Source organism: Blastomyces gilchristii, assembly GCF_000003855.2.
Source record: "Blastomyces gilchristii SLH14081 genomic scaffold supercont1.5, whole genome shotgun sequence".
In the NCBI taxonomy this organism is placed as follows: domain Eukaryota; kingdom Fungi; phylum Ascomycota; class Eurotiomycetes; order Onygenales; family Ajellomycetaceae; genus Blastomyces; species Blastomyces gilchristii.
This window is the reverse complement of record NW_003101678.1, coordinates 433,493-502,060: the sequence shown is the minus strand read 5'-3', so window position 1 is coordinate 502,060 and position 68,568 is coordinate 433,493. Positions and strand designations below refer to the sequence as shown.

Below are 68,568 nucleotides of genomic sequence, written 5' to 3'. Positions count from 1 at the left end.
CATTACAGAAGTTTTTGAGGATGGTACAGCATATGCGGCGGTGACATGTCCCCAGGAGCGAGAGGTCCTTCGTCTGAAAGTGATGCAGATCCCACATATCATTCCGTCCCTCTACACATTTCATCAGGATGTCAAATATCTGGAGCCTGTTTTAAAACTCATGAGACGGCTGATGCCGAGGTCGTGGAAAGGTACCATCGAGAAGGGCCTACGGCGGTGCTACTCTTCTCCACGCGATAATGATGTCCGCATCCAGACCTCGGAGAACAGTTACCGTCTGGCGGCCGGCATGCCTGTGGAGTATGGCTTCTGGTCGGCTTACAGGCAGGTATTTCTTGCCGGGATGCGTGACTTCTTTGGCCTTGTCCCAAACTTCCAGCCCATTGGGATGCACAAAGTTCCACCGAGAACAAGACAGCCTGATTCGCAAGTGCTCTGGGGCCGTTTTTCTGAGCTGGCCAGGTCGGTTGGGTTCCTGGTCCCGAGACTGCAGGGCGGCGTCCCGGCCCCGGTGGCCCTGGATGCCCGTCCGATCGCCCGGCCCCTATTGACCACAGATGAGGATTTGGGAGAATGGTCCGTCCGCTCCTGCTGTGGAATGACCGATGGAAACTCATTCTTTTCAGACCAGAAGTATCTATATCTTGACAACATCTACTCCCCTCCTCCGTACGAGCCGGCTGAGTGGCTCACTTCCTTTGCGGTCAAGCGAGATATTTTCCTTGCCTTTTTTCCGCCTTTCACTGAAGCAGGGTGTCTGAGTGCATCAAGCCCGCAACCAGCAGAGTGGAATGTGGAAACAAGAGATCAAATGAATCCTCTACAGCCGCCAAACCCACCAATACCGCCAGCTCATACTGTGACCCAGTCACAGACAGAACCAATACTTGATTTCTCTGACCAATTGCTTGTTGAAAATCCAGCACACATCAACACAAACATGGACCAGCCTTCTATATCAGTACCCCCTGTTGAGATAAATATGGACCGCCCTCGCTCATTAGAACTTGCTGCAGACACAAATCCGCCACCTGTTGACACAAATATAGACCAGCCTTCCATATCAGCACCCCCTGTCAAGATAAACATGAACCGCCCTCACTCATTAGAACTTGCTGCAGACGCAAATCCTCCACCTGTTGACACAGACATGGACCAGCTTTTCACATCAGCACTCCATGACAACGCAAATGTATCCGGAACCGTGAGCCAGGGTGTTGTGGCCCGCCAGCCACTTGAGATTGTGAAGCAGGATCATTTATGCTGTTGGGTCCGGGTTAATGTTGAGCCGCAGCAGTATGTGAACACCTTCTTTTGTCAAGAAAGGTCAGGACCTCAATATAAGTGCATCTTTGTCATATCAGATTCTGATGCCTTATGTGTGCTCTCTCAAAATGCAGAGCGCTATCTTGACTATGTCAGCCTGGAGAAATACAAGTGAGTTGCAGAAGTGACCCGGGGGGGCATGTCTGTCATTCCACCCAATCAGATTGGTTCACTTTTGCAAGATGAGACCTTGTTTGCATTTGGATGTGAAGAGCAATTCAACACAGACATGCTCACACTTGGTTCACAATCATCTGACCTAGATAGAACTGTAGTGTATGATGAGATGGGGAAGACATGGAAGCTAGAGAAACAACTCTGATCAAGCATATATCTAGCAATGATAACTGTGCGCAATCCTCCTATAAGGGGGGCGGTTGAAAAGATCTTCTTTATATTCTTAGCTGCTATACTCAGCCGGAAAATGTGCTTGCTTCTACTTTACACCTTGGCTCTTGTGGGATTATCTACGGCCTTCTGGAGCTCTGTGATCCGTCCATCCTTCTCCCTGAGAGCCGCTTGATATTCGTTGTGCATCTTGGCTTGAATGCCCCGAATAACATCACTGATCCGCCGAGATCAGTCCCTGACCCCCAGACAACTATCTTCCTGAAGCTGCATCACATCGACCAAAGCGTCCACTCAGTGACACCACTGGACTGCACTCTCTAGCTCGGCCATCATGGCGCGGTGGTGTTCCTGCTCCATCCCCAACACCTGCTGTGCTACGGCATAGGCCTCCTGCATTTTGGAAAAGTCCTCGCGCAGCTTGGCATTGGCCTCGGCGCAATCACCTTGAAATCGTTTCTCCAGCTCCAGCTCGTGGCGTGTGGCAGCATGGGATTTGTTTTCCAGCCATAGCTGGTGCCGGAGCACTCGATCGCTGTTTGTGTATGCATGGAGTGTAGCCTCAAGGCTGCTACACTTCCTCACAAGCTCCTCTGTCTGAGATCTTTCTCAGAACGAACATATAGCTGATATATACTGATGTTGTTGAAGCTGCACCATCTGAACTTGGTGATCTGGAGGCAGCAGATGGTGTTGCGCGGTGAGACTTTGAGTGCTTAATGGCACCTAAACCTGTCAACTCATGCAATGCTGGAACCTTGGTCAGTGTCTCACCTTGGCCTGCTGTGTAATTTCTTTCTGGTGCTGGTTTCCTGCCATCTTGAGCATCTTCCGGGCACAACTGATGGATCAAGTCTTCACCAGTCAATCTGCAGGCTATCATGGTTTTTAACCACAGAGCAAGAAATAATGTGGTGAGCAAGCAGTGTTGTGATGCAAGCACTGGTAGAAGTTCTGATCCTAATTTTGGGTACAGGCTTGCATCGCATCACGATTCCGTGTATTTTCCCAACAGCTTCAAGTGGGGCACATTAGAGCCAAAGTGAAAAGACACCATCATTTGTCCAAACTAGTGTTGCCCCCAGTTGCCACCAATAGCCAGGCCGGAGGTCAGATTCGATTTCTCAAGATGCATTAGCCCTACAGCAGTGCCACTTATTGATCTCAGCTCGCGGCAATGCAACCTTTCTCCAGACTGGAGAAACAGATGATATAGCTAGACAAAAGAAGAAGTCAAGAATTACCAAGATGATAGTTGATCAACAATCTATACATCTACATCACAAGATGCTGCAGCGACAAAAAGTAGTTCACAAAAGTAGTTCACAAAAGTAGTTCACAAAAGTAGTTCACACTCTTCCCGTCCTCCACTTGTGTCCGTGGCCACATTGCCGCCGTGAGTCATGTGATGGCCGGTGGATGCGGGAAAGCGGGGCCGCAGGGGGGGCGCGCTGATTATCTCAACCTGCATCAATCAAAAGCCTTAGTAACCGCACTGAGTTGAGTCAAAAGAGGGCAGGAGTAGACTGGCCGCCGGGACCATGAATTTCACATTTGGTTCCATTTGGTCTGGTCCCATACATTTCTTGATGTGAATCCCGCTGGGACTGGCTATCAAAAAAACATGTAAAGTGACTATATATCAGATCTTAAAATGAAATCATAACTTGAAAAAAATGAGAAAATGATCTCATTTAATTTCATTTAGTCTCATTCTTGGCATAAAGTTACTATTTTTAGACATTTTAAGGTTTTTTTTAGACTATTTTTAATTTTTTAAAAAGTAATGCTTTTTGATAATATTTAAATAAGATTTAAAGTCATTTAAAGTAATAAAAATAATTTAAATTGAGAAATGAAAATCATGATCTCATTTGAAAAATGTGACAAGAGTAGATAGTAAGTCTCACTGAGACAGTATGAGACTACTATCTAATGTTAAAACTGTGTAATGGAATCAGTTGAATTGATAATAAGACTATCAAAAAATCTGATCCTGGTCTCAGACACGGTCACATGGTCAGTCTAGACAGGAGTGACTTACGGCCGTGCTGAGAAGTGTCACAGCACAGGTTCACAATAACAGCTGACAGTGATCATATTCAGAACCCTTTGAATTCTGTTCACATGAACCTGTGTATATTATCAGATTCAAGCTCAATCATTTGCCTAGAAATCAAATCTTCAAGATGATCTTCACATCATCAGATGTCAAATGTATCAGCTCACATACTGCATGATATTTAACAAGCTTGTTCAGATAATTATCTACCTCATTCAGATCTCAGTACTGCATGTGAGTGCTCACTCAATAGACAGCTAATCTGTTGTTGATTTCTGATGTATACAGAAAACTTGTGTAAGAGGCCTACGCCGAATAGATCAGTATAATATTATAGATCTTATATAACAAAGAGAAAAACATTAGAGAAGAAAAGAAAGAGAAAGTACAAGAATCAGTGATTAAAGTAAATATTTATACATGTATGTGATGATATATGCAGTGAAGCTTCAGAATAGAAGAATATACATATATTTATAGCAGCTGAGAATCAGTGATCAGAATATACATGTTCATGACAGCTGAGAATCAGTGATTGAGAATGAGGTGATAGAAATCTATGAAGTGTATGAAATAGTCTATATAATTGATCAGGCGCAGTCTGTTACATTAGCTTTCTTCTTTCAGAAGCAGTTCTTATCAGTCAAGAACTACTGTTTCAGATAACATGAAGCTCAGAGTTCAGATCAGTTGATTATAGCTGATCTATTTTATAAGATATTATTAACTGCAGCTATGTGATCTCTTATCAAGAATATCTTTAATCTCTCACTCAAGCTTATTATCTTCTTCTGTGACAGGCTGCGCCTGATTAATTATATAGACTATTCTGTTACACTTCATAGATTCTTCTGCTTTACTTCATAGATTCTTTCACTTCACTCTTGAACACATACACTTCAATTCTCAGTCATTCTCAATCATCAATTCTCAGCTGTTATGAACATGTATAGATTCTTCTGTCTCAAAGCTTCATCATGTATGCTATCACATATGTGTATAAATATTCACTTCAATTGCTGATTTCTACACTTTCTCTTTCTTTTCTTCTCTAATGTTTTTCTCTTTGTTATATAAGACCTATCAATATTATACTGATCTATTCAGTGTAGACCTCTTACACTAGAAAAATGTTCATCATCTTCTTATTAGAAACAATTATTCACATATCATCTTCTTATTAGAGACAATTATTCATTAAGATATTTAAACACATAATAATGTGTAAGAAATAGAGAAACAGTTAAATAGTTAAGTGAACACTGAGTTCTCAGATAGAAGCTTGCTTATCAGTCACTCTGACCCTGTAACAAGATCTTATGAAGAGAGTAAAATCTTATAAGAGAATATCAGTAAAAGACCTGAGAGTTCTGACACTCAGATGTATGAGATATTCATATAATTACACTTCTTCAGATTTCACAGATATCACACATCTGATAAACAATATAATCATGTCTAATAATAATATGAAAGAACCTCTGAATATGAGCATAGATATAGTATCACAGTGACTCTGAGTAATATTGAAACTATAATAACAATAAATAGCTGATATACATGCAACTTAATAACATCAATATGAAGAGATTCAATAATTATCATAATAAGAAACTCATGCAATTTCAACATCTACAGAATTAAATACAAAAACACTGAAAGAATGCTTAAATACTTTTACATATTTCAATACTTCTGATCTCACTCTCTACTCATCATGAAGAATGGAAATGCTCATGAAACTGAGTGTAGATGAAGATACTATCAGTTTATTAATTAATTAAGATTGATATATCAATGAATAATTGAAGAATTGTATAAAATAGAAATTTCACTCATGAATGAAAGCATGTGAATCAGTGTTACAAATGTCTGATAATATTATGAGATATCTTGATATTCTGTTCCAAGACACTGCTATACAATAGAAAGTATTAAATTGATTACAGAGCATCTGACAGAGAACTACTTCTCTTACAACATTTATTTCTGACTTCAACATCAAGATTCTAGAAGCAGGTGATCAATCTTGAGAGAATCAAATAAAGATTAGCATGCTTAAGAAGACATTGACTTTCAAACTCTTACAGACTCTTATAAATATAGACAAAGACCAGACTTATGAAGGCTTCTATACACAGCTCTGAATATTGAATGACTATCTTATCAAGCTTAAGAGTATACAGAACAGTGATAGAAGATATTACATCTCAGTGACTTATATATCTGCACTGAAGAACAGCAATGATACAGATATTATGAACTGAATAGATTCAAATGTCTATATATAAGCAAGAGTTTTCACTGTTCAAACAGACTTTCAAGTCCCTGAGATCACTTCTGAAGAAGTCACTGATCAATATCAATATAAAGTGTGTATTAACTGTAACTGATCAGAACATATTACTTTCAACTGCTAATCAGCCTATGTATCTTCTCACTTGAAGAATGAATCAGCATCTGTTCACATCAATCACATTGCAGTGAAGAAAGATTCAGAAGATAACTATAAGAATACTCTGATGAAATAGAGAAAAGATTAGCTTCTGTTCAAATTTGTAAACAGAAGCTTGAAGAGATCAGATAACAATGATTTAAAGAGAAAATAACAATGAATGTAATTCTTATATCTACTGTGATTAATAACATGTATAATATGAAAGTCATGATAGACAGCAGTCTATATTACTATGCAATGATAAAATCTTCAGTTGTAAGATATTATAATCTTCAGTGTATTTCTTTATCAAAACTCTGACTTCTTGCAGAATTTGATGATCTGAAAGTTATTTATACTCATTACATAATGAAACTAAATATAGATGTGAGAGAATATCAGTATAAAGATGTCTATATATATAAAGTTAATAATTTTAATTATAATCTTATATTAGAACTTGTCTGACTATCTGAATAAGGCATCTTGTTAAATGCTTAAAACAGGAGCTTGATATTCTCTAATGATGATAGAATTCATGAAGATAATATTCACAAGACTATGAATCTTACACAGATCTCTATCAACACTTATAAAATACTTTAAAAAAGAAGTCATCATCAAAATTACTGACAGAGTCACTGATAAGTTCACTGATAGTAGAATCATATATCAATCTATTCTATCAGTCTGACTAATATCAAAAAGACTCTAGAAAAGTTATTCTATATTATAATAACAGATTCTCATACAAAACTTTCTCAACAATATCGTGAATATCTAAATGTCTTTCAACAAGACAATTTTATAAACATATCTCTCTTACAAGATTCTGAAGTGAATCACAGTATTAAGTTAGAGAAAAAGAATGATAAGAACTTTAAACTGTTATAAGACTCTCTTTATAATATGTTCTGAGATGAACTTCTTCTTCTTCAAAAGACACTCAATGATCTGTTAAATAAAGAATTCATATATATTAGTAACTCTTTCATCACACTCTCTATTCTCTTTGCAAAGAAATCAGATTAAGAACTCTGATTCTGTGTGAATTATCAAGAATTGAACAGATTAATAAAGAAAGACTGTGATTCTTTATCTCTTATTAATAAAACTCTAACTTGCATTAGACAAGCTCAATGATTTATAAAGTTAAATATTATTACTGCATTTCATAAGATCTGCATCACTGAAGAAGATAAGTAGCTTACAGTATTTTGAATATAATATGATCTCTTTGAATGAGTAGTTACACTCTTTGAACTGATCAATGCTCTCAGTACATTTCAGAAGTATATGAACTGAGTACTCTGAAACTTTCTTGATAAATTTGCATCTACTTATCTAGATAATATTCTCATCTTTATCAATGAATTCAGAAAGAAATATCAAGAGTATATGCAAAGAGTATTATAATAACTATAAGAAGCAGAACTATCAATTGATATTAATAAGTATGATTTTAAAGTCAAGAGTATTAAATACTTAGATTTTATCATAGAAGCTGATAAGAGAATCTGAATAAATTCTGAGAAGATCTCTGCTATTCTTGAATGAGAAGTCTCATATACTGTGAAAAATGTACAAAGCTTCATCAAATTTACTAACTTCTATCAGTGATTTATATGAAACTTCTCAGATATTATAAGATTACTTACAGAACTCACTAAGAAAGACTCAGTATTTTAATAATTAGCAGACATCAAAGCTGCATTTATACAGATGAAGAAGATATTCATTAATATCTCTCTACTAATAACATTCAATTCTGATTATAAGACAGTTATTGAAGCTGATTTCTCTGACTATATAATAGAAGAAGTGATATTATAATATAATGATGAAGATATTCTACAATTATATGTCTTTATATCTAAGAAACTGAGTTCTATCAAATGTAATTATGAGATCTATGATAAGAAACTTCTCACAATTATACACTGTTTAGAAGAATAAGACTCTGAACTTCAAAGTATCTCTGAATTTGAGATAGTCACAGATTATAAGAATCTTAAATACTTTATAACTATCTATAAACTCACTGAATAATAGATGCAATAATCTGAGTTCTTAAGTCACTTTCATTTTACAATATACTATTATTCTGGCAGTCAGATCTCAATGACAGATGCTCTCTTATAACAAGAGTAAGATATGTTATTCAATGTAACAGATACTTACTGAATGAATTAAGAGTATCAGCTCTTGAATCTGAAGATACTAGTTAATCAAGATGAAATAACTTATGATACTATACATGCTTCTCTGATTAGAACTATATACTTCTTCAGTTAAAACTGTTACTGATATCTTAACTTCTTCTGAATCTACATTAGATGAGCTATAGTATACAGCAGCTCAAACTGATGAACTTCTTTAAGCACTCACTGAAGCAGTATAATAAGAAGTACTCTGATTTTTCTCAGAACTACATGTAAGAATCAACATCTCAGAATATTCAATTAATGATAATAATACTCTATAATTTTATAAATAACACTGAGTCTCTTACTCTGAATTCTTATATATCTGAATAATGCAAGAGATGCATGATTTGTATATAACTAACTATTCAGACTATGAACAACTATATAGAATGATCTTCTGAGAGTTCTATTAATCTAAGATATTAAACAGTATTAGACACTATATTCAAAACTGTAACTACTGTTCTTTTATTATCTTATAAAAGAACTGTAGAAAAGATCTACTGAAATCACTTAATATCTCTGATAAAATCTGATAAGATGTAGTAATTAACTTCACTGTTAATCTATTTAAAAGTAAAGATTGTAGAAATATTCTGATTATTATTAACTAACTAAGTAAGAGTGTAATATTAAAATCTTGTAATAAGATGAATACTGAACAAGTCACTGAAGTCTTCTTACAGAGTTCATTCTATCAGATATATAAATTACTGAGATTAATAGTATTGAATCAAGACTGTTAATTTATAAGCACTCTCTGAACAAGAATCTGTTAAGTTCTTAAGATTATATACTATCTATCAACTATCTATTACTCTGAGACTGATAATACATCAGAATAGATAATTCAGACTATAAAGAATTATCTTTATAAGTTCTGTAATTACTTATAAGATGATTGATATAATCTTCTTCTACATACAGAGATCACTATCAATAGTTAAGATGTTATTTTAACAGATATATGCTCATTCTTTCTTACATATGAATATTATATAGAAGTGTTAAATCTTCTAGAGATTACACAATTTATATCAAATCTTCACAGTCTGATTTAAATTACTGATAATATAGTAATAAAGCTCTGAGATATCTGTAACTGAGCAGAGATCTTTATAATAATTATAAAATAAGATTAAGAAGATTAAATTAACATCTAATAAGATTCTACAGAGCAGTATAAGATAGAAGATCTTGTATAATTAAATCTCAAGAATATACAAATCACATATTCATCTTATATACTAGATTACTATCATATTAGATATATTATTATTATTATTATTATTCTTCAATTATAGATGTATGCAGTCAGAGACTATGACATCTACCTGAGAACTTTTAGTTCTCAGGGTTTTTCCTATATCTGTAAAGTTAACTATTATACATTCATCAATTTCAGATATGCAAAATCAGAAAATTCCAGCCCAGAATACAAAAACTGTTTACAAATTGCAGTGTTTTAACATCATCTCATACTTTGAAATCATTTGACAATATCATGACAAAGGAAAAGAGAACACAGTCTTAAAGATAGACACATTAAATAGATAGACAGAAAGAAATTAAAAGAAAAAGATAAAATAAAGAAAGACTGTAACAAAACAAATTATTAAAAGATAGTATATAGCTGTTTTAACAGACTATATCTGGTTGATTTCCTCCTCTTCATATTCAGATAATTCTGAATTTAGCCATTTTCTTGTAGCTGCTTGAGTTTCTGATAGAAAGTCTATTAAGTATTTAATTCCTGTCTCAGTTGAGAATAAGAATCTCATATTTAATTAATTTAGATCATACTTCTCTTTCAATCTGGCTCTGAGACTATTGTATAATGCACAGTGCATTACAATATACTCAGGATTCTCATTTGTATTGCAGAATGAGCATTCTATTGAGTCAAATCTATCATCAAATCTTTGTATATAAGATTTGAAATAGCCATGTCCTAGTTTCAGCTGTATTATAGATGAGAATATTTTCTTTTTACATTTAATTGAACAAGATTTCCACTTGGGTTTTGTTTCAAATCTTGAATAATGTATACTCTTCTTTTGTTTCTGCCAGCTTTCATTTCACTTGTTTAAATAAGATTCTTTTATTTTTCTCTTTATAAAAGACCAGAACATAATTTTTTGAATAGATCTGCTTAATTCTGCACCCTTTTTTGCAGCTGAATCAGCCAATTCATTGTCATGAATATTCATATGAGCAGGAACTCAGTGCAGATGAATTATCAGCTTTGATGTTCTTCTCTTTTGAATTTTCAAAATAGAGTTTAAGATCAGTTCAAGATTCATTTGATTATTATGAATCTGACTATTTCTAAGTCTCTTTAAAGCAGCTTGACTATCAGAGAATATTCATGCCTCTTTCAAATAATTTCCTCTTTTATAAGATTTCATTTCAATGAGTTTGAAAGCTTTCACTATTGCAAATAGTTCAGCATCAAAGACTTCACATTCAGAGCCTAGATTTCAGAAGTCTGAGATAAAATTGATATTATCTTCAGTATAAGCAATGCCTGCGTCTAATCTATTCAAGTTCTCATTTTTTGAGTCATCTGAATAAATCAGAATAGAGTCTTTTATATTGATTGTAGAAATTCTCTTCAAATGCTGTTCACATTCTTTCTCTTTTGATAGTTCACTTATTTGTAAGTCTATAAGAGATTCAAGCTTTTCTCTCTAGAGAGATAACTTCTCATGATCAACTTTTTCAACATTTAAAGAAGAAAATTGATTTTTAATCAGAGAGCATAGTCTGTACAGTTGAGAAGGCATTTTCTTTGAAGAATTATTTTCATTTCAATCAAGAAATCTATTCTAATCCAGTTCATTTCCAGAGTTAATTAATGAAAATGAAGAAGAGACTCTTTCTCTGATTATATAATTTAAGCTCATCTTTACAACTCTTAGAGCATAGTTCATACAGGCCTTTTCAAATCTAATAGCAGAAGAAGGAATTGAAGCTTCAATTTCCATTGCTTTAATAGAAGATGATTTGAATGCTCTCAGAATTCTTCTCAAGACTCTGTTTTACAGACTTTGAAAGAGTTCAGTGAAATTCCCTTGATTATTTCATCAAACTTAAACTTCATAATCAGCTACTGATGTAATACAGGCTATATATAACTGTCTCATAGCCTGGAAGAATAGACCTCTCTCTGTATTTGATAGTCTAATTATGTTGTTCAATAGTCTTTCTGCCTTGACAGTTCTTTGTTGAACATGATATTTAAAATTCAACTTGGAGTTTAATCATACTTCTAATCATTTGACATTTACACTGGGTTTAATCTCTCTATTTAAAAGAGTTAGAGATAGTTCTTTCTCATTGAATCTTGAAAAGAAGTGAATTAACTCAGTTTTATTCATATTAAATTGAATTTGATTGATATCTGCTCTAACAAAGATTTTCTTTGCAGCTTCTTCAATTACTTTCAAATTCTCTTTGATAGTTTTTGAGCTGTAGACTAGATCAATATCATTCACATAACTCAGAGATCACACTATTCTCATATTTCTATTTTTAAATAGATATACAGTGTATATTGCAAATAAAATGAGTGAGATTGAAGATCTCTGTGATACTCTCACTTTTATCTCAGTCTTGTTTTATTTCATTTCATCAAAGAAGAGTTGTATACTTCTTTTAGACATAAAACAGTTAACTCATTTTATTAGAGAAAGTGGCAGTTTTAATATCTTCAATGTCTGAATTAATCTTGACTTTGAAACATGATTAAATACTTCTTTTATATCAATAAAAACTGCAGTTGAGATCAGACCCTCATGCTTTGCTATTTAAATATCATGAACAACTGAGAGAACAGTGTCAATTACAGAACACTGTTTTCTATCTCTCATTTATTCACTAAATAAAAGAGAATCATCTATAGAGCTTATAAAAGATAGTTAAGTAGCTATTATCTTTTCTAAAACCTTTTCTAGACAGTTCAATAGAGATATTACTCTATATGACTTAGAAATTGAAGTTTTTCTATTAGGTTTTGTAAGAATCACTTCAGTGACTTCTCTTCAGCATTCAGAATGATATTCATTTTTCAAAAGATTGAAAAAGAGCTTAAAATATTCATTCTTTAAGTAGGAATATGTATTCTGAATAATCAAGTGATTAATTGAATCAGAACCTGCAGCAGTTTTAACAGAACTTGAGAAGATAGCTGACTCTAATTCATCTTGTGTAAGATCAGGCCATTCCCAGTCATTTTCATCAATGTAGTTGAGAAGTGATATATTCTCTTCCTCTGAATCTGAATCTGAATCTGATGAGTTCTGAAAGAGAATTCTCATGAAAGCTTGACATTTTTCCTCAAAAGAGTTTGCTGTATATGATTCATTCTGAAACTCATATTCTAAGACTGGAAGTTTTGCTACACTTCTTATTTTAGTATAGTTAAAAGCTTTAAAAACTTCCTTTCCTTGTGCTTGTTTAAGAAATTTATTTCAGCAGTCTGTTTTAACTCTTTTAATATCTGAAAAATATTCATTTCTGACAGCTTTGAACTCTTCATCAGATATTACATCATTCTTTCAATCTCTTCTAGCAGTAGCTAATTCTTTTCTTTTAAATGAGATATTCTCATTTCATCAAGGTTTTGAATACTCAGAAGATTTTCTCTTTGAAATATTATCTCTAACACTTATTAGAATAATAGATGTAATAAGCTTCACTCTATTCTCAAGCATTTCATTTGAGATATCTTGACCAGAATTCCAATATAGCTCATTCTGTCTTTCAGATTTTAACAGTTTTATGCTTTTTTCAACTGCTTTTCAATCAGCTTTTTCAAAGTTATACTGATTAGAGAGAAGAGGATTTTCACTCATTTGTTTTTCACTCAGTTTAATATTAAATTGAATAATCTCATGATCTGATCCTGATGTCTCATTTGAATTAATAAACCAGTTTACAAGTCTTCTTTTCATTAGATTTTGTGATATGAAGATTAGATCTATAATAGACTTCTGTTTCATGTCTTTTCTAAAGAATGTTTGTTGATCAGACTTATTAACCAAATCTATTGAATGCTCAAAGGTTCATTCAATCAGATTATCAGCTCTCACTGCTCTCTTGCACTCTGAATTTCATCAGAGATGATGTGCATTGAAGTCTTCTGCAATTATAGAGTTTCTTGATAAAGTTATGTTCAGAAATCCTCTATCAATTATTCAGATATTGTTATATTTCTTCAATGACTTTTCATTATAGATATTTATGAGCTGTATAGTATCAAACTCATTTTCTTTATCTATAATATCACTCACCAGAATATCGGGGTCAGACATGATATCAAATCTTAGATTAAATTGATATCTTGATCTCTTTCTTTCATAGATCACTACTCTTGACTTTATCTCAGACTTTTGAGATAAAAAGCAGTAGTAGCTTGAATGAGAAATGACATATTTTTGCTCAGCATTAAAATTCGGCTCCTGAAGCAGTATAAAATTAACTTTTTATTCAAATGCAATTTGAAGATAAGAATAAATGCAATTTGAGTTTCTATTCACATTATTTTGAATAAATGTGATTTTTAAAGAGTTTTTAAACTTTTTTTGTTGTTTTTGTTATATATTCATACTAAAAGAGAGTAGAGTAGAATCTAATCACTATTATCAGATAGTAGATTATAACTGTTCTGAAAAGTAGAAATCTCAACTGCTTGTATTATATCTAGTTTATCATCAGAGTCATTTCTCAATTCTCTAATCTTAACAGAAGTTTGAGAATTCAAATTCTGTTTACATTTAGCTGAAGAATTGAAGTTTGAAGACTTAGATAGTTGAGAGTTTCTTCTTTTTGAGCTTGCAGTTGTGAGTTTACTGGCTTGACTATTCTTTTCAGTTCTAGATTTACTCTGAGCTTCATCTTTTCTTCAGGTCTTTTGAGTTCTTGAAGCAAATATACATTCTTTTGAGCTAGATGCATGTTTTTCTTTACAATTAGAGTATTTAAGCAGAGTGTGTTGACATATTTCACCTCTTTTTGAGCATGTTTCACATTTATACTCACTAGTTTTATGATCTCTGACACAGAATGCACATTTTGAGTCTCTGAAACAGAAGATTGCAAAGTGTTCATATCTTTGACAGTTTGAACACTGTGTTTGAGCTTTGAGATTCATTCTTGAGTCTTTGTATTCATGAACTCTTATTTTCAAATCTGCTACTCTTACTTCAGAGATCTTTGACTGTTTCATTGTCTTTGTATATACTAGAACAGAGGCATTTCTTCTGCTTTATCTGAACTCAATTGAATTTAGTCATACAGGCTTCTTTCTCAGTTGAATAGAGTTGTATTCTTCTAATTCACTTTTGAGAAGTAGCATTTCTTCTTCACAGTCAAAAATTTCAACTGAAATATTATAAAGAATGAATTTGTCTCACTTTTCATCTCTCTCAGATAGAATTGTTGTGTTTAACAAAGATTCTACTGCTGATTTCCAGAGATTCTCATTCTAAATAAGGAATTCAGCACTGAATTCAGGCATTGTAGTCAGAATGATAAAGTTTTCAAAGAAGAATGGCTCAATTGAAGCTATAACTGATTTTTGAACTTCAATATCAGTCATTAACTGAGAAAAGAACTGCTGATTGATTTCATTTCTAATTCTGAAAATGAGGTTTGAGTTTAGCTTATTTCTCTGCAATATGTCCTGATTTGAGACTTTGAGAATAAGTCTTCTATTTCTGAAGATTTGAAGATTTTTCTCTTTTTGCATTTTTTTCTTCACTCTTCTATCACTAGAAGTATGAGCAGTATTCTTCTCAGTTTTCTCAGAATTTTGAGCAGGTTTTGAGATAGTAGATTTAGAGACAGCAGGTTTAGAGATAGCAGATTCAGCTGCTTAAGCATATGTTTTCTTCTGATTTAAAGAAGAAGAAGAAGAAGAAGTAAAAAAGAAAGAAGAGTAAACAGAAGAGTCAGTGATTGTATTAGAAATTTTCAAAGTTTTTTAAACTGTGTTTGAAATTCCAAGTTTGAACTTGATCACTTTCTGTAGTTGTCTAGCCTGAGCATGAAGAATTAACAGAACTTCTTCATTCATCTCACTTAGACACTGCTTTTCAAGAATTTTACTTGCTTTTTCAAGTTCCTGTATTTCAAGAACTTGTTGTTTCTCTATTTCTTCTTTCTTTCTTCTCTTCAGAATTTTAATCTCAGAAATAGTATTTGAGAAAGCATCTTTTTTCACATCAACTGAGTGTACTTTTGAACTCATTGTTCTTACTCAATGAAAAGTTGATCAGACTAATTCAATTGAGATATTTATTAAACTCTTTTGAATTGAAAAGTTGATCAGACTGTTTCAATTAAGAGATTTCTAAGTCTGTTTTCAATTGAAAAGTTAGTCAGACTATTTCAAAAGAAGAATAGCAGACTTTTGTGTATAAAACACCTGATTTTTTTCACACTAGTTCAGTAACTAGGTTAGATTTTTGAAGAGAATCTAATAAACTAAAATTGATTTTTAAGATAAATCAATAAAATCTTTACAATCTCTTTCTTGGGATACAGTGAGAAAAAGTGTGATATCAATTGATAGTAAATCAGATGATATGACAGTTTTTGAGAGAAAAACTGACAAAAAATAAATCAATTTTTTGCAGAGAAATTGATTAAAACTATTCAATTTTATTCTAAATTATTCAATTCTTCTCACACAACAAGTGTGCAACTTAAATCAGTTAATAAAGAGTGTAAAAAAGAATTAAGTATTAATGAAAGCTCTTCAGCCACTGAAAAAGTAATTCTTACTTAAAAGAATATGAAATTATGACAGAAAACAACTCTGTTTTTAATTCTTTGTAAGAATATTGTGTAAAACTCAGAGAAAAACACCTTACTTTTTCAAGAGAAGTAAAAAACTATTTCTAAGATCTTTTTTTTCTTGCATTAACTGCTGCAGAAGAATGAGATAGAAACTGCTAAGATATGCACTACTGTATACTCTCTATCAAGACTTTCTCTCTTCAGAGTCTTGATATTATAGAGAATATAAGTCTGTTTCTATATAATAATGTAAATATTGCCAGCAGGATGTAGAGGAACTGGTTATTTATATCTCAAAATAGAAGACTTTGTCAATGATTATATCAATATAGAGTTAATTCTCAAATTCAATAGAAACCTAGTGTTGCTGTTCTCAATCCCTTGCAGAATCTATTGAATATTGAGATATTAAAACTAGATTTAATATATCTCACTGTGCAGGGATCAAAGGCTCAGTCAGACCTTGGGGTATACTGATTTTATAGTTGTTGATGTGCTGTTGACTCATTGTCCATTGATTATGTGCTTGATATTATCGCCGAGGTATCTTTTTGTATTTTTCTGCCGGGGATGGGCCAGATTGGGAAGGGCGGTACGAGGGTGGGACTTGGCGTTGGTGTTTTGGAACATCAAAGATGGACAGGGTTTTCGCGGAGGTCGCTCCTCAGATATCTCCACAACTACAGATCGGGGATCTTCCAAAATCAAGAAGATTGGTGCATACGGCTAGGTCTCTTCACCTTACAATTTGTATGGCAATTTGGCCCGGGGTTGTGGTGTGGTAGGGGAGAATGGGGGATAATCCCACGCAGGAGTTCCGAACGACGTCTGGTTCACGTTTGGCTGGATAACTCCACCACCACACGGGGTATGCGGTCGGCGATGGGGTCAGAATGCTCGTATGATCGAGGGCTTTTCGATGGATCTATCGGCGGGTTCTTATTCGAAAAATCGAGCGAGTTCGTGGTGGAGCGGTTTGATATTAGATATAAAGTGATAGAAGTTCTAGATAGTTATAACTATTATCTTGACATATTATCAGAGATTCATAATGTCTTTCATACAAGCTTGCTCTGTTACATTATCACTGATCTGTTTTCTTCTCAACTGACTTTCAACTGACAGCTGCCAGGCATCATAGAAGAAGATAATAAGCTTGAGTGAGAGATTGAGAATATTCTCAATAAGAGATCTCACAGCTGTAGCTGATAATATTTTATGAAATAAGTCAGCTATAATCAACTGATCTGAACTCTGAGTTTCATGTTATCTGAAACAGCAGTTCTTGACTGATAAGAACTGCTTCTGAAAGAGAGAGGCTAATGTAACAGGCTGCGCCTGATCAATTATATAGACTATTTCATTACACTTCATAGATTCTTTCACTTCACTTCATAGATTCTTCTGCTTCACTCTTGAACATGTACACTCTGATTCTCAGTTATTCTCAATTGCTGATTCTCAGCTGTTATAAATATGTATAGATTCTTCTGCCCTGAAGCTTCACTGTGTATACTATTACATACATGTATAAATATTCACTCTAATCACTGATTTCTACACTTTCTCTTTCTTTTCTTCTCTAACATTTTTCTCTTTGTTGTATAAGACCTATCAATATCATACCAATCTATTCAGCGTAGGCCCCACCGCATACGCCATCACATACGTGTATAAATATCCACTCCGATTACCGATTTCTACACTTTCTCTTTCTTTTCTTCTCTAACGTTTTTCTCTTTGTTATATAAGACCTATCAATATCATATCAATCTATTCAGTGTAGGCCTCTTACATCTTCTATGATCTCTGACAGCTGTCAGTCAGAAGTTAGTTAAGAAGAGAACAGATCAGTGATAGTGTAGTGAAGTAAGTTTGTATGAAAGATATTATAAATCTCTGATAATGTATCAAGATAGTAGTTATAACTATCTAGAACTTCTATCACTTTATACTTGATATAATAATAGTTCAGTATACAAGATGAACATGTAATCTGTATATTCTTAAGATTCAATCATACTAAGTCTTCTATCTTATACTGCTCAGCAGAATCTTGATGAATATTAATTTAGTTCTCTTAATCTTATTTCATAACTATTATAAAGACTTTCACTCAGTCATAGACATCTCAGAGCTTTATTACTATATTATCAGTAATCTGAATCAGACTGTGAGAGTTCAGTGTGAACTGTGTAATCTCTAGAAGATTTAATACTTTCATATAATAACTATATATAAGAAAGAATGAGCTTATATCTATTAAGATAGTATCTCAATCATTGATAGTAATCTCTGTATGTAGAAGAAGATTATATCAATCATCTTATAAGTGATTGTAACACTTATAAAGATAATTCTTCACAGTCTGAATTATCTGTTCTGATATATCATCAGTCTTAAGATAATAGACAGTTGATAGATAGTGTGTAATCTTAAGAACTTGATAGATTCTTATTCAGAAAGTGCTCATGAATTAACAGCTCTGATCTGATACTATTAATCTCAGTAACTCATATATTTAATAGAATGAACTCTGTAAGAAGACTTCAGTGACTTGTTTAGTATTCATCTTATTATAAGATTTTAATATTATATCTTTACTTAGTCAGTCAATGATAATCAGAATATTTCTATAACTCTTACTCTCAGATAGATTAATAGTAAAGTTAATTACTATATCTTATCAGATTCTATTAGAAATATTGAGTGATTTCAGTAGATCTTTTCTATGATTCTTTTATAAGATAATAGAAGAACAGTAGTTGCAGTTTTAAATGAAGCATCTGATACTATTTAATATCTCAGATTAATAGAACTCTTAGAAGATTATTCTATACAGTTATTCACAGTCTGAATAATCAGTTATATATGAATTATATATCTCTTATATTATTCAGATATGTAAGAATTCAGAGTAAGAGACTCAGTATTATTTATGAAATTATAGAGTATTATTATTATTAATTAAATATTCTGAGATGTCAGTTCTTACATATAATTCTGAGAGAAATCAGAGTGCTTCTTATTATACTGCTTCAGTGAGTACTTGAAGAAGTTCATTGATTTAAGCTGCTATATATTATAGCTCATCTAATATAGATTCAGAAGAAGTTAAGATATTAGTAACAGTTCTAATCAGAGAAGTATATATAGTACTGTGAGCTGTTTCATCTTAATTAACTAGTATCTTCAGATTCAAGAGTCAGTGCTCTCAGTTTATTCAGTGAGTATCTATTATATCAGATAACATGTCTTACTCTTATTATAAGAGAGCATCTATTATCAAGTTCTGACTGTCAGAATAGTAGTGTATTATAAAATGAAAGTAACTTAAGAACTCAGATTATTATATCTATTATTCAGTGAGTTTATAAGTAGTTATAAAGTATTTGAGATTCTTATAATCTATGACTATCTTAAATTTGAAGATACTTCAGAGTTCAGAGTCTCATTCTTCTAAACAGTGTATAATTGTAAGAAGTGTCTTATCATAGATCTTATAATTGCATTCAGCAGGACTCAGTTTCTTAGATATAAAGATACATGATTATAGAACATCTTCATTATTATATTATAATATCACTTCTTCTGTTATATAGTCAGAGAAATCAGCCTTAATAACTATCTTATAATCAGAATTGAATATTATCAGTAGAGAGATATTAATGAATATCTTCTTTATCTGTATAAATACAGCTTCAGTATCTGCTAATTATTGAAATACTGAGTCTTTCTTAGTAAGTTCTGTAAGTGATCTCATGATATCTGAGAAGTTTTATATAAATCACTGATAGAAGTAGACTGACCGTGTGACCGTGTCTGGGACCAGGACCAGATTTTTTGATAGTCTCATTATCAATTCAACTGATCTCATTACACGGTTTTAACATTAGATAGTAGTTCCATACTGTCCCAGTGAGACTTACTGTCTACTCTTATCACATTTTTCAAATGAGATCATGATTTTCACTTCTCAATTTAAATTATTTTTATTGCTTTAAATGACTTTAAATCTCATTTGAGTGTTATCAAAAAGCGTTACTTTTTAAAAAATTAAAAATAGTCTAAAAAAAACCTTAAAATGTCTAAAAATAGTAACTTTATGCTAAGAATAAGACTAAATAGAATCAAATGGAATCACTTTCTCATTTTTTTCAAGTCATGGTTTCATTTTAAGATCTGATATATAGTCACTTTACATGTTTTTTTGATAGTCAGTCCCAGCGGGATTCACGCCAAGAAATGTATGGGATCAGACCAAATGGGATCAAACGTGAAATTCATGATCCCAGCGGCCAGTCTAGATAGAAGTTAGTAAATCTGATAAAGCTTTATACATCTTTCACAGTGTATAAGATCTCTCATTCAAGAATAACAGACATCTTCTCAGAATTTATTCAAATTCTCTTATCAGCTTCTATGATAAAATCTAAGTATTTAGTACTCTTGACTTTGAAATCACACTTATCAATATCAATTGATAGTCTCACTTCTTATAGTTATTATAATACTCTTTATACATACTCTTGATATTTCTTTCTGAATTCATCAGTGAAGATAAGAATGTTATCTAAATAAACAGATATAAATTCATCAAGAAAGTCTCAGAGTGCTTAGTTGATATACTTCTGAAATATACTGAGAGTATTGATCAGTTCAAAGAGTGTGACTACTCATTTAAAAAGATTATATTATGTTTAGAATACTGTAAGTCACTCATCTTCTTTGATAATATGAATCTTATGAAATGTGATGATGATATCTAACTTTATAAATTATTAAGCTTATTTAATATGAGCTAGAGTTTCATTGATAAGAGATAAAGAATAACAGTCTTTCTTTAATAATCTATTCAATTCTTAATAAATTACACAGAACTGAAGTTCTTCATCTAGTTTCTTTGTAAAGAGAATAGAGACTGCAGCAGAAGAGTTACTAATATATATGAATTCTTTATTTAACAGATTATTAAGTGTCTTTCAAAGAAGAAGAAGTTCATCTCAGAATATATTATAAAGAGAGTCTTATAATAATTCAGAGTTCTTATCATTCTTTTTCTCTAACTTAATACTGTGATTCATTTCAGAATCTTATAAGAGAAGTATATTTATAATATTATCTTATCAGAAGACATCTAGATATTCATGATATTATTGAGAGAGTTTTATACAAGAATCTGTTATTATAATATAAGATAACTTTTCTAGAGTCTTTTTAATATTAGTCAGACTGACAGAATAGATTGATATATAGTTCTACTATCAGTGATTTTAATGATGACTTCTTTTTCAGAGTATTTTATAAGTATTGACAGAGATCTGTGTAAGATTCATAGTCTTGTGAATATCATCTTCATGAATTCTATTATTAGTAGAGAATATCAAGCTTCTGTTTCAAGCATTCAGTAAGATGTCTTATTTAGATAGTCAGATAAGTTCTAATATAAGATTATAATCAAGATTATCAACTTCATATATATAGATATCTTCATATTGATGTTCTCTCATATCTATGTTTAGTTTCACTATATAACAGATATAAACATCTTTCAGATTATTAAATTCTGCAAGAAGTCAGAATTTTAATAAAGAGATACACTGAAGATTATAACATCTTACAACTGAAGATTTTATTATTGCATAGTAACATAGACTACTGTCTATCATGACTTTCATATTATATATATTATCAATCATAGTAGATATAAGAATTATATTCATTATCATCTTCTCTTTAAATTATTATTATCTGATCTCTTCAAGCTTCTGTTTACAAATTTGAACAGAAGCTAATCTTTTTTCTATTTCACTGAGATATTCTTATAATTATCTTCTGAATCTTTCTCTAATATAATATGATTAGTGTGAACAGACACTGATTCATTCTTTAAATGAGAAGACACTGATCTTTCTCTTAAGTATGAAGATATATAGATTAATTAGCAGTTGAAAGTAATATGTTCTAATTAGTTACAGTTAATACACACTTCACATTAACATTAATCAATGACTTCTTCAGAAGTGATCTCAGAAATCTGAAAGCCTGTTCAGATAACAGAGACTCTTGTTTATATATAAATATTCAAGTCTACTCAGTTTATAGCATCTGTATTATTATTGTTATTCTTCAGTGCAGATATATAAGTGACTGAAATGTAACATCTTCTATCACTGTTCTATATACTCTTGAGCTTAATAAGACAGTCATTCAATGTCTGAAGCTATGTGTAGAAGTCTTTATAAGTCTGATCTTTATCTACACTTACAAGAGTCTGTAAGAGTTTGAAAGTCAATATCTTCTTAAGTATGTTAATCTTTATTCACTTCTTTCAACATTGATTATCTACTTCTAGAATCTCAATATTAAAGTCAGAAATGAATATTATAAGAGAAGTATTTCTCTGTCAGATGCTCTGTAATTAATTTAATACTTTCTATTATATAGCAGTATCTCAGAACAGAATATCAAGATATTTGATAATATTATCAGATATTCATAACACTGATTTATATACTTTTATTCATAAATGAAACTTCTGTTTTATATGATTTTTTAATTATTCATTAATATATCAATCTTGATTAGTTAGTGAATCAATGATATCTTTATTCACACTCAGTTTTATAAGCACTTTTATTCTTCATAATAAGTAGAGAGTGAGATTGAAAGTATTAAAATATATAGAAGCATCTAAGCATTCTTTCAGTACTTTTATATTTAATTCTATAGATATTACAATTGTCTGTACAAGAGTTTCTTATTGAGATAATTATTGAATTTCTTTATATTAATATTATTAAGTTGTATACATATCAGCTATTTATTATTATTGTAATTTTAATATTACTTAAAGTCACTGTAACACTGTATCTATACTTATATTCAAGAGTTCTTTCATACTATCATTAGACATAATTATATTAATTGTTAAATATATGATATCTGTGAAATTATAATTATATAAATATCTTATACATCTGAGATATCAGAACTCTCAGATCTTTCACTGATATTCTCTTATAAAATCTTACTCTCTTTATAAGATCTTATTACAGAGTCAGAGTGACTGATAAGTAAGCTTCTATCTGAGAACTCAGTATCTGTTTAACTGTTTAACTGTTTCTCTATTTCTTATATATTATTATATATTCAAATATCTCAATGAATAATTATCTTGAATAAGAAGATAATATATGAATAATTGTTTCTAATAAGAAGATAATGAATATTTTTCTAGTATAAGAGGCCTACACTGAATAGATCAGTATAATATTATAGATCTTATATAATAAAGAGAAAAACATTAGAGAAGAAAAGAAAGAGAAAGTATGAGAATTAATAATTAAAGTGAATATTTATATGTGTATGTAGTGATGTATGGCCCCGGTGGCCGAATGTTAATGCGGCCACCCGGTAGCACCTTGGCGTGGGAAACCAAGGCGCGTGGGTTCGAAACCCGCAGGGATACATTAAATCCGGAACTCAAGCACCTCAGGTTTCTAATAAATACAGAGGTGTACAAATCGCTTCAATGAATTGCTCTATGTTCCTGGGCTGGGAAGTTATTATCGCATGTATTTAATTGTCACTCCTTTGTATTTTCCTATGTTCTTGTTATCTTGGCGTGGTCTCAACACCTGTATTTCCTCCTGTATAACCAACACTTGACCTGTATTTAACATCACGCAAGGACTCATCATAAGCTCCGCTTGCATATGAGTATAATGGAAGAATAATAATAATAATAATAATAAGTAGTTGTGGTTCGGAAGAACGTACGACTGTCGGATAATAACGCGGCCGCTTCCGAACTACTAGCGTACACATATGAGTGTAAAGAGGCCATAGCAGCCGCTAATTAATTTAGCATACAATATTACAATATATAAGAAGCCAGTGTACACCTGTAATCATACACTGGCTTAAGCAACCTTTGAATCACATCTGATAGCATGTCTAAAAATTAGTGAGAAGTGCAGGCTTCTTCAGAGTATGATAATTTCATCTACAAAGTAATTCATAGTTATCATGCCAGAGTGGTTCTAGAACATCTTAAAAAATAGTATATAAAGAGCAGTGAGTGAAAGAGCATCTGATTAATACTGCTTCACTTATTAAGAGAAAACTTCACACTCAGATGAATGTCATGTATATGAACAGATGAGATGTGAGAAAGAGAATGAGAGTAATGAATCAGATTTAAAGAAGTTCACTCTCTACTCAAAAGAAGAATAAAAAGAAGAAAGTGACTATCATCAGAGTCATATAATAATAACAGAAATTATATAATAATATAGTGATATAATGATATAGTAATAGAATAATATACTAATATAATAACACAGTGATATAATGATAGATATTATATAATTAACAAGAAATCACTGAAATGAATATCTTCTCTAGTTAATATAAATAACACTCTTCTCTGCTATCTGAACTGAAAGGTATACAGAACCTCTTAGAGAGTTTACTTAAAGCAGTAAGAAAAGCAGCTGAGACTGCTAAACTGAAATTGAAGCTTCATATATATACAAGAATTCTAAATGAGATTGAGGTCTTATGTATGCAGTGACAGGCTAAGATGAAAGTTAAACAATAATTAATATTCACTGCAGATCAAGTATTTACTATGAAGAGCTTCACTGACACAATCATCATCATTAATAAGAATAGAGAAAATCAGATCTTAGACCTACAGCAGAAGATTGAATATTTACACAGATAGATAACTATACTGAATCTGAAGATCTTATTATAATTATTCATAATCTCTTCAGAAGTGTACACATCATCAGAGATCACTGTGTAGAATGAGAATTTAAGCATGAAATATATCAAGCTAAGAGATCTATCAGAGCTATTAAGCTTTAATAATAACTGAAAAAATAATGCTGCAATCAGCTGACTAAGTCAGATGTGATTATATTATCAGATTAAACATGAACTCACAGACAGATAGTTAACAGAATTTCAACAAGTCTTAAGATCTGTTGTGTTTCTACATGAAAAAGTGAAGTCATTATAAATAGCTGATAAAAAGATGAATCTCACAGACTCAGAGTAATATTCATTCTTATAAATATGAAATGAGTTTTCCAAATGAATCTTGCACAACTTTGAGAAAGTGAATATGTGAGATAAGTATTACAAATACTTCACTAAGTGTAGATAAGTAAGTAATCTTATATTATACTTCACACACTTCAGCTTACACTATCTTACATTAAATAAAGAGCTTTTAACATCTTTCTGTTTATAGATCTTTATTCATGATCTTACATCTGAGTTGAGAGTAGAATGAAAATACTTAATCTCATAATCAGACACAGTGAAAGAAGTATACAATATTCTCATTGTACAGAAATAAGTAAGTCAATTATAACAGAAAATACTGTAATTGAGTATATCTCAGCAGAGAATGAGTAATCAGACTTCTATGACACAAGTCACACACTCAGATACAATGAATCTAGATCTGAATGCTATCACTAAAGCACTGAATCTCTTAAAAAAGGAATTCTCTGAGTGAAAATCTTGATATTACAAGTATTGAGCTTGCTTCAACTACAGATATCAAAATTACAGTGTAAAAGATTGCACTCAGCATACATAGTTAAGAGAAGCAAGAGAGTTAAAAAACTAGCAGAATCAATGAGCTTGAAGATACTCACTGATATTCTATAAAAAGTCTTCAAAGTGAAAGAGATGTCTGTATTAGATGACTCTCTGAATTCTGTAAATATCAAGAGAAAGCAGGCTTCTGACTGAAGTGTGAGTGAGAATGAAGTGAACACTCATCTCAATATCTTGAGACCTGAAATGTTAATATATAAGAGACACTTGAATAAGAATTGAGAGATGACTGCAAAAGTATTAACAGATATAGAAGCTTCTATATAATATATTAATAATTATATAATCTGAAGATTGAAAGAAGTTCACTGAGTGAAGAATCTCTGATATATAAGATTATCTGATAACTGATATCTGATATCACCTGTAAAAGTAAGAGTTCTCTTGCACTTCAGAGAATAATCTTACTATATTTAAGTATAAGAGCTGTAGAATGTGAAATATAATCTTATTCTCAGACTCAATTAATTTCAAAGATTCAATCTGCAGATTCAATGATGTACATGTTATATACAGTTGACTGATAGAAAGAAAATGATTTATACAATTTTATCAATTAATATGAGAAGAACATTTCATATCTCTGATATAGAAGGATTAAATCTGCTTATATACTAATAAGCAAAAAGAATGATTCACAAGATCTCATTTAAAAGCATTCTGTATGTAATACAGAACTCAGAAGTGGAGAAAATCAAGATAAAGAATATACAGAAGAACAAGTGTATGAAGAAGCTTCTGAAGAAGCATGAGAAGGTCTTCTGAATAGATCTTTCATCAGAATTGCTGTCAGAACAAGGATTTGTATATGAGATTAACACAGAGAATGCAAAACCAGTCAATCAGAATACATACTCTCTGTCACAAACACATCTCAAAGAACAGAAGCATCAGATCACAGATCTTCTAGAATATAATCTTATACAACTTTTATCAAGTACATGAGGCTTTTCAGTTCTATTCATAAAAAAGGCAGATGAGAAGTGACAGATGTGTATCAATTATTGAGCACTTAACAAGCTTATGATCAAGAATGAATATTCACTGTCACAGATTTAATAACAGTTGAATACAGTTGAAAACATCTAATATCTATCAAAGATCAATCTTCTCTCAGAATACTGATAGATCTGTGTAGATAAACTGTCAGTCCTGCAAATCATATTTAATACACAATGAGAAAAGTTCAAATTTCTGATAATGTCATTCAGTCTGACAAATGTGCCTGTCATCTTTCAAATAATGATGAATACAATTCTTCATAAACAGAATGAAACCTTATATCTTATATATCTCAATGATATTCTAGTCTTTTCAAACTCATACAACAAATATCTGAAGCATCTCAATAAAGTGCTTATAACTCTGACAGAGTATAAGCTCTATATCAAATCAATCAAGTGTGTGTTTGAAATGAAAGAGTTGAAGTTTATAGAATATGTAGTGAGTGATGACTGTATATATCTCATCTCAGAGAAATTGAATGTTATAGTAAATTGATCACAGCTGAGAAATGTACATCATGTATAATAGTTTCTTGAGTTAGTCTTATACTATCACAGATTCATCAAGAATTTCATATGAATATCTGTATCACTCTCAGATCTCTTAAGAGAAACAGATACAAATCTGTGAAAGAAGAAGTTTCATTCAATCATCTGAAATATTATATGTGAAGAGGCTTTTCTCACACTGAGAGAATATGTAATAATATTCTCAGTGTTTATTCAATCAGATCATGATAAACCTTTCTATATTAAGATAGATGCATCTGAATGAGCTATCAGAGACACTCTTCTACAGATGAGTAAGAATAGCAAGCTGCACTCAGTGATATATAATGATAGAAAACTATCAGATGTTGAGCTCAATTACTCAGTGTATGAAAAGAAATTGCTAGTGATTAAGCATACACTAGTGTTGTGAGATAGATATATCAATAACAGGCATATAATAACAGTGATCACAGATTATAAAAGCCTTGTTTATCTACAATCAACAACAAAATCTTTTAAACACTTAGTATATTGAATCTCAGAGTTTCAAGTGTACAATCTTCATATCAAATATCAAAAGAAATCAGATATCATAATATCTGACACAATCAGTCACAGACCTGATTTCATGAATGAGAGTTCTGTGAACCAGGTACAAGAAATATTTATATTAAATACACTGAGAGAATGTAAGAAATCAGAATGAGTGAACACTATAATCTCTCACTTGAAGAATGACAAGATATCAGATAACAAGCATCTCATGAAAGTAGTAGAAGAGATACTTCTGAACTTAAAGCTGAGAAAATTAAAAAACAACATTGTGCTTTATCATGATCTAGAATACACAGAAGCTTCCTATCTAGAATCTTCATTTAGATATGACTTAGTGACTCATATGCATAAGGAATTCAGTCACTTAGAAAGCTCTGAACTCATAAGTGTACTTAAATCAAGAGTATACTGATCAAGCATGACTGAGGACATTCAGATGTACACTCACAAGTGTCTGAATTGTCAGGTTGTGAAAGAATCTAAGAAAGAGTTAGAATGCAAGAAAGTGTAATATCAGATGAAGTGTACAATACAATCATTTAAATGATGAGAGATGAATCTCATAGACATATTACTGCAGATATCAAATAGAAATTGATGAATAATCACTGCTATTGATTATGCTACTGACTGGCCAGTTGTGAAAGCAGTTTCAGAGATGATAGAGAAGATAATAGCAAAGTTTCTACACAATGAGATCTATGTCAACTATGAAATGCTGCATGAGATTCTAACTGATAACAGTGTGAATCTTATAAGAGAAGCAGTGAGGCATTTCATGAGTCAGTTACAGACAAGATATTATAGAACAACATCATATCATTTACAGACAAACAGAAAGATGAAACACTTGAATGAAATCTTGAGTAACATGCTGATGAAATATCTAGTGAGCAAGCCTATGAGACTATAAGATGAATATCTCAGACAGGCACTATTAATCACATGAATTTGACAGCATGCAGTCTCTAAGCATTCATCATTCTATCTGTTGTATGAATTGCATCCGCGCATTCTGGAGAATGCTTTGAAAAAGATGAGAAAGAGAGCAGTTGTGAATGCAGCAGAAACAGCAGTTGCAGATGCAGCAGAAACAGTAGTTATAAACACAGTAGTAGCAGTTGCAGACACAACAGTCACAGACATGAAATCAAGATTGAAAGAGATCAGTCATACACATGCAAAAGCTAACAAGTTACTTCTGAACTGAGCAATTCAATCAAAAAGAATACAAGACTCACTTGTTAAGAAATCAAGTCTCAAGATGAGAACATGAGTTCTCATATATAATAAGAGTTCTGAGAAGTTTCAACCTAGGTGGTTTGAGTCATATAAAATACTCAAATCACATTCTCTGAGAATATATGCATTGAAAGAATCAGAGAGACAGATCTTACACAACTTAATCAATGATTCATAACTTATAAAAGCAAAGATACAAGACCTGAGTGAATTATGATTATTCACAGCACTATTATCAGTATTGAAAAAGAAGAAGCTTATAATTAAAAAGTCTCATGAAGTAAGAGAAATCATCAACACTTATAAATCAGATAATCTCAGTTATTCTGATCTTTTCATAATTATAAGAAAAGAATGAGAAGAAATGAAGAAATCAGATGAATATCACACTTTAATAAGTGATGAGACTGTAGCTGATCATATAATAACATGCTGCAGACAGCAGGTGCAATATAGTAAAGAGCAGTCTCAAAGCAGCAGACTTGTACATGAGTCAGATCACAGAAGAAAAAGAAATTCAGAGTTGAATTCAACTGTTTACACTAGTTTAATCACAGAGATCACAGAGAACAAACTATCTGAAACATTTATAAATATATGAAATTAAGTCATCTTGACCTCTGAGAACACTCAGAGATCAGATGAGATTAGTTTTAATGAGTTATTCACTGTAGTGATCTGAGCAGGTGAAGAGAGACAGTATAATATGTGAGACAGAATCACAAAAGATAGAAGCTGCTGAATCTAGTCATCAAATGCAGTATTATATAGAGATTGTATAAGAGTAGTGACTAACAGATAAAGAAAAAGCATAAGAAAAGAAAAGAGATAATGAATTGATCATCAACTGTAAGAATTGACTGCAAAAGACAAATATTATCATATATATCTCATTCATTTTCATACATTACATATTAATCTATTTCCAACATCATGTCATCTGAAAAACACTAAAAACAAAGAAAATCTCAAAACTTGAGATCTGTAAGAAATTCAAGAGCTGCAAGCTACTCTTGTAATAACACTGCATATATCTCTAATTTCTCTATCACTCTGCATACAACATTAATGTCATTTATCACAAGATTAGCTGGAATGTCAATATAGAAATGCACATGTGTATGTGTAGAGAAATTGAAGAAGAGCACAGAACTCACAGAATCAGAAGTCAGAGCAGAGAAGACAGAGATAGAAGAAACAGAAGAAGAAGAAGACACAGAATCAGATAAACAATGATGAGAGTTATTCAGAGCTGAATACTTATGACTTAATATATGCACAATCTTTCTCACAGAGAAGGGAGAGAAAGTGACAGAAGAAGCTTGAGAGTGAGAGAGAGTAGTCTCAGCAGCATTGTTATCTTCAATTAAAATAATCTCTGACACTGAAGCAACTAAGAACTATTATTAGTGTATAAAACTGTAAAAGCAGGGATAATAATTATCAAATAAACACTCACTGATCTTAGAATTGTACATGTAATTACAACATGCATGAGACTTCTCAGGAAGAGAGAGAGAGACACAGAGAAATACAGGAAGCAGAACACAGTGTGTGAACAGCTTATTTTCATGATAACATCTCAGACAAGGTGTACAAGTCTCATGTCTATGAGTGTAAAAGAGTATAACATCTGCATTCTTATTTCTGAAAACACAGATATCTTTCATCTGCATTATGAAGTTGAATGACAGATATTAGAGAATAGACTGATACAGATCTATCATTCTGAAGAAATTCACTAGAGCAGATATTCTTATAATATTGAACTTTACAGTTGTGAAAAGCTTCTTGATGTCTGTGAATATCATGACTTTGTACACAGTAAAACCTATAATGATTTCTTCTAAGAACAGAAAAATCAGTATTAGAAAGAAAAGATGAAAAAGAAAAAGACTTATAATTTTAACACTGTTAAGAGAGAGAGTGATTCTCTAGTATGAATAAACAATTATTTCATCACAAATATTTAAAATAAATGTAATAATCAGTGTCTGTGACTGAGCTTCAGATAGTTATGTTATACACAGTCTTCATATAATAAATTGTTCTGAGAGTCAGTAAGAAGGATAGAAGTGTATATACTGAGAAACATGATTTATCAAGTCTATACAATATCTTCTTGAAACAGGAAGAGCTGATAATGAAAGCAGAGACAGTAAAACCAGAGAGAGCAGAAGTAGCAGAAGTAAGAGTCACAGAAACAGAGGTAGCAGAAGCAGGAGAACCAGATACAGAAATAGATATAGAAGATTAAAAGAAAGCAGCAGAGAAAGAAACAGAAGAAATAGAGAGAGACACAGAAGACTCAGTCATATATAGCACAGATAATTTCTTCATTATCACATTCTTCAGATTCTCAATCAATGATTCAATATTGAGTTCACTATTATTGATAAATGCAGATCTGTCAACATATAAAGATTCTATATGAATAAAAACAAATATATCAGTATCTGTATTCACATAAAATCATGTCAGAAAACATGATCAGAAACTCACTGAGAAGAAGAAATAATCAAGAGTGTATAAGAAGATGAAGAAGATATATCTTCATTTATAATAATACATTATTCTGGTAATTATTAGAGAATAAATAAGTCCTGATCACATTTCACAATATATTACACTTACTGCTAATAAACTGTCTGATATGAGTATTACAATGATGCTTGTTATGAAAATGAGAGATCATTGTCAGAAATGTGTATAATGTGATAGATAGACAGATAGAAAGAGTTAAACAGAAGAAGAAATAGAAATCTGAAATAATAATGACATTTAATGATAATGATGATGAAGATGATAGTTGAAGAATGAGAAAAGTTAGTGAATGAGTGATATAATATAGTGAAAGTTTCTTTGTGAGAGTGTACACAGGACACTAGCTGAATCAGGGATAGGTCACACAATCATGAAACACTAGTGGCGAGCTAATCCGCATGAAGCTAGGGCGTACAATATGGTCACGTGGGCGTGACTGAATCTGGTGGGGGAGGATGTGGTTCGGAAGAACATACGACTGTCAGATAATAACGCAGCCGCTTCCGAACTACTAGCATACGCGTATGAGTGTAAAGGGGCCATAGCAGCTGCTAATTAATTTAGCGTACGATATTACAATATATAAGAAGCCGGCGTACGCCTGTAATCGTACGCTGGCTTAAGCAACCTTTGAATCACATAGTGATGTATGCAGTGAAGCTTTGAGATGAAAGAATATACATGTGTTCATAGTGGCTGAGAATTGATGATCAGAACATACACATTCATAGTGACTGAGAATCAGTGATCAGGAATGAGGTGGTAGAAATCTATAAAGTGTACGGAATAGTCTATATAATTGATCGGGCGCAGCCCGCCACAACTTGACCTTGCTAAGTGCGCCACTTGACCTCGTTATGTAAGCTGACCTCGCAAATGTGGCCCGTGCCACTACCTGACCTCGCTCAATACATCTTTTCTTGTAATTTGAAATCACTCAATTATTTATCATCAATTCTACAATCAATTCAAAATCAATTTAAAATCAATTTAAAATTAATTTAATACTGAAATTATTCTTGAATTTAATAATAAAGTAAGTATTTATATAATTTATACTGAATTGATTATTAATTGATTTTCAATCAATTGTTAATTACTTAAATATATAAATTGAATTTATTTTTATTACTATAATTAATTAATAATCAATTTAAAATCAATTTAAAATCAATTTAAAATCAATTATTAAATATTTTTATCTTAATATATTTTAAAATTCTGTAAAACATCTCTTTATATTCTATATGAATTTATCTATTCATTTAATTGATTATGAATCAGTTATACATGCTTTTCAATTGATTGATGAGCTGAATGAATGAATGAATAAGTGAATTGAAAGATTGAAAGTCAATTACTAACTGATTATTACTGTATTGTACGAGGTCAGGGTCATGATTATGTAATGAGGTCAAGTGGTGCACTTAGCGAGGTCAAGTTTTCTGCTTCCTGTGATCCCTGACACGGAACAGAGGTACCCACGCTGACTAAGCAGCTTCTTAATCACAAGGTGATGAACTCATTGGGAAGCAAAGTACAGAATGATAGCAACTTCTTCTGCTGACTATGCATTCATTGTTGCAGAGGATTTGGAAACTGTTCTGTAGATGTGCCTCTCCCTGAATCTGATGCTTTATATATATCGTCCCTCCATCACCGATGCCATTAATAGAAACTGATGAACACCCCGAATAATTTGAGTCCTCATAATTTAGATCCCGAGTGAGCGGTTCGATCACGATTGATCATGATGCTAGCTCTTGACATGACAACCAATCAAATTTTTGAGACATCGGATCCGATTCCAAGCGTGTTGGGTCATAAAAGCTGGCCTCTCACTCACTTGATGACTCTTGCTATCCAGTTTCAAAAGAAATCGGGAGAACAGGCCTATTTCAGCGCGAGTCGGATTGAATTATCATGCCTGGGATCGAGTGGACAGACAAGGAAAAGGCGTTTGCCGTTCATTTAGCCAGCGCGGGCATCATACACAATACCATCACAACTCTCATCACCAAGCGTGGACCTCAACAACGATCCAAGTCGGGTGTGGATTATGCGATTGGTAGACTAAAAGACGAGCATCTGACTTTGAGGTCACCTCATCAATGGAACTGCGGATATGCTGCTGAGTGGGTGAGGAGCTTGATCTCCGATGCCGGTATTCATCCCGGATTTCTCAAGCTTACGGATGAGGAGAATAGCATTATAAAACAGGTTAGTCGGTTGTTCAGTCGTGATCTGATTCATATTAACATTCAAAAGGCTCAACCGAAACTCACGCTCCCCCACTATTATCTACAAGCGAATACGTACACTGAGCCCCCTGCGTGCCCCGAACCAGCGGAGGATTCTTTATTTGAATGAGGTCAACATGTTTTAAATCAATGGCCACCGGCTTCACAATAAGCTGGGATGTGATCCTGCTGCGGAAGCATTTCAGCACGGTGGAAGGATGGAATCTTTTGGATGTATCTAAGCAGGTGGCGGAAGGTTGAACTGGACTGGAGACGGGCACTTTCATTCATGTGACTTCGTACCACTGGCGCTGTTTGAAACTAGAGCAGCGGGAGCTCAGGTTCTGTTGATAGAGCGGTGGAATTCGGAAAGCATTCTCTCCACAATCTGCTGTACTGCTTCTGCCATCTCAATCCCACCGATTGCCAGATTCTCTGTTCCCAGTCATCGTCTTCCATGCCCTTCCTTCGATTGCTGAGGGCAATCAGCCCCGCCAACCACTGTAGCTCATAGCGCGGCACTGTTTCCACAAGTACTGCCACAAAGCTGTAGCACAGCTCCATCACACCTTTCCTCACTGTTTTAGACCTGCTTCCCGCCATGGCGAGATACCAGCGCATATCCCTCCAGATGCAGTTCGGGAGTTCATATGGCCGGGTCAAAGCTGCCGGTGTTGTCGATGCTGTCTTCTCATAGATCAAGATGTCCATATAGAGACCCAGCGTCCGCGAAAGAGAGTCCAGCAGCCCTGCCTCTTGTGCAGCGCTCAACGGGAGACCGGTCCCTTTGACGCTGCCGCCGGCGCGGTGGAGCATATCATAAAGGTGCTTGATATCCGATCTGTTGTTTTCTATCTTCTCGGCGGTGCAGAGAGTACGACCCGCCCTTGGATCCTGAACACTGTTTGAAAAATCAAGACAGCAATTACCTGATATGCCTAGCAGTTCACGGAAATAGCCAAAGTCATTACGAAGATGCTGATAGTCCTCGGAATCCACCCTTGTAATCCTGTCCAGGTAGAGCAGGAATGGAGGGGGGATGTTGTTGATTGGAAAAGTCCCAGTATCTTCAGCAACCTTCTGAAATGCCGCCCAGGAGAGATTGGTCCCGAGAAGGTAGATGAGGATGTGGCCCAGAGCTTTAAGATTGGCATGCATCTTTGATCGACAGCTGGTCACTTCAGCACAATCAAAATCAACAATGAACATCTGGTGACGGTGCAGGCGGGTGGCGCCTAGCGCCAAAGTGTGTGGTGAGAGATCTTGATGAATCACCGACCGTGAGTGGATGTGCTCCAATCGCCGAAGCAGCTGGTCCGCCAGGTGCAATACCGTCCCGAGGCTAAGTCGCCGTCCGGCTTGGTCAAAGAGTGACTCCAGGGTGGGGCCATGTGTGTCGACAACAATGGCTGCATCTACCTTGTCCGCGAAAGGCCATCCAGACCAGTGCAGACGAGGGATGCCTGGCGTGCCCGCTAGCCGACCTAGAATATACCCCTCCGCGGCCACTTTCCGGCTGCCGTGGACGCCTCTGCCAAACTTGACGACGGCGGCTTCTCCTGTAAAAGTATCGCTTGCTGTTGGATGTTGGTCAGCAAGCACTACCAACATGCCCTTGGAACATACCCATAAAGGCACTGCCTGTTCCCGGTACCCGGGAGGATACCCTGTAGTTACCAACGTAGCATGGAGACATCTTCACAAAGGCCATTATCCTGAAGATCAAAGAGAGCTGTGTGTTTTCTGCGATACTTTTCAGGAAGGTCTAGAGATATTGATGAACACTGGCCGGGCCACAAACAGTGGAGTGCATGGAGCAGGGAAGTCTATGAGTGGATTAGATCAAGCGGCAAAATATGGCAACGAACAGGGCCAGGAACGACTTCATGTTAAAGATGTAGATATACCTGCTGGAGTAGGGATGACCACGGCTTCCACGAAACTTGGCCAGCAGAAGAGGTGCAATGGGAGGAGCAGGGATGGCCACTGACTCTGAGAAACTATGCCATGAACTCTTAGAGGAGCAGGGCAAACAAATGCATTGGGGAGATCCTCGGAATTCAGCAAATCATGCCGTGGAGCAGGGACAGAATGAGCCACAGGGAGAACCATCACTTTCCGTAAGTCAAGCCGTGGAGTAGGGATGACAAGAGCCGCAGGGAGAACCACCACCTTCAAGAAACCATACTGTGGAGCAGGGACAAGCCAGTGGAGTAGGGAAACAGAGTGGAACAGGGACTGCCACTGGTGATCCATTGAAACAAACAGGGATAATTGCGAGACCAGGGAAAAATAATTGGAACAGGGACAGGCATGGCTTTCCCAAGAGAGTAGGGAAACAAAAGGGAATAGGAAGAGTCACAATCCGACAAGAATAGTGAATAGGAACAGGGCTGATGGGTGGAACAGGGATAGCCATGATTCTACATGGCTTAAACAGAGCCCGACCAGGGGATCCCACGTGGAACAAGGGATAGCCATAAGTTGAGAAGGCATGTCAAAAATGCATAGAGGAGTAGGGATGCTGAACAGAGGGGGGCAGACCATGACTTTGAAAGAAGAGGTCACCAGATGATAGACAATAGTGAGTATAATAATCAAGCACACCTGGCTTCATGCTTTAGCCAGCAACATATGTTCAACTGTTGGATTGAGATACTCTTTATGAAACACTTGTCTATCTGATGGAGCGCTGTGAGCATAATTCATGACTGTGGCTTGTTGAAGGATGTGCAGGTCCCAACATATCCTATGATTGGCGTTTTGAACATGTGATCCAGGAACTGCCTGAGCCGTCCCAAAAATACCCGGGAATCATGTTGCTCATAGGGAGAAAGCACAAGAATGCTGCCTTACAGCAGCTTTGCAAAGCCAGATACCACAGCACCAGTGAGCACCGGCCAGAGATCAGCCTGCGGGCAGACAATTCCTCCCTCAGCTCAAAGTATCCCCAGCTCTTTGCTGACTGCAACTTGAGCCGGCGGGATATTCTTCCATCATTTGATGACCCAAAGCTCTGCCACTGCCATGAGATGATCCCAGTCAACTGGCCTAGAGCCTGGCACTGAGACCCCTATGACATTGTGCTGTCGCGCCTGGTGTTCCTCTTCTGCGATGTCCTCTGTCTCTTTGCAGATGACCTTGGGGGGCTGGCTGCCTCCCAGTCGCTGCTGGAACGGTGGGCGGCCATCGGATCAGCGTCAAGTCTGCCACGGTCCATCCGCCCCCGCGTCATCATCGTCACCAGGGGCGGGGCTGTGATGGGGAACATTCTCGAGGAGAATCAGTTTATTGACAATCTCTTCCGTCCGGACAGTACCTCCCGCCTCCTGTCATCCTTTGCGGATGTGCGGTTGTCCCATCTTCAGCCCGCCGAGCTTTCTCCTGAGGCCCAATATCTTGATCTTCAAGGAGACATGATGGAGGAGCTGCACGCAGCCAGGCGGGTGTGAGAAGTCACTCAGTTGATGTTTTCAGCAACACATCTGAGCAGTCTGTTCTCAGATGCATTGCAGAACATGGCTGGCAATGCCCTCATCACTTTCAACTTCATCCAGTCCTCACAGCGGATGCATCTGCTGAACAGGTCCTTCTCATCACATGTATCAATGTTTCTTGCACAGGCTGTTTGTATGCGGGCCCCATACAAAGCAACAGCATTATATGTAGCATCCGCGATCTTGATAGATGCCTATCCTCCAAAGACACATAGTGAGCCCTTCCTCTCTCCTTCTGTTCTGATCTAACCTTCTTGAGATTTCTGCCCACGCACTCTCTTCCAAGCATTGTATCACGCGCATGTCTTTAACACCCTACATCAAGTATATGAAGACTGTTCCTTTGCCAAACTGCAGTGCCAGGAGATTGAAGATTTCTTGAAAGTATTCTTCAACACAATGATCAACAACAATGAGTTCTTCTCAGAAGTCCATCATTACAATCTGAGCCAGAGTAGAGAGCAATGAAAGGGACTGAAACTGAGCTTTACATGCTCTTGATGCCTGCTTCAGTGTCATCAGCATCCTTTACCATGCAGCCACTTCATCTGTGATTATTGCACTCAGAAATACAGTGAACAGTTTGAGGGCTCAGAAGATGAATTCATGATCAAGAAGTGCCTTCCATGCAAAGAGCTTACCTGCTTGAAGGTGAGGGTGAAACCATCTACCGCGGGTGTTCGGATAATCAGTATTGATGAAGAAGGCATCCATGTGATCATGCCCTTGAATGTCCTTGAAATGATGCAGGCTTATATTCCCCATCTGCCGCTTCACTATCTGGTTGACTTCTGGGGTGGAACAAGCACAGGTATGCAATCCCTGCCTGTTCTCCTTTCTGTTCTGACAAGGCCTTTGCCTTTACCCCGAAGCTAACACACCAGATAGAAGGCAATGTCGCACTGAACATGAGGGTCTGTCAACATGATGTAAAGGACACAAAGTCTGCTTGTCTGAAGCAGATGAAGCTTTTCTTTGAGAAGAACCAAAAGGTTGGAATCACAAAACCACATCGCCTGGTGAAGGCCCTGTGGGCAGATGGTGTATACAAAAGCAAGAACATAGATAGTGTTTACATCCACCACTTCAGACCCACACTGCGGATGCGCAACACCCCACGATCAAATATATCAGCCTGGAAAGTGGCCATCATAACCAGCACCATTGGCGACAGAGCCCCAGTCCTGATTATGAATTATAACAGTGAAACATCTCCTGGAAGAAATCACAGTATAGCGCCTCTCTATTTGATTTTTAGCTTCTAGCTGACAAAGACCTTGTAGGGTATCAATATGCCCAAACCAAGAGTGATGATGATCCGCTTGTCTGGCAGGTGTGAGTGTACATCCTTGGCCTGTCTCTCAGACCAAGCTAACTTTTGAATTCGCAGCAGGCGGGTGACCACAGCCGTTCCAGAGTACATCTCTTCTCCATCATGAGCATCTGATATCTGACAGAGAGATAGCTTGTTTCCATCAGTCAATATACCCAGGGTTGGGAGTCTTCAGAATGGCGGCACTCATCCACACAACAACAACCCAGTTCACATGGCGCTGTCAGAAGCCCAGCACCTCTGGCCCACGACAAAACCAGATGTTGTGATCTCGCTAGGTACGGGGTCACAGTCACTTGTGCAGTCACCAAAGACGTCCAGCTTTCAGAATGTATTTGTGGATGGGTGGCTCTCCCGGGGCTACCGGGCCTTCAACGCGTCATATGATGGGGAGGAGTCCTGGCGGGAGATCTGGAACCTCCTTGATCCACTGACGCAGAAACAGTTTATGCGTATCAACTTTCCATTTTCAGGAGCACCACCGGCGATGAACGATGCAGACGCCACGGAATCCATGTCACAGTGGGTGCGGAAGCAACCCCGGAAAAGGATAGAAGAAGCACTCATCCTGCTACTGGTGTCGTGCTTCTACTTCATATTGGACGCCGTGCCAGATTTCCATTCTGGTCTATTCTACTGTGTTGGCTCCCTTCAGTGCCGCGCGCCACCGCGGCCTATCATCCAGGCTTTGTTATCATTACGCCCCACCACTCTCTGCTTCTACAAAGACAGCTTGAACTTAGGCTTCTGCCTGGCGGAGGAGGATATATGCGAATCTTGCCAGCGCTACTGCCGGCCGGTTCGGTTCTGCGTTCGAGATCTCAAGGAGACAGTCACCCTCGCCCTGTGTCGTGATGATGCTATACATGAAGTAAGCATGTTCCCAAACACCATCCAGTGGTTTATTGACCAGCAGGATCTGGAGAGTAATTTTGGACTCGAGAACCATGGTGTTCCATTTCACATTCAGTGCAGTGAGTGCGAGCGGAGAGTCAGGGGGCAAGGAAGAAAGTGGAAGTATATAGAAATGTGATCTATCACTGGGAAAGGATTCCAAATCAGTCCGACAGCTAGGGCCGAAATATTCCCCTTTCAAATTACCTTTGCAAGTAGTACTCTTTCTGCGGTATGGATTTTGCATGCATGAGGTTCCTATATTTCCTATTGGACTAAGGCTTTCTCGCACTGCCAAGCCTTCCGGCATCGCGAGTATAACATACTACAGTGGTGGCCCAGATTTGATACCATCCAATAGAGCTTCCTCCAGCTAGTTCCGCTCGCTGCATGTATGACCACTGCCATCATGCTCTGGCTGCTGAAACTGAAATTTTATCCGGCCGGAATGTCTGATGCTGTACCTAGATAAGCCAATCAAATTGAGCAAGATATCCGATAGGCTAACCTCGAAAAGCAAGGAATTAAGCGAGTTGGAACCATGAGCATGAATTAAATAAGGCCTGTAGTCTGAGTCTTTTGATTTTGAAATTCTTTCTCCAGTCTCTGGCATAGATTGACTGAAAATAGCAGATCTAACTTCACCCGACCCCAAACAGCAGCGGCATTTTACAGGCCGGCCATCCTCATGGTATGTGTCAAAGAGAGTTAAACTGATTAAGTACACAGCTGATGATCCTCAAGACCATGAATGAGCCAACAGGAACCATTGCCACCATGCATGATAAAGCACAACATGGGAATCTGGCAAACGTGACTGACTTTGTTGTCAATTTTCTTCATGAAAACCTTCGAAGAATCGCACCGAGTGCTGGCATCCAGCAGGAAGTCAAAACTGCCTTCCAGCCACCCAGGACAAGCCAGGCATTATTCATAACACTCGGAGGAAGTATTGTTGTGTTTGGCAGAGTCTCAGCAACTCAAGACATCAATGAGCTACGAAACACACTGGTCGAGGAAGTCACCCAGAAGGCTGTTGCTCAGGGAGGACGTCGCAAGGGATTTGCATTTGCAACCTCAAGGGGTGGAGGTCTGAAGTGTCAGTTTTTTGAGGTTCGGGGTGCGGCGGATTTTGATCCCATACCTAATGAGCCCTTGGATTTTGATGCTGATGAAGCAAGAATTGTGGCGATTTTAGAGCACTGCTTAGAGTATTTTAATGTCTAAGATGCAACAAGAGGAGGATCAATTCCTTTGTATTTCTACCGACCAGATTCATTCTTTAATAGCTCAAAAAAGCTAGTTCATCAAGGTATTTTTAAGATCTGTCTTCTGGGACACAACAAAACCAATATGTATGGGTATAAATGGGAAAGTTCGTGCCCACCACATTCCTATAACATTATGCACCAACTCCTCTCGAAGTATTGTGCATCCTGATGGAGTTTGGGGTAGCCATTGCCCATTAACCTCAAACTATGGTTATTAGAATAGATGCCATCTGTACATAGAGCAGAATGGACTGACCTGGAGATAAGGATACTTGAAGCCAAGTGGCACGGTACAAACCTGGAACTTCACCTGCCGGGGAGGTTGAGGGAAATGAACAACATGATCTCTCTCATCTTTTGAATCAAGTCTGATTTCTGTAATTCCAAGCCGGCTGGTATCCACTTCTAGTGCAATCTTCTCAAGGTTCGCAAACGGAATGTATGTTGCCTTTGCGATGTGGATGAAAGGATTGCCAGGAGTGAGTTCTAATGCTGAGAATCCACAGTCAACCCAGCAATTATTCGGGGGAAAGGGTGTCTTGGAGAAGAAAGGCTCTGGCCCAGTTCGATTGGACGGAATAATTGCACGGCATTTCTGAGACTAAAGAAGTCAGCTAGGATCGCATTGCATTCTATAGCCAGGTAGTTACGTACGTCGCAGATAATCCGCAAGCACTGGAGTTCTGTAGCTCTGATTTCAGATATCTCCGCATGGAAGGGTCGAACAGGAGTGTCCAAAGCCCAATGTGGTTGGCCGTTTCTCTGTTCAAAAGAGATGTCCACAACACCGATTCCATCACTTTTGATGGCAAGATACTTGCTATCATTAAGCATGTAGTCCACCAAATTGTCGCCCTCGGTATCGCTGTCTGTAGGATTGGAGACATGATGGATATATGATCGTCGTCCGATGTTACGACAATGAATCCGTATGGCAGGGCTTCGAATTTTTGACTCTTTGATTGTGAATCTCTCAGTTGGGATGATGAGAGGAGTATCCCTCTTGCCTGTCAGCTGAGATGCGGTTTCCAGAACAAACAGTAATCGGCCAATATCATGTTCAAGAATCATATCCCAAATCTCTTCTGGTAATCTCTGGAAAAAAGGCGTTTGACGATCGCCTGGTAGGGGCCGGAGCAGAAATCCATGTATGAACATCCACAAATACTTGGCGAAACTCATCAACTGATCAATATATGTAGTCTCTGAGTGCGGTATCACCTTCTCTGCGTAGTTCGGGTCATCCTTCTTCGGCTGGGGGTAGTAGAAAGCACCATGTACACTGGTCTTCGGCGCAGATCGTGCGAGGAAAGTCGGTTCGATCAGATCTAGTAAGTGATACAGCTTTGTTGTGGAAAGCTGTTCAACAAACTCAAGGCATCTCTTATGTAGAAGCCACGCTCTTTGCAAATAGCTGATCTTGGGGTAGCTCCGGCCTTGAATAAAACAAAGATCTCCGACTTTAATTTTATGAGGAGGTTCCCATCTGGGACTTTTCATCATGACGGCTTCTTGAGTTCGGTCTAATGGCAAGACTCGATAATGCTCAGTTTGGGATATAACCACGTTATGCTCACATAGTGGACAAGGGAGATAGTAGTATCTATCCATTTTAGCAGGCAGACAGAATCTGATCTTTTGCTTTACCAAAATAGTGGTGAAAACATCTGGAAGAACAGAAGCAAGGAGATTTGTAGTACAGTTTGATCGCTGCCAAGCCCCTTCATCCTTGCACCAGAAGCTGTCACGTGCCTTTGAGCATGAACCATGAATTCCTTGATGGGAGTATCCTACATTGACATTTCATTGTTAACCTCGCCTTAGGCCCCTTCTACCACAGTTCTCATGTTTGTTCATAAGACCTCCGAAGCTTGCCTATTTTTCGCAATTTGTACAGAAGAAAAAGCCCACCACTGATCACAGTTGAAGAGCCAGTGATTACAACAGCAGCGATCGCGGTTGCTGACCAATGACCCTCTTTGGCGGTGTATATGTTGATCAACGTAGCAACCAGTCCGGCGATGGAGTTGAGCAAGCTAGGGCTAGAACTGTTATTCAAGCAATGGACCAAATCCATCATTTACTCTCTTACATGAAAAGCTGATCAACAAGCCAGATATAATTCCCTCGCCAGGTGCAACCGAGCCAAAATAACCCCAGCCATCCTGCCGAGATAAAAAGGCAAGAGATGGCCAACAGCAAAGGGTTTTGAACAGGACCAAGGTTTGGAAGATCTTTCCCAGATTTAACAAGGTAGCTTTGCACTGCTCGGGATAGAGGATGATTTTGAAACGTGCCTGGGAGAATCAAATAAGCTGCGAGCAGAAGCCAATTGAAAGCTTGAGCATAAAGAGCATATTTTCATGGGATGCGGTCCAACGCCAGCAGCATGTCAACATATGCAGTAGAATGGTGAGTCGCCATACTGGTGTATTCGAGTTGTTTCTCAAGCAGACAGTTAGGATTTCTCTACCACTTTATATATTTCAGACACGCCATCATTTATCTAGGAATGCCACCATTTTGAAGCCGTGGTGGCTAACTAGCTTTGTCACATGACCTCACTCCGTTCTACTGCTTCCTCAAACCGGAGCTCACAGGCTGATGTCTTCTGGCATTAACCAACTGACCACGAAGTGTTTTGGCTTTGTTGCCGGTGTGACAAGCTCTAACTGGGAATGCCTGTGTCTGTAATGTGAGGACCTGCGCATTTCCTGACCAGGCCTAGCGCTCCGGCGCCTGCTTCCTGGTAGCTCTTGGCGTGCTGCATGCCATATAAAGCCCGACCGACCTCCCGCTGCTGGGAGACCATCTTCTTTCCCACCCCATCCTCTTCTCTTTTTCTTTTCCTTTCTCTCGCTCCCCCTCTCTCTCCTCCCGCTGGCATGTCCCCATGCCGCCCTCCTTGTCCGGCGCCCCGCCCCACTTTGGTTTCTCCCCTCCCGGCTCCGCGGTTCATCATTGAGCCAGCTTGTCCTTCCCCGTTTCCTGAACCGTCCGATCATTTGCTCTCGCAGGAGCGGTGTTCTCTGCTTCCATGGTTGCCTGCTGTCCCGCCTGGCAAAGGCTCGCGGGACTGGATCGGACGGCCGCTTCTCGAGCGAGCAAGCAGTTGTGTGAGGTCTTCTCCCAACGGACAGAGCCAACCCACCTCCCTGGCTTCTCGGAGTTATTCGGGCCAGCTGCGCCCTCAGCTGCTGTGCCGCGCCACCTCGCAGGGGAGACAGGCATGTGCGTCTCAGTTGGGGGCGGTGTCGCGCGGTGATCTCCGGCGTTCCCTGGCATTCCAATCACAGTCGGTGCTGGAAGGGTGATTTTCAGACTGGAGATCAACCTGCAGAATGGTCAGCTGGGACAGTGTTTTTAGCTGTGCTGTGCCTCGCATCTGAATGCATGATGCACCGCTGGACCAATGGCAAAAATGCCTCTCCCACATGATTATGAGGAGGAATGTCTGTTCGGGGGAAATTTTAGCGAGCTTCAGCCAGCCCGCGATGATGCCCTTCCCCTCCCTCACGCACTCTGACGCGCATGGACCGGACTAGCTGATTTTTTGGCTCTCCGACTTTCCATGGCTTTCGATGACTTTGAGGGGGCGGATCACGGGAGGCGAGAATCAAGAGGGGATGAAAAGGGCTTAAGGAAGCGGGGGTGGGGGTTCCTGATCCAGCAGCTGCGCCGCGCGATCAGCGAATCCATGGTGGTACGGTTGGGAGAGATGAGGAGAAGATGAGAAGATGGAAGGGGAAAGCACGGAGGCATGGGAGACCAAGGACATATAAGGAAGCGATGCTCGCCCCTTAAGCTGGCCTTCCCTCCGAAACACCCACCATCTTATCATATTTCTTCTAACCTGCCCAACGCCAGTGATCGCAACCAGTGGCCTCTACAGTGGCCTCTACATCTTCGTTCACCAGAATGAGCGCCCGGTCTACCAAGCCAACCCCCGCAACCACCCCAATGATTTCCGCCCCCAGCACCAAAAACATTGAAGCCTTTCAATAACAAAAACATCAACATGGTGGATTTGACCGGTGACTCCGACAACTCCGACAAGGAGGACACCGCGGACGCGGATACATTGCTGGATATGTTCAGAGCATCTGGGCCTGAAATTGCAGCCACTTCCACACAAGGTATGGAAGAGTCATGGTCCCTAAATCAACCCTGGATGCATTCTGACCTTGACCTTTACAGATAATGATCCGGGTAACCAGACGGGTGATCTCACTGGTGTGGCTCCCGCCCCCGCCCCCGCGGACGCGGACGCAGTGACCCCTAGCCCGGTGGCCAAGCGGGAGCGAAGTTTGACCCCCGAACCTTCAGTCGCCCGGCCTACGTCTTCTTTAAGAGGTCGGCGGCTTCGCCCTCGCCGGTCCCAGCATGCCCAGCATGCCCAGCGCGCCATCAGCACCGACAGCACTGGGACCGAGCGCGCGTCCCCACCACCACCGGATAAGATCCTATCAGAGCGCTCAGGATCAGGACCTGTTTACCTCCGACAGATGTGCAGCGCTGGGGGGCTACGCTATTGGAGCATCACTTTCCTAGGGGACCTCAAGTTCAGTGGTAGTGAGAATGAAGATGTCTCCTCTCCTCGCCGGAAGAGACGGCGGACCTGATTTTGATAGAATTTTCCCACTTACCCATCCCTTCTTCCATGATAGCTGACCCTCCTTAGCATATGGGGACGCGGTCGTCAGAGAAGGAAAAAAGAAAGAGTCAATTTTGCAGTGGTATTGGGGGAGGTAGCTTTTTATATCTATCTTGCGCAGAACGACAGCTCTTTGAATAGGCAAAGATTCCAATATTTCTCTCTTTTTGTCTTCACCTTTCTACTTGTGGTGTACCTTTCCTGAGCTCGGACAGGCAGCTATAATAACTCAAGCTTTTGAATTCATGTATCTAGAATGATCACAAACTGCCAGTATGAGCCTGCCTCCTCTCTCCTTCAAGATGCTGAATGTTGGAGCAGCGTCGTCTACACTATGATTGCAAGACCTGACCTATTCCATTGGTGGTGTGGTAAAGATAGGACGCATGCTCTGTTGCAGCAACATAGAGAGAGAGAGAGAGAGAGAGAGCTCATGCGCTGCTGCGGCGCTGGAGAGATGGAAAAGAGAGTAGAGGACAAGCGTGGAACAACTGGAGAAGTCTTTAGTAGCAGAAAGTCGGTCACATTATACTGTGCTGCCCAAAGAGGCCTGGGCGGGTGGTGCTGGGCTCGAGTAAAACACTTGAGTGTATCTACGAAGGCCTGAAAAAGGATAAAACAGCCTTATCAAGTCATAGAGGTCATTTATCGACTTAATTTCCTTGACCAATAAGGCCTCCACGTCACAGAGTACAAGTTCCCAAAATCATTAGAGCTCTTTGAATACACAGAGCAAACACGTTCTAAAAGCTTGCTTTGGCAGCCAACGGGTGAGTCGTCATAAGCTCCCTGCTTCAGCATCTCATCCAGTCTTCGATCTGCTTGCTCTGGGTCATCAAAATGCGCTGGAGTTACACAGCTAGGGTCCCAAATGAAGCGCAAAATCTCGATTTCCCCATCATCTGGACAAAATCGTGTAGACCACTCATTGAGTGGTATGATATCCTCACCTTCCCCAGCATCACTATTGCCTAAGTGTTGTTGTTAGTTCATGATCAATGGTGGTTCTTCAGAAGCCATACCATCAGCATTGGATCTTGCTTCTTCCGCAACAGATATGATTTCTCCATCTTCATCATTCACATGAGGTATCTTGTCGCCTCCCATCGGACTAGAGTTGGGAGGTAGGTATTCATTTGCAAATCCTTCGTGATTTTCATCATTGTTTGGACCGGAGGGTGAGGATTCGTGGGTTTGCTCTGCAACAGGAGCGGGTTTGCCTGTGATCTGTTGATGTGATTTGGTTGAGGTGCACTGTGCGCTATTCGCTTGCGCAGGATCGAGTGGGATGTTGCTTCTCCCTCGACGGGCAACAGGGCGACGGGAGGAGGGAACGGAGCGACACGGGCTTTGTTTGGTTGAAGCCGCATGTTGAGGTGATTTGACTATTCTTCTGGAACGCAAGCGCCTGCCTTCCTCACGACTTCCACGACGAGTGATAGCCATGATTTGCGATAAAAAATGCGAAAGAAGAAGGGAAGATGAGTTCATGGGGAGGGTTTTCCCTTTTTATAGGCGTCCAGAGGGCTCAACCACGTGAGATCCCCCTCATTCACTAGGCCTAGATGAGATGCAGGCAGGCCAACCTATTGCTGCGACCAACAATCTGTGGGGAATCTGGCTCCCTGACTTCGTTGGGTCGCTGAAGCATGGTACGAAGAATTGAATCATCGAGTGTCATTTTGGCGGCAGGTGTAATGTTTCCCAGCACTCCCACTTGCTGGATCAGTTCATGCAAGGGGAGGGACTTGATGGAGGGACGGGTGATTGACTGGGGCCGGGTCTCTGACCCCGAAGCTTCTGCCTGCGCCCTCCTGGATCTTCGCCCTGGCTTGAGCGCTGTTTGTCGGTATGAGAGTCTGGAAAGGCCATGACATGTCTCCTCCTTTGCTCATTCTCACACTCTGCTTTCAGCCTTGAGATGTTGATGTCCTGCAATGGTATTGAACCCGGAACAAGGGAACATAGGAGAAGGAAGTCCAGCTGCTGGCTGTCGAGTTCAGGGAGAGGAATTGTCCTTAAAATATTGAAGTATTCAGCTGTGGTACAGAATCTTTAGCAGCAATCCCACAACACCCTGGAGTCACTCACCATAGGCAAGAGATGCATCAGACTCACCCTCAACCGCCATCCAAACAGGCCTAAGGCAATTGTTGTTCCAATTCCGCAGCAAATCTTGCAGCGACTGCATTTTCAATTTTTAATCAATAAGACTTTACCACTGCCGTTGCTCACATACTGATTAACTCAGCTGGAGAAAGAGAAAATGAGAGCCCATGATTATGCGGGCTCTTGCCATCAAACTCTTCATCATGCACAAGTTCATCATGATTTGTGAGGAGGATGCAAGCATGTAAAGACGCTAAGGTTGGAATTTATGGAGTTTTGCCCATTCTGGCTAGTGTACTTGAAATCGGTAGATTTGAAAGCAACCAATGAAAATGATAAACACCCAACGACAACATCACAAAGCCTCTCCAAACTCAGATCGGGTTGCTGACTGTGGCTCTACCCCCAGCTTTCGAAACCCCTCTATGACCTCTTTCGTCCAAGGTATAAGTTCCGCCACGTACTTTTCAAGTTCTTTTCCAGTGCTTTAGAGGTGGTCAGCTCTGCAGAAAAAAGCAATCTACACATCAAATACCTCTTGAGCAAGAATACTCTGGAGTTTGTTAGTAAAAATCATTCTTCAAAAGAATAAACAAGAATATGTGGAAAAACACACTCTGTCTCCAGTTTTTGGATCTGTTGCTGAAGCTCTTGGTTCTCGCTTTTGAGCAAGAATACTCTGGAGTTTGTTAACAAAAATCATTCTTCAAAAGAATAAACAAGAATATGTGGGAAAACACACTCTGTCTTCAATTTTTGGATCTGTTGCTGAAGCTCTTGGTTCTCGCTGAGAACAGGTGGTGTGGGAGGATCGTTCCGAGGGGTCTCAGGCGCCGCTGCTGGTTGTGATTGATATTCAATCCCAAGCCCTGAGAGGGCGGCTGGTTGTGAGTGGCATTCTGTGTTGAATTCCGACAGCATTGCGTTAAAAGTGTTCGGAGAGAGAGGTGAGCAAACTGATGTTGAAAGACCATTGAAGAAATCATCCCACCCCATATTGGGTTCAGCTTGCTGTGGGGGATGTTCACTCGAGTTATTCATTTTTGCTGGTGAAGAAGGCAATGAGAATCTGCTGCAGGAGTTACTGATGCAGCTGGTCAGCTTCTTAAATACTGCCCATGCGAGCTGAAATTAGCACTGCCAGTCTATCGCGATTCTGCTTATTATAGAAATCATGGATCTATACCTGATTCGGGGATGAACCCCGCCATCTTATTCCGAAAATACTCGATCCTCCAAGATTCTGATTGATGATTAAAATCGACCCCACTTCTGGCGGTTGCATCACGATTTCTCTTTCATGAAGCTGATGGCTCTTCTGGTCAACTCTTCGTCACTCTCAGTTCTAAGCCTAACATCGTTTTGCAATTGAACCACGCCTTGACATAGCTAAGGTATCATTCAATAGTACAAATTGAAAGCGATTGCTAACAGCTAGTGAAGGAGAAATGCCAGCCATCCCGCCAAGCCTCCTCAAGGAGCCGCGAAAGAACGTTGATGCCTCAACCCAGACTCCCCCATCAGACACCGAGCTTCAAATCCTCTCTCTTCAGCAACGGCTAGGCGCACAGCAAGATATAATCAACAGTTTCACCGCCACGACGTCCAAGCTGCTTGATCATATATCAGGAAAGGACCCTAAGACTTCGAGTACCTAGCTTCTTGGGGGTCGGAGCAAGGCGGCGAGCAGAAATCGAAAGCAAGACCTCAGCGAGACATTTTATGATGCGAATGGCGACTTGAGATTTGATAATTGCGAGTGATGATTTCCTAAGAATGAGTTCGGTGGTGATAGCATGCGCCATAGCATTGATAGCTTTGCCAAAATAGGATATGAGCTAGAACCCGACTGCTTAGAGTAAACGAGACTTGTTTCACCATGGGATCTCTTCAAACTTGGGGTCCCGGAAATGCAACCCTTGGCCCACTCATGGGAACAGCAATTGACTCCGCGAAAACATTCTCCGTGAATCATCAATCCTCGTCTAGAATTGGGATGATGACCTTTTCACTCAATCGAGATATCTTGGCATCAGCAGCCTCTTGACTTGCACACCACCTTTCAAGCTTCTGGCTTGCTGGATCGAAGCTCAGGACAACAAGCCTCCTCATGTTGCCTGTAGTATTAATCAATAGAGCACAGCTTCTATCATCCGCAGACATGTACTCCATACTTTCATCTCCTGCAAAGATGTCGCCCTCTGCGGGCCACCACACAACGCTCTCGGACCCGTCTTCATGCTGCCTATTCCACTCCCGCCGCTCCAGTTTCATCTCCAGAGAATAAAGATATTCCCTGTCAAATTTTCTATCAAAAATTTCGACAGACATAGAATCTAGACCACTGGGTAGCTCCATCGTCCGAGGTTCATCTGGCTCACCATTACGCCCAAGATTTGTCCAAAGCCCACCCTCCTCAGGGAATCCCTCTTGCCACAAGCCACGCTCATCTTTGCTGGCAAGTTTCTGGACAGAGTGTGGTTTATACCAGGAAAATAATATTGTATGAGTTTGAGAAGACTAGAATGTTATTCAGATATACAAGGCATGAGGTTTCATTCTGTTTATAAAGAATTGTATTCATCATCATTTGAAAGATGATAGATGCATTTATCAGACTGAATGACATTGTCAGGAATTTGAACTTCTCTCATTACATATTAAATACAGTTCATGGTACTGACAGTTCACTTACATGAATCTGTCAGTATTCTGAGAGAAGATTGATCTTCAATAGATATCAGGTGTTTTTAACTGTATTCAACTGTTATTGAATCTGTGGCAGTGAATATTCATTCTTGATTATAAGCTTGTTGAGTGCTCAATAATTGATACACATCTATCACTTCTCACCCGTCTTTTTCATGAATAGAACTGAGAAGCCTCACACACTTGATGAGAGTTGTATGAGATCATATTCTAGAAGGTCTGTGATCTGACACTTCTGTTCTTCAAAGTGTGTCTGTGAGACTGTGACAGAGAATACATATTCTGATTAACTGATTTCACATCTCTTATATCAATCTCATATATAAATTCTTGTTCTGATGACAATTCTGATGAGAGATCTGTTTAAAAGATCTTTTCATACTTCTTCAGAAGTTTTCTTATATATCTGTTCTTCTATATATTCTTTATCTTAGTTTTCTTCACTTCTGAGTTCTGTATAACATACAGAATGCTTTCAGATGAGGTCTTATAAATCATTCTCTTTGCTTATTGATGTGTAAGTAGATTTAATTCTTCTATATCAGAGATATGAAATGTTCTTCTTATATCAGTTGATAGAATTGTATGAACTGTTTTCTTTCTATCAGTTAACTGTATATAACATGTATATTATTGAATCTGTGAATTGAATCTCTGAAATTAATTAAGTTTAAGAATAAGATTGTATTTCACATTCTGCAGCTCTTATACTCAAATATAGTAAGATTATTCTCTGAAGTACAAGAGAACTCTTACTCTTATAAGTGATATTAAATATTAATTATCAGACAATCTTATATATCAGAAATTCTTCACTCAGTGAATCTCTTTCAGTCTTCAGATTATATAATTATTAATATATTATATAGAAGCTTTTGTATTTACTAATACTTTTACAGTTATCTCTCAATTCTTACTTAAATGCTCTTTATAAATTAATATTTCAGATCTCAAGATATTGAGATAAGTGTCTGTTTCATTCTCATCTGCATCTCAGTCAGAAGTCTGCTTTCTCTTAATATTCACAGAATTCAGAGAGTCATTTAATACAGATATCTCTTTTACTTTGAAAACTTTTTATAGAATATCAGTGAGTGTCTCTGAGCTTACTAATTCTGCTAGTTTTTTAACTCTCTTACTTCTCTTAACTATGCACACTATGTGTAATCTTTTACATTATAATTTTGACATCTGCAGTTAAAGTAAGCTTAATACTTGTAATATCAAGGTTTTCACTCAGAGAATCTCTTTTTGAGAGAATTCAGTGCTTTAGTAATAATATTCAGATCTAGATTTATTACATCTGAGTATATAGCTTATATTATAGAAGTCTGATTATCTGTTCTTCATTGAGATATACTTAATTACAGTATTTTCTATTATAATTAACTTACTTATTTCTGTATAATGAGAATGTTGTATGCTTTCTTCACTATATCTGATTATGAGATTAAGTATTTCCATTTCACTCTCAACTTAGATGTAAGATTATAAATGAAGATCTGTAAATAGAAAGATATTGAAAGCTCTTCATTCAATATAAAATAGTGTAAGCTGAAGTGTGTAAAGTATAATATAAGATTACTTACTTATCTACACTCAGTGAAGTGTTTATAATATTTATCTTATATATTCACTTTCTCAAAGTTGTATAAGATTCATTTGAAAAACTCATTTCATATTTATAAGAATAGATATTGTTTCAGATCTGTGAAATTTATCTTTTTATTAGTTATTTATAATGACTTTACTTTTTCATGTAGAAATGCAGCAGATTTTAAAACTTGTTAAAATTCTGTTAACTATCTGTCTGTAAGTAGACTAGCTGATAAGACTATGAATTTCACATTTAGTCTCATTTGATCTGATCTTATACATTTCTTGATATGAGTCTCATCAGAATCAAGCCTTAAAAAAATCTGAAAATGAATCATTTCTGAGGGAAATGATGTGAAAAATAATCAGATTTAATTCAAGAACAGTGAAATAAGAGTAATTTCTCAGAATAAACTGTGAAAGATGATTATTCTTTTTAAATCAGAATGAGACTAAGACTGAAGATTAACATCAGTCTCATTCAGTTTATTCAGTGATTGCTTATATAATCAGAATTTGATAATAATTATTAATAATACTTATGAAACAACTAAATACATTCTTGTATAAGTTTATTCTTTACTTTCTCATGAAAACTACACTTCTCTGATATACTGTAATCAGAGATATTAAACTGTCTGATAATTTCATGTTTTATAATCATGAGTTTCTTAATTGTTTCTTCTTATAATTGTCTCAAATAATAGTAATAAATATCTTGACTTAAGTTGAACTTTTGCTTCATTTTCATCTCTGTTAATGTAACATGTCGGAACTGAAGTGGTGGCTAGTCAGCAGTGTTATGTAGAGGTAGTTGTTGAGAAGCTGTATGAGTGAGCTTGACTATCTTGCTTGAATAGTGAGCTCATAGGCTACAGAGTTATTATGAGAATATCACAGATATAATACTTAGTATACTAAGAAAATTGTATAAGAAATGCAGTAACTCTTATATATCTTTTAATAGTAGAAAAATGAATCACTGACTTCTTTGATAAGAAGTCAGCATCTAGCTATTCTATATAGACAATGAGTGAATACTCTTCTTTCATTTCATAAGTGAGAATAGCTGAAGTGATACCTCAGCAGTGTCTTATTATCAAGAAAGAGTAATCTGCTGATCTCATATAGAAGTGAGATTCTCATATTTATCAATCAGATCTTTCTATGATATATCTGAATGATATTATAGAGTGATTGAAAATCAGTTTAAACAGTCTGTGAAATGAATGAAATCATTCATATAAAAGTGATAAGCTGTGTGAAACTGCAGTGAGATCTTGATACAGTCAGAGATGTGACAATATTCTTCTCTTTAAGAGCATAGTCTCAATACTTTTAAGATTACTGAATTACAAATTATCTTTGTTGTATAGTAACAGTTATCAACTGATTAACAGTGTGTATGCTGTGTATGATATAAAGAAATAGATGAGTTTTTCAGCTAACTGTGTAGATCTTTCTTTTCTCATCTTTATTCAAATTAAACATGTGATAAGTGAGTTCCTTATATATTGATTTGAAATATGAAAAATATAGTTAATAAGTGACTTACAGATCATTTATCATATTTCATTCTATATATGAAATTTTCTGCAAAAGTGATGTGTTTTAGAGACAAAGCTAATAGTAGTGACAGGATTTTTTAAAAAGATTCTTCTCTCTGTGAAACATTTTTCTTCCCCTTCTCTTATCTGTAATAGTGAGTGCATGAGAGCATTGTTCTTAGAAGATAATAAGAGGTTTATTCTGACATTTTCTAGTGAATAATAAATATCTTTATGATGTGGCTGCAGCCTCTGTGACTGTCAAGAAAGCTTGATTAAAGATAGAGACAGCAGTGTCAATGAACTGTGAGAGTACTGCTCTTATTATCATATCTTCTTCTTCTTCTTCTGCTTCTCTTATGATTATGACAGTAGTTACTGTATCTTGCAGTGAGATGTTATCTCTTCTACTGATCAGTTCATTTATATCTGATTCTTTCTCTATCTCTCTCACTGCTGTTGTGATGCTGTCTCTCCCTTCAGTTAACACAGTGATGTATGACCCTGTGTGATCATTTGAAGAGAATCTCAGAAAGAGCTTGATTTCAGAGATAGTGACTCTGAGAAGCTCAATCTGTAGTTTCTCTCTCATGACACATCTGAGCCCTGCTCAGAATGCTGCTGAGTTGAGTTTGCAGAATTCTGTGATTTCTTTATCTTCTCTCTGTGAGAAGGTTTTGATATAATCTCTAGCTAATACTGTTACTTGTCTGTACTGTGCTAAGCAGTTGAAGAAAGAAAGAATTTTATGCATCTATCTCTTCTCTCACTTCTATTATTTTCATTGTATCTGTAACAATGACTTCTGTCTCTCTGTAAGTATTATCTACTCTACAAGAAGATATTATATCAGTTCTGACAAGAAGTTCAGATGCTCAAGCAGTACAGAGTAAGAATCTCAGAGCTTCAAGTATTGACAGATTCTGTCAAGACTGAAGAGATCTCTCTTACTCATCTGTAAAAGAAGATGAAAGCATAAATCTTCAAGATGAAAAAACATCTCAGAATGACTGATCTTAAGAAGAGATTAACTAGCACTGTCATTGAAAGTATTATAAAGATTAATCACTGATTGAAGAGAATCTTACTTCAATTAAAGCAGATGACTGAGATGCTTTATAAATTAATAAGTTAATACTTCAAGTATCTCTTATACTCTTCTATAGCATGCTCTTCTACAGTGCTGCAGCACTAACTTCTCAGTAGACAAAGATATCAATATCAGAGACTTCAACAATGAAGAATGAGTTTGATAAGAGTGTAATTATTAATAAGTAAAGTCTGATTCTTCTTTTTACTTTTTCAGTGAGCTGCAGCTCTATTAAAATAGCAGCAGTCTGTAGATCTATAATATTAATCTTTTTATTAGTTTCAAATATCTCTTTTCTCTAACTACTTCAGGAATTTTATACTTGTGTAGTCTCATTAAACTTCTAAAAACTCTTTGAGAGAAAATAGAAGAAGAGTGCTACAGAGTTCATAAGATATCAGCTCATCATTATGAGATTATCTCTAAAAAGCTCTTTGAGAAAAATGAGAAGTTTTAAGTAGTATTTCTTGCTCAACATCTCTGATATGTAACAGAGTGATCTCTACTAGTTATCTCATAGCTTGCAATCTCTTTCTCAGCATTTTTCAAATGTTTAAGCAGTTCTCATGAATTCTCTGATGATGAATAATCTTCTTATTTAACAAGATATTAAAGCTTGCTGTAATATATTCACTTATTCAATATTTTCTTCACAAGATATTCAGTATCACTCTCAATCTCAATGTTATTCAGCTGAGACAGCTTCACTTCAGAGCATTGCTTATAGAATTTCAAATAGAAAATGTGAAAAACAGAATGAATTGATTTCAATTCTGAGAATAATTTCAACTTATATACCTGCTTACTCATCACTCTTATTATTAGAAAAGATTCTAGTCACTACTCACTGAGCTTCTTACACAGTCTCATTGTCTTAATATTCTTTGCTGAAAGTAGCACTTGATTCTCTATCAAGAACTTCATTGAAAGATATTTTCAATTATAGTATTCTGTCTGATACTTCTAAGCACAGCAGATACTTTTCATCACCTTCTTATGAATTTTATTCAAAAGTTTCAATCTCACTTTTACTTCTGATACTGAGAAGTACTCTGTTCTCTGTACTTATTTAACATTCTGACTGTCTATTCTTCTCTTTGAAGTGTTGTTCACAATGTCACTGAGTAATGGAAAATTATATTTATAACAAGTATAGAAAGAAGATACTTTTAAGATTGCATTCTTTGCATTGTTATATATGAATTCAGTAGTCAGAAGGTGTTTGAGCCAATCATTCTGATAATATAAATAGAACACTTGAAGATGCTGTTCTAATGTCTGGTTCTGATATTCAGTCTGACCATCTGTCTGCAGATAAAATGCAGTACTGAGAAGACACCTTATTATAAGATGATAGTAAAAGGCTGTTGAAATGAGTGTCACGGATGAATATGTTGAAGATATATAAATCTTATATGTATCAAGATCTGCTTGTTATATTATCTGTACACTCTCTAATATATCTATTTCATACAAAAGATAGAGCTATTTATAGTAAAATATATGTGCGAGTCAAGAGAGCTAGTATAAGCAAGTATTAGATGAGTGTTGTAGTAAGCTGATAATGATGAGAAATATTGTAGTAATATGATGTTGATAGTGTTCAGTAGTGTATAATCTCTTTTTCCTGACACACTCTCTTCAGTGAATGTAACATGTAAATGATAGTGTAAATGAAGCTGTAACAAAAAGAGTGTAGATGAATCTGTAACAAAAAGAGTATAGATGAATCTGTAATAAAAAGAGTGTAGATGAATCTGTAGAGATTACATCAAGATAGATTATTTATATCATTATTCTGCTTGCGTCTTAATGATATCTGGTATATCAACTAGGCGTAGCATCTTGACAAATTTCATATGTTTCTGGCATGGCAGAGCCTTAGTGAGGCCATCCGCTGGCATCTGAGCTGTAGACACTCAATCAACTGTAATATCACTGAATTGAACATGTTTTCAGAGCCAGCTTTTATATATATCAACATGGCAGAGCTTCATAGTTATAGAGAGGTCTTTCTTTATAAGAATGTCAACAGTTTGACAGTTATCACATTGAATTCAGATCTTGTGGCCAGATTCAAATTGAATATATTGAAAGAATCTATTCCATCAGATAGACTTCTTGCTGACTTGTGAGATAGTAACAAGCTCAGCTTCTGTAATAGATGTAGTTATAATTATCTGTCTATTTGATTTTCAATCAACAGCCTCACTGAATAGTTTGAAGATATATTCTTATATAGAGTAGTGATTCAGATTATCTGTGAAAGAGACATCACTGACAGCTTCAATGATATCAGGTTTGAGATCAAGTTATAGAGGTCTGTCAATGTTATTATTATATTAAATAGTGAGATTCTTCATATTATGTAGATAAGATATCATTCTATTCATCTCTGATAAGTAGTATTTCAATGAATTCATCATAAATATAGCTAGTTTACTCACTGTATATATAATATTAGAGTGAGTCATCACTACTGAGTAGATGCAGAAGCTGATACATTATTAATAATAATGAATTTTTACAGATATGACTGGCTTATTAAAAGGCTCTAACAGAGTATCAGTTAGTGAGATATATATCTTACAGGTAGACTGACCGTGTGACCGTGTCTGAGATCAGAACTAAACTTTACAGTTGTTATATTACTTAAAAGCATTACTTCTGATCATGATTTGTATTCATCACATTAATTTCAAATTACATTATTTCAAATATTAAAGATCTCAGATTCACTTTTCAAATAAAAATCTAGTCTTAGATAAAGAATATATTTAAATTCTTAGTTATATTTTCATTCTGATCTCATTATTAAGAATGATATTAAATGAGATTATGAAATTATTTCTCACTTACATAATATCATAACATAGTACTCATTTGTTGAAAATTCAATAGAGAGTGTTATTAAATATTATTACTTTTCTGAATATAGATTATAATTCATATAATTTTAATTATGAAAAAAATAAAAAATAAAAAATAAAATAAACATAAGAAAAAATCACAATAAAAAAAAAAAAAAAAAAGAGAAAGAAAAAAAAAAAGAAAAGAAAAAGAAAAAAATAAAAAATAAAAATAAAAAAAATCAAGATCACAGAGCTGCAGCACTTTTAAAATATTCACTCTTCAGAGTCTTTATAATATTCATTATTAACTATATATCTCTCACAGTAAGAGTAACACAGCTGTGATAAGTCATTGTCTTAATATTATCTAATAAATAATCAGTATATATCTGTATAAATATGAATAATTAGAAAATATACACTTAAAAAGTATGATCAGAGTGAACTCTGCTATCACTTGAATAGTATTAAGAGCAGAATGCTGAAATTGATGATTTCTCTCATCAATTTCATGAATAAGGCATGTGAAGATGATCTTGAGAAATATAAGATTTCTTAACTTCTGATAAAAACAGATCTCATGAAGAGACTCTATTTTCATAATATCAGAGACTGAGTGTTATTAAAAAGTGTTACTTTCATATAATATATATACACTTACTGCAGCAATTCACTCTCTACATATATAACTGAGAGTTACAGCTTTCTCATGCTGCACAGCTCTCTCCGAGATGCTGTCATCAGTTTGTAACTAATACATTCTCTCAGTTCAGCATGCACTGCATGTATACAGTCCTGCATGCTGAGGCTGTGTTGATCATTTTAACCTGACATGATACTTGCTTTTTGCAGGCCATGTTTCATTTGAAAGAGAGAGAGAAGACATGACTATTGTTTTATTAAGAGAAGAATGAATAATTAGTATTATTAAATGTAATTTAATTCATCTGTATTTAAAATTTAATTAGTCTATACTCTTCAATTTGAGGATTTCTATGAGTGTTTTAATAGTTTTTATATCAGCTTGAACTTAGTGATGAGTTGAAGAAGAAGAGAAAAAAGAGAAGAAAGAAATGAGAATAACTTATCTTTATAATATGAAAACAGAGAATTGCTGCAATTATTCTTTCTAATAATAAAGATCTATTTTCTGCATGTATCTCTGATATAGATTATATGATAAATGCATATAAAGAATATCAATAGTATATATATTGAATAAAGATAATATTGCTATGCAATACTGTAGCTGTTTCTATACATCTCTGAAAGCTGTTAATAGTTTCTTTATCTCTTTATATTTAATAAGTTATTAATATATTTCAATGCACTCTCTCTTTCATCATCATTATCATCATCATCATCATCATTATTACTATTATTATCATCATTATCATCATCATTATTATTATCATATTATTGCCTGTCTTCACTCTCTTCTCAACACTTATTAAAATCAATCATGTCATTCTTCTTTAAATATTCTGCAGTCCTGCGGATCATCAAGGCATGTAAGTACTGTCACAGATTGAAGAGAGAGAAGAAGAAGACATTTAAGTGTGAAGAGACAGATTATAAGACATGTTATAATATCTTAAAAAGACTTTATAAGAAAGTAGAATGATAATGATTTTAAGTAATACTTCTGATAGATTTAGACTGAACTAAGTATAGAAATAATATGAATGATACTGTCTGTAAGAGATTGAAAAAGAAGACAGTGAAAAGTCTCATATAGTAGAGATAAGATTAGAAGAAGTTCTGAGAATGATTTGAGATCAAGATAAAGAGAGAGAGAGAGAAGAAGAGTGTTACTGTAAATAAGCAGTGATAGAAGAAGATTGAGAAGATATTAAAGTGAGAAATAAAGAACTCAAAACTGATAAGTTTTTTATTAAGAGATAATGATTTTTGATAACACTTCTGTTCTCTAATTGATTAGCAGGAGCTGACAGAGAAGAAGAGAATTAAGACCTTGTTCAGATCTCAAATGCACTTCATGATTCAGAATATTGAGAAGACAGCCCTGCTCTCTGAGCATGTCAATCTGCTTACTGCTAAGATGAAACCTGAGACAGCAGATCAGAAAATGCAGGATTTTGAGATACAGATTAATCTGACTGAGAAAGAGCAGCAGAAACCCTTCTCTGAGAAAACAGCAGAGAGAGATTTTGAGATGATTATCATCTCAGATGAGGAGAAGAAGAAGGAGAATAAGAATAAGAAGTGAATTGTAAAGAATGATGAGAAGAATAAGAAAGAGAAGAAAGATAATAAATAGAAAAAGTTTTTTTCTTTTTATATTAGTTAGTTATAAGTTCATAACTATTGATTAATAATTGAAATTAATTCTAAGTTTTCAAAAATTATTGTACAAGTTGTAATCAATTATCAATATCAGAAATAATATATATATATATATTCAACTATCATGTCACTATAATATATAAGTATCAACATTTTTTCAACATTGATATTTATAATATTAATATATTTTTAATGATATTATCTGATAACATAATTTAATAGCACTCTCTTTCATAATATTAATATATTTCAAGAAATATGACAGAGATTAATCAAGATTATTTATTTACTTTTATATATTAATGATATTCAATCTGAGTTAGTACTAAAATTATAACTAAGCTAAGAAAGAAGATTATTTTCTCTTATATTAATTCTTCTTATATATATCAGTGATCAGTTATTAAAAATAAATTATCATCTTTCTTAAATTATTATTATATCTTCTGAATTCACTTCTTTCACTTCTTTTACTTCTATTGAAGATTCATAAACTCTTTAAGAAATCACTGTGAATTACAAAGTCTATATTATTTACAATTTAATATAGAATACTCTCTTTGAATTATGATGAATAATCACTTCATTCTTCATATCTAATTCCAGATCATGAAATTTATGAAAAACTTAACACAAATACTAAGATAAACTATGAAATAATTATTAACAGATTGTATTATAGATTACTGAAGAGTTATCTCTCTACTGTAATCACTGTAACTTTATTCAGAAATATTCATTATAAACTGATTATAACTCTGAAGAACTTTTCTGATATCTGAAGTTATCAGAATGCAGATAATAAAAGAAAAATAATCAGAAAATTACTACTGAGCTAATAAGTTACTCTATCAGATAATGATTTTTAATAACACTAACTTTCTAATTTGAAGAAAATTATGTGAAAATAATCATGTATTAATACTCTGATTTTATAACTCTCATCTGATAACTTCTGTGAATAATTACTTTATATATATATATCTCTGAATCTTTCTCTTCAATTAATTGAAAACCCTGAATTCTGAACACTTCTTCAAATGCTTAATTCAAATCTTTATATTTCATATTGATTCAGTCTTCAGTTCAATCTTAAGATATACTACAAAGTCAATATACAATATCTAGAATCAGAGTTGAAGAATTATTGAAGAGTGTCTCTCACAGTGAATGTATAAACTAGTACAAACAATCTTACATTTATAAGAGTTATATGTTATTATATTGATGAGAACTGAACTTATTAAGAGATATTAATTGAATTTGAATTATTAATCAGTAGTCATACTGAGAATTATATAATAGAGATATTAATAACTGTGATTAAAAATGACTATTAAGATATTAGTCTCAGTCTTCTTACAATTATAACTGATAATGCTGTGAATAACTACACTATGATGAACAGCTTGAAGTAAAAATTAACTTTGCATTTCTGAAATAATAAACAAGGTCATATTGTCTGTATTGCTCATGTGATTTAACTTGTAATATAAACACTGATAAAGAATCTTAACATTGAGATGAAGAATAATGAGATGACTGATTCTTAAGATGAGAATGAGATGAAAGTGATTACTCAAGTAACTTTTACATTCACTTTATAAAAGATAATGTTTTTTAACAACACTTTTTAATATTGCTTTTTAATAATACTTTTTAATAATACTACTGTTAATTTTGAATAGATTGACTAATAATTTAAATATCACAGATTCAAAACATTGCTAATATGATTTGTATCTTCTCTAAATAATAACAATAATTTCATGATATTTAATAAACAAATAAATCAGTCATATCACTGAATATGATACAGAATATTAGAATACAGTGAAGTTCAATATATAAGATAACTGTTTAAGCTCTTCAATTGCATCAGATAATTGACTATTAAGTATAACACTCTGATCAGAAAAAGATTCAGACATTGAAACTTTCTGATATGAAGTGAACTCAGTTGAAATATGTAATTGATTTACTGTTTCAGTTTTATAAGATAATAAAGACAGTCTCAATCACTTATACATCAATACTGCAGTCAGTCTGATGAGTGTATAATAGTTTATTTACTCATCTTGAGAAGCAGTTAAATCACTTAAAAAGAAATTCAGTCTGGGATAATGCTATAGTGCAGGCTATTATTACTGTAAGAGATAAACTGGCATATTACTACAGCAAAACTGAACAATCTTTTACAGAGTACTATACTATAGCAGCTCTACTAGATCTCTTTTATCAAGTTAATATCTACACTTCTCAAGACTGAACAGAGAAGAAATGAGACTTATATGTTAAATTAGTCTGAGACTACTATAATACTAACTATCAGAGATTTGAATGAGCAGATGTTAGAGATGTGAAGACAGTGAAATACATTTCTTTAATAAGTAATGATCTTTGATAACACTTCATATCATATAGAACTATAATACTAACTTTGAAACAGAACTTATATACATTAATTACAACTGAAAATCAGGCAAAACTATATATTTATAAAACTGAATTTGATCACTATCTTTAAGATGATTCAACACATTTACACATTAAATCAATTCTAGAGTTATGAAAAATTGTTGAGAGTATATATTCAACTGTTATACTGATAGTGTGTGATATTTTAGCAATTTCATTGACAGAGATACAAATGAAGTGAAAGTTTAACTCAAACTGAGATATTTATCACTATTATCAGAGATAATTACAAGGAGAAACAATCAAGAAACTCATGATTATAAAACATAGAATTATCAGACAGTTTAATACCTCTGATCACAATATATCAGAGAAGTGTAGTTTTTATGAGAAAGTGAAGAATAAACTTACACAAGAATGTATTTAGTTATTTCATAAGCATTATCAATAATTGTTACTAAATTCTGATTATATAAGTAATCACTGAATGAACTGAATAAGACTGAATTTAATCTTCAGTCTCAGTTTCATTCTGATTTTGAAAGAACAATCATCTTTCACAGTTTATTCTGAGAAATTACTCTCATTTCACTGTTCTTGAATTAAATCTAGTCATTTTTCACATCATTTCTCTCAGAAATGGTTCATTTTCAGATTTCTTTGAGGCTTGATCCTGGTGAGACTCACGCCAAGAAATGTATAAGACCAGATCAAATGGGATCAAATGTGAAATTTATGGTCCCGGCGGCCAGTCTACTTACAGATGTGTGTGAGATGATATGTATCAACTATTTTATCAATATAGACATTCTGACATAGTCAGAGCTTCAAGTTGAAGCGATTGTGTATTATTCACATGTTAAGAAATCATTTCAAATCTCTCATCTGTCAGATCTTATAGATGCTTTTAAAATCTTTGATTAGTTAATCTCTTTCTTTCAAATCTTCTCATCATGATAGGATGATGATATCATTTATATAGAAGAAGATGATTAATCAATTATTAGAGAAGAGACATCAATTCTCTGATATAGAGATAAAGTCTAGTGTTCTCAATGTTGAAGATAGTTCATTTAATCAGAGAAGAGATGATCTGTGTAATTCATATAGTGCTTATAGAAGTTTTAGTACATGATTTGTACACTTCAAATTTTGCATCTTCTTTAACTTTCATCATTCATCAGATAGTTCCACATATACTAGCTCATTAATATCACTATTAATGAAGACATTGATTTCATCTAGCTGTTTCACATCTAGATTAAATACTGCTATTAGAGTTAACAAGATTCAGAGATCTCTGACAGCTAGTATATGAGCTTTTGTAGTGAGATCTGTGATTGATTGAAGATCTTCATGTACACAGATACAAGCTTTGTATTTTAAAAGAAAACCTTCATCATTGAATTTGTAGATGAATACTTATTGTAGAAGAATAACTGAGATGTCTCTCTGTAATCTGCTAGTAATTTCATATGTGTTCTGCAGAGATATACTATCTCATTCCTGCTTAGCAGTGTTCTCAAATTCTTTACAATGTGAGTGTTTTTTGACATCTTCTCAGTAATTTGATGAATCTGACAGTTGAGATCTATGAATTCTTGAAGTTGATATAAATGCTGTTCATGTAACTGTATTATTGATAACTGTGAAAACAGTATTTGGAAATAAATATTGAGACTTGTAGAAGTCTGAGTGTGATTGAGAGAATGTCTCATTGATCATTCAAAACAGATTGTTTTTAACATTTGAAACTGTCACAAGATGAGCAGCTCTGTGTTTTCAGGTTCTGCAGTCATCAATGATATTTGCTTCATCAAAGTCAGCACTGATATCATGAGCTCTAGGTGCAATATTCTGTGTTCAATTACCTATCACAGCTGAATGAGTATTAATATCAACATCAGAATCTGTTGACTCTGGCATTGAATCTGGTATAGAAAGAATTAAAACATTATAATGTTTATACTCATTATTTTCCCTCTCTATTTTTTCAGAGCTTAGAGTATTTTCTTCAGAATGAAAAACATCAATATCTGCATCTATAATCTCTTTCAATTGATTGATAGAAGTCATTGATGATTCTTGAACTTTCATATATAGAAGCTTCATCTTCTTAGATACTTAATCTCTTAGTTGTCTTTTGATGTAGAGGTCTTCAGGATTGAATTTTCTATTCTTATCAAACATCACATCTCTTGCTCTTATCATCCATTCTAAGTGTGGAATTCAAATTCAATAGATGTTTGTAGAATCATATTCAACTAGATATTCAATATGTGCTTAGAAATCTAGCTTCTGAGAGCGGTTTCTATTGAGAACTTCATTCAGTATCTTTGTATAGGTGTGGTATCTGTAGATTCAAAGATGAGTGCAGAAGTGTGATTTAATTTGTAGAAATTCTTTCAATACTTGTAGAGATGACTTTCAATCTAGAATTTTAGTAGAGATTCAATTCGCTAGATAGATGACAGTAAGTGTGATCTCAGAGAAAAGTGATTGTGATAGAAGAGATTCTATCTATAGAGTTCTTGTCTTTGTTATTAATATTGCTTCTACTCACTCTGCTGCATTATTTTACTCATGAATATACTCTGAAGAATACTTCATCTCTAGATCTTCATCATTCACTCAATTTGTGAAGTCATCTGTTTCCTTGATTGCAGTATCATTGTCAATACAAATGATCTTTGTAGTACAGTTGAATTGATGTTTAATTCAATTAATAGCTTGTCTAAGAGCTTTTCAGATTTCTGATTTTTGAATAGCTGTTATAGCTATATGGAAATGGAGATAATCACATATGAAATGTATGAGATAACACTTATCATTATAGCACTGTGTAGGGCCATATTTAATATCCGCATGTAGGTGTTTGAATGATATTTGAGATCTAATGTGAGAATGTCTAGATATTTGATTTTTTGCATTAGATAGATGACAGGGTTCACAAAGCTCAGTGGTAAGCTCATCTGCAGCATCTTCTAGATTGGTGATTTGAACACCAGTTGCATCATTTGCAAGCTTTTAAATGGCGATTTTCAATGAATGTTCTAATCTCTTATACCATGTAGACTGAGTAGCTATAGAGATATTAGGTTTTTAAGAAGGTTTTATGCATATTGACAGGTTGAAAGAATGATTTGTTGAAGTGTGTTTTGACAGATTAGAAGAAGAATTTGTAGAAGTTGAAGAATTTGAAGATATCATTTTTTCAGATATAGTGATGTTAGAAGTGTGAGATGTGATAGCTGCATCAGCTTCAGTAGTGAATTTTTTCAATATAGTTGAGAAAACAGCTATTTCACTATATTCTGTAACTAGCAATCTCTCAAATACTTCAATATATACAAAGATTGTATTATCTGTGTATTTTCACAATCTGAAGTCTTTTTCATCATAATAGATGCCTTCTATATGGAAACACAGTTTTCATGCAATGATATTTGTATGGAAATTCAGGATGTAAGCTGTATTAATGAGATTGACATTAAACTGCTTATCTACTTCATTTATCATGATTGTTCTAACAGTTTCATAATCTTCAACTTTAGTGCTGGAATTGTCTGTATAGACTTCCGCATTCTTGTTCGCAGTTGTAAAGAATAGGAAATGTGTTTGATTATTGTATATATACTGTTCCACACCAGTATTAAAGATCCAGGAGTTTCAGAGATAGAAGTGAGAATTTGAAGAGTTCATTGATATTTTTCAGATCTGTTGATTGATAGATTGATGATCTGATTACTTCAGAATCATTCCTTCTAGAACTGCTTCATGAACATCTATCATATCTGTATTCATGGATGAATCTCTATATATCATATGATTAATACATCTCTTCAATTCTTGATTTTTAAGAGCTTGATTGATCTGAGTTCTCTTCTTCTCATTTTTCTTCCATCCAGATGGCTTTCTTGATGAATTGAGATAGTAGCACTGAGCGTATCAATGACAGGCTCTGCAGATGCAGTTTTCAAATGTCACTGGTGATGATTGCTGAGATCTTTCATTAAGAGTAGTAAAGTTCATAGGTTTATCTTCTTTGAGAATACTCATTTCTCTATATCATTTCTTGAAGTTCTTAACTAACTCTATTAAAGATATGACATCTTTATTATATTGAACATTCTTAGCTCATGCTTGTACATAATCCACATCAATACCTAGGTTCGTATTTAAGAAATCTTTCTTCAAATTGAACTGTTCAGCTATATTCATCTCTTTGATATCATCTTCAATGAGAGATCAGTCATTTGATCACTTCTCTATACCTCTGTTTTTCAGTGCTTTGCAGAGATCATGATATCAGGTTTTCACATTATCTTGATAGTTCACAGTCATAGATGAGAGTTAATCTCTTAATGAATGAATAATCTTCTTCATATCATCATGCTTGCTGCATACATGTTGTAGCTCTGTGACATTCACTGTTCTTCATATGACATCTTGTATCTTTGTCATACCTTCATTCAATTTCTCATATTTCATATATTTGATTTTCCATGCAGTAATCTTGATATCATATGCTATCTTAGCCTCTGCAGTGGCTTCTTCTGAACACTCAGGTTTCAGAGGTTCTTCTAGTTCAGAGAAGATATCAGGTTTGTCAAGATTGATGAAGTCTGATATCTTCTTGTTCTTTGCATATCCTTGCATATACTTGTACCAAAGTTTCCAATCTTCAGAAATGCTAAGGTGTACAGTTGTACTAGACATTGTCTTGTCTGTCATATCAGTTATATTGAATGGATTGAGGAATCGGTTCAAGTATTTGAGAATAGATATGATCAGAATTCAGGATGTATATCAGTCAAGTATTTTAGAACATATATAAGTGAGGATCTATTGTCTCAGTTCAAATGATAGTTATCAGTTCAAATGAGGATTGAGATCAGTGTTCGGGAATCAGGTATAACGGTTGAGTAGATCAGACTGTATACAAATGAGAATCAATTGTCTCAGTTTGAATGATTGTTGTCAAATTCAAATGAGGATTGAGATCAGTGTATCATGCTTCTCTTCAGATGCTGCTTACCGGGCTCATAACTGTCGAAATGAGTGTCATGAATGAATATGTTGAAGACATATGAATCTTATGTGTATCAAGATCTGCTTGTTATATTATCTGTACACTCTCTAATATATCTATTTCATACAAAAGATAGAGCTATTTATAGTAAAATATATGTGTGAGTCAAGAGAGCTAGTATAAGCGAGTATTAGATGAGTGTTGTAGTAAGCTGATAATGATGAGAAATATTGTAGTAATACGATGTTGATGGCGTTCAGTAGTGTATAACCTCTTTTTCCTGACAAAGGCTGATCAGTACTTGCTGATGAAGAGAGATTCTCAATCTGTTATTAACAATTTTGAAGCACTGTGATCATGAATAATGATATCTAAAAACAGATCAGTCAATTCAGAGGCTTTAATCTTTTTATAAGTAAGAATATATTTTATCATCTTTGTGAAATAATTGACAATGATTAAAATTGAGTCATATTCTTTGACTCTTATCAACTTCAGCAGGTTAACTATAAAATTCATTGATAGATTCTGTCATGAACTCTTTGAGACAGACAGTGATGTTAACTTGCTGTATTACTTATACTGTGAGATCTTTATTCTTTGACAGATATTGTAAGTCTTAATATACTCTTTAACATTTGTCTGAAGCTTGTCTTAAATATATTTATATTTTAGAAGCTTTTCAGTCTTCTCTAATCTGAAGTGCTCTGCATAGGAATTATTATAATGAATTCTCAATAACTTCTAGTGCATCACTCTACTACAAGAAATGAAGACTGAATTATTCAGCAGTAGAAGTTCACATTCTTCTAGTTATCAGTGACTTGATTTCTTAGTGACACTGTCTCACTCAGAGTCTGTCTCTTTCAAGTTTAAACTGAATTCTTTCTTCTTCAACTTCTGAATTCAAGCTGCAGTAAAGACATTCTTCTTCTGTAATTTATCAATAAATTTCAAAAGTAGTCAGATTGAAAGATTGTAGATCATTTTATTCTTTGTCAATTCAATAGTAGTAAGATATAATATGAGAAGCTCATGATCTTCAGTATCAGTTCTCTACAGAGATCTGGGTTTTCTTTCATCTTCTATACTGAATTGTGCAGCTGTCTTATCAGTGCTGTTTCTGAGCTTCAGAGAACTTCAACTCCCTGCAGCCAGCTTCTTCTGTAGTGATGATAGAGATTCTTTTGTAGAATTCTTCTCTGTATTAACAATATTATAATCAGGCTGTCTAGACAGTGTGTCAGTGAGATTAAGCTGATCTGAACAGTATCAGATATAGAAATCATACTCTGAAAGCAGCTTTACTCATCTGGCTTGATATTCTGTCAAGCTCTTTATTATTAAGAAGTAACACAGA

General features: G+C 35.4%; 13 protein-coding genes across 15 annotated transcripts in view; 5 read left to right on the top strand and 8 right to left on the bottom strand.

Annotated features, from left to right (window-relative positions):
- Window positions 1-1,717, top strand: part of BDBG_03224 (uncharacterized protein) — a gene marked incomplete at its 5' end in the record, with an annotated part of 3,068 nt that extends 1,351 nt beyond the window's left edge. The window contains 2 exons of the mRNA XM_031721163.1: window positions 56-1,296; window positions 1,401-1,717. Coding sequence (XP_031577606.1) covers window positions 56-1,296; window positions 1,401-1,413 — 1,254 coding nt within the window. The 3' untranslated portion in view covers window positions 1,414-1,717. The remainder of the gene's footprint in view (window positions 1-55; window positions 1,297-1,400) is intronic.
- A 251-nt stretch (window positions 1,718-1,968) lies between these two features.
- BDBG_03223 (uncharacterized protein) lies at window positions 1,969-2,557 on the bottom strand (the record flags this gene model as incomplete). The annotated part of the gene is made up of 2 exons (XM_002626013.1): window positions 1,969-2,271; window positions 2,312-2,557. The coding sequence occupies 2 exons, from the start codon at window positions 2,555-2,557 to the stop codon at window positions 1,969-1,971; spliced, it is 549 nt and encodes a 182-aa protein (XP_002626059.1).
- A 14,125-nt stretch (window positions 2,558-16,682) lies between these two features.
- Window positions 16,683-17,347, top strand: BDBG_16768 (uncharacterized protein; the record flags this gene model as incomplete). Its single annotated transcript, XM_031724651.1, has 2 exons — window positions 16,683-17,051; window positions 17,325-17,347. The coding sequence occupies exons 1-2, from the start codon at window positions 16,754-16,756 to the stop codon at window positions 17,345-17,347; spliced, it is 321 nt and encodes a 106-aa protein (XP_031577605.1). The 5' UTR covers window positions 16,683-16,753.
- A 16,235-nt stretch (window positions 17,348-33,582) lies between these two features.
- BDBG_03222 (uncharacterized protein) lies at window positions 33,583-34,029 on the top strand (the record flags this gene model as incomplete). Its single annotated transcript, XM_002626012.1, has 2 exons — window positions 33,583-33,879; window positions 33,928-34,029. The coding sequence occupies 2 exons, from the start codon at window positions 33,583-33,585 to the stop codon at window positions 34,027-34,029; spliced, it is 399 nt and encodes a 132-aa protein (XP_002626058.1).
- On the bottom strand, window positions 33,884-35,671 carry BDBG_03221 (casein kinase). The gene is made up of 2 exons (XM_031721162.1): window positions 35,526-35,671; window positions 33,884-35,476 (listed from the first exon to the last, which is right to left on the bottom strand). Exons 1-2 carry the CDS (start codon window positions 35,608-35,610, stop codon window positions 34,221-34,223), a joined length of 1,341 nt encoding a protein of 446 aa, XP_031577604.1. The 5' UTR covers window positions 35,611-35,671; the 3' UTR covers window positions 33,884-34,220.
- Window positions 35,672-36,715: 1,044 nt separating this feature from the next.
- On the top strand, window positions 36,716-40,850 carry BDBG_03220 (phospholipase; the record flags this gene model as incomplete). The annotated part of the gene is made up of 9 exons (XM_031721161.1): window positions 36,716-36,788; window positions 37,035-37,347; window positions 37,972-38,207; window positions 38,285-38,599; window positions 38,680-38,731; window positions 38,787-38,813; window positions 38,889-39,703; window positions 40,283-40,314; window positions 40,368-40,850. 9 exons carry the CDS (start codon window positions 36,716-36,718, stop codon window positions 40,848-40,850), a joined length of 2,346 nt encoding a protein of 781 aa, XP_031577603.1.
- BDBG_03219 lies at window positions 39,069-42,971 on the bottom strand (the record flags this gene model as incomplete). Of its 3 annotated transcripts, none has more annotated exons than XM_031721159.1 (5): window positions 39,215-40,715; window positions 40,768-41,099; window positions 41,151-41,489; window positions 41,549-42,684; window positions 42,806-42,971. In XM_031721159.1, the coding sequence occupies 4 exons, from the start codon at window positions 42,969-42,971 to the stop codon at window positions 40,923-40,925; spliced, it is 1,818 nt and encodes a 605-aa protein (XP_031577601.1). In that variant the 3' UTR covers window positions 39,215-40,715; window positions 40,768-40,922. The 3 variants fall into 3 exon arrangements, with proteins under 3 accessions (XP_031577602.1, XP_031577601.1, XP_031577600.1); XM_031721158.1 differs by having other exon boundaries at window positions 39,256-40,715; window positions 41,151-41,495; XM_031721160.1 differs by having other exon boundaries at window positions 39,069-40,715; window positions 40,768-41,495.
- Window positions 42,972-43,852: 881 nt separating this feature from the next.
- On the bottom strand, window positions 43,853-44,467 carry BDBG_03218 (uncharacterized protein; the record flags this gene model as incomplete). The annotated part of the gene is made up of 3 exons (XM_002626008.1): window positions 43,853-44,228; window positions 44,297-44,348; window positions 44,416-44,467. The coding sequence occupies 3 exons, from the start codon at window positions 44,465-44,467 to the stop codon at window positions 43,853-43,855; spliced, it is 480 nt and encodes a 159-aa protein (XP_002626054.1).
- A 1,726-nt stretch (window positions 44,468-46,193) lies between these two features.
- Window positions 46,194-46,994, bottom strand: BDBG_03216 (uncharacterized protein; the record flags this gene model as incomplete). Its single annotated transcript, XM_002626006.1, has 2 exons — window positions 46,194-46,519; window positions 46,571-46,994. The coding sequence occupies 2 exons, from the start codon at window positions 46,992-46,994 to the stop codon at window positions 46,194-46,196; spliced, it is 750 nt and encodes a 249-aa protein (XP_002626052.1).
- Window positions 46,995-47,109: 115 nt separating this feature from the next.
- BDBG_03215 (uncharacterized protein) lies at window positions 47,110-47,739 on the bottom strand (the record flags this gene model as incomplete). Its single annotated transcript, XM_031721157.1, has 3 exons — window positions 47,110-47,387; window positions 47,450-47,587; window positions 47,640-47,739. 3 exons carry the CDS (start codon window positions 47,737-47,739, stop codon window positions 47,110-47,112), a joined length of 516 nt encoding a protein of 171 aa, XP_031577599.1.
- A 273-nt stretch (window positions 47,740-48,012) lies between these two features.
- On the bottom strand, window positions 48,013-48,740 carry BDBG_03214 (uncharacterized protein; the record flags this gene model as incomplete). The annotated part of the gene is made up of 3 exons (XM_031721156.1): window positions 48,400-48,740; window positions 48,274-48,336; window positions 48,013-48,142 (listed from the first exon to the last, which is right to left on the bottom strand). The coding sequence occupies exons 1-3, from the start codon at window positions 48,696-48,698 to the stop codon at window positions 48,013-48,015; spliced, it is 492 nt and encodes a 163-aa protein (XP_031577598.1). The 5' UTR covers window positions 48,699-48,740.
- Window positions 48,741-49,631: 891 nt separating this feature from the next.
- Window positions 49,632-50,015, bottom strand: BDBG_16767 (uncharacterized protein; the record flags this gene model as incomplete). Its single annotated transcript, XM_031724650.1, has 1 exon — window positions 49,632-50,015. One exon carries the CDS (start codon window positions 50,013-50,015, stop codon window positions 49,632-49,634), a length of 384 nt encoding a protein of 127 aa, XP_031577597.1.
- Window positions 50,016-59,441: 9,426 nt separating this feature from the next.
- On the top strand, window positions 59,442-59,681 carry BDBG_03213 (uncharacterized protein; the record flags this gene model as incomplete). Its single annotated transcript, XM_031721155.1, has 1 exon — window positions 59,442-59,681. One exon carries the CDS (start codon window positions 59,442-59,444, stop codon window positions 59,679-59,681), a length of 240 nt encoding a protein of 79 aa, XP_031577596.1.
- Window positions 59,682-68,568: the final 8,887 nt, after the last annotated feature.

Coding starts and splice junctions, on each gene's coding strand:
- BDBG_03221 (XM_031721162.1), bottom strand. CDS start 35,610: ATGGCCTTTGTGAAGATGTCTCCATGCTACGTTGGTAACTACAGGGTA. Junction 35,477..35,525: donor AACAGGCAGTGCCTTTATGG/GTATGTTCCAAG, acceptor AACATCCAACAG/CAAGCGATACTTTTACAGGA.